Source organism: Mesoplodon bidens, assembly GCF_964165515.1.
Source record: "Mesoplodon bidens genome assembly, chromosome: 2".
NCBI classification, from domain to species: domain Eukaryota; kingdom Metazoa; phylum Chordata; class Mammalia; order Artiodactyla; family Ziphiidae; genus Mesoplodon; species Mesoplodon bidens.
The window spans coordinates 115,488,187-115,560,275 of record NC_138177.1 but is presented as its reverse complement, the minus strand read 5'-3'; the positions used below and the strand labels follow the sequence as shown (position 1 = coordinate 115,560,275).

General features: G+C 36.1%; 1 protein-coding gene and 1 long non-coding RNA gene across 2 annotated transcripts; one reads left to right on the top strand and one right to left on the bottom strand.

The window, feature by feature from the left end:
* Positions 1-2,484: 2,484 nt before the first annotated feature.
* Positions 2,485-4,346, top strand: LOC308630396 (ATP synthase subunit epsilon, mitochondrial-like; the record flags this gene model as incomplete). The annotated part of the gene is made up of 2 exons (XM_081259039.1): positions 2,485-2,491; positions 3,518-4,346. The coding sequence occupies 2 exons, from the start codon at positions 2,485-2,487 to the stop codon at positions 3,727-3,729; spliced, it is 219 nt and encodes a 72-aa protein (XP_081115165.1). The 3' UTR covers positions 3,730-4,346.
* Positions 4,347-28,949: 24,603 nt separating this feature from the next.
* LOC308612932 lies at positions 28,950-47,189 on the bottom strand. The gene is made up of 3 exons (XR_014015182.1): positions 42,218-47,189; positions 33,557-33,731; positions 28,950-31,129 (listed from the first exon to the last, which is right to left on the bottom strand). It is a non-coding gene; the product is annotated as an uncharacterized lncRNA (long non-coding RNA).
* Between the last annotated feature and the right edge of the window lie 24,900 nt (positions 47,190-72,089).

The following is a 72,089-nucleotide window of genomic DNA, read 5'->3' as shown; positions in this document are numbered from 1 at the left end:
ACAATTGTTCATTGTATTGTCTCATAATCCTTTTATTTCTGTAAGGTCAGTACTAATGTTCCTGCATTCATTTCTTATTTAAGTTAGTTTACATTGTTTCTATTTTTCATTGTCAGTCTAGTTAAAATTTTGTCAATTTTATTGCTTGAAGAACCAAACTTTACTTTGGTGATTTTTCTCTATTGCTTTTCTATTCTCTAGTTTATTTATCTCCATTCTAATCTTTTTTTTTTCTTCTTCTTCTTAACCAAAGGAAAAGACAATCCAAAGACTAGAAAATGTTTGCAAAACACATATCCAATGTAAGCTTTCCAACTAGAATATACAAAGAATGCTACTCTTCAATAAAAAAATCACAATGAGCAAAATTGTTAGCAGAAACTTAACAAAAAATATGTACAATTGGTAAATAACACATGAAAAGATGATCAGTCTCATTGTCATTAGGGAAATGCAAATGCAAACCATTTAGATGCCACTGTACATCCACTAGCATGGCTAACATTAAAAAGTCTGATCATAAAAGTGATGCAGCCGGAAATCTCATGAACTGATAGTTGGAATATGAAATGGCACAAACACTTGGGGAAAAAATTTAGCAGTTTCTTAAAACTTTAAACCTACCCAATGGTCTGACCCAGGCTCTGTATTCACTGGAAAAGTGAAAACATATGTCTACACAAAGACTTGTACATAAATATTCACTGTGGCTTCATTTACAATAGCCAAAAACTGAAACCAACTAAATGTCCATCAACAGGTGAATGGAAAACAAATTGTCATGTATCTGTACACTGAAATAACACTCAGCAATAAAATGGAATTAACTATTGATATGTGAGAGAGCACAGATGAATCTCACAGTAATTATGTTGAGATAAAGAATGAGGCCAAAATAAAAAAGAATACTGCCTGATTCAATTTATATAAAATTCTAGAAAATGCAAATTATTCTACAGTCACAGATCAATGGTTGTCTTAGGTAGGGGGACAGGGAAGGGGATGCACAAAGGAAACAGAGGGCACAAAGAAATTTTTGAGGTTGATGAATATGTTATTATGGTGATTGTGGTGGTGGTTTTACATGTATATACATATGTCAAAATTTATCAGCTAATGCTTTATATATGTGCATTTTAATGCGTATCAGTTATACTTCAGAAAACTATAATTTAAAAAGAAACTCTGTATTCACATTGTCAGTTAATTATTAGCTTTAAATGCTATATTTGTAGGGAGCATGATAAGGTTTGGACCAAAGAAGAAAAATATGTTTTTTGAAGTCCTGTGAAGACAGAAGTCATCAGGTGAAGTGGAATTACAGCTGAAAAATCAGAAAATATTGAAAATGGAAATAAACGATCTTGTAAGAGGAAGGTATGGATAATAGAAGATAGTTGTTGAAAAATATTGGTGAAAGAATAAAGAGGGAACAAAGGGCATGCAGATTTCACCTGTTTGTTCATTAGGGAATTGACTGAAGTCCTTACTTTCCTCACCTGAAAATAGAATAATACCTACACTATACTTTTTGTTAAAATTAGTTAACATGACTATTTAACATCTCTGTTACATTATAATCAGGAAAAGCACATGTTATCACCATCTAACATGAATGTGCCCTTTATATAAAAACATATATTTATTATTTTATGTATTTGTTTACTTGCTTATACAGGTCAACCATTATGAATATTTACCTTGTTTAGGGTTATATTTATAAATTAAATTAACTTTAATGATAAAACAGTTTATTTTTGTGAGAGACTATGTGTTTCAAGGCTGCAAAAAAGTGAATTTTAAATAGTTTCACTAATTCTTGTCCTATTTGTTAACCTTAAAAGTAGTTTCCTTCAATGAAGTGCTAAGAACCTAAAATCATATTTTATCAGTTAGACAGTCACTAGATTATTAAACACATTGCTATCAGAACTATTTTATAATATATTCAACTACTGCTTCCACTATCTGAGCTTTGCCTCAACATTCATATCCCTCTGATTCTCCTAACCAGTGTATTCCTTATTATGAAGCAAAAGATACAGTCAGCGTGGTTGCATAAATATTCAATAAACAAATAAGGTCAATGACATCTTGCACTAAAATAAAATACTGGCATATATGAAATAAGGTGGCAATTACACCTTAATAACAGAAACAAACACTTTACACATTTACACAAGACAATACAATTCATTCATTCATTCATCAAATATATTTCAGTCACTGTACTAGACACTTGAGATAAATCAGAGGGTTGGGGGGAAGAACAACCTGATTTGAAGTTTATATTTTAATAGACTGAGGCTAACTAGACGAGATAGATAGATGAGAGATAGGTAGATATAGAGATACAGTATTCTAGAATATTGTAAATTCTGTAGGAAAAAAAAAATTGAACAAGAAAAAGGGAACCAAGGGGGCAAGCAATGAGTTGGAGGTTGACATTTTGAATAGGATGGTAAGGTAAGCCCCAATGAGAAAATGACAAGTGAGTAAAATCTTGAGGTGAGGGATTTAGTCTTATGGATATTCAGATAGAGTGCAATGTTTCTAAGGCTCCTGCAGCCTTCATTCAGAGCAAAGAGACCAGATGGCTGGAGAGGAGGGTGTTGGGGAGAATAGTAGGTGGAAAAGTCAGAGAGGTTCAGGGCAAGGCTGGGTAGAACTTTGTGTGCCATTGGCTTTTTACTCAGTGAAATAGGAGCTGTTAATTATCTTGAAAAAGGAGGATGTGGACTAATTTCCATTTTAAGAAAATGATTCTGGCTGCACTAGAGTAAATAGAATTCAAGCATAGAGGAATGGAAGCAGGAAATCAAGATGTTATTGTAATAATCCAAATGAGAGTGGAGAAGTCTGAGACCATAATGAATGCAATGAGAAGTTGGATTCTGAATACGTTTTGGATATAGAGATGGTTAGGATATGGGGAAAGATTGGAATTAAGGATAAATCCACAGGTTATAGCCCAAGAGACTACAGCAGGATAGAGATATTATTAATTGAGATGTGGATGACTTTGGACAGATCAGGTTTTTGTGGGCAAACATCAAGAAAGCTAACACATGGAAACTTCTATTCTATCAAGTCAGTGTTAAATGCCTTGCACAGGACCAATTGACAGGTATATAAGAGTGAACAAAACATAGTTCCAGCCCCCTTGAGAATTAACAGCCAAGTGGGCCAATTAATAAACAGATTGGGCACTCTCCATGTAAAAGGAAATTGTCTATGAGGGGCTAATGCCTATCTTCTCTAACATCACCAAATCTTGGAATATGAAAGCATAAAGGGTAAAAATGTGAGTTAAGTTTCAAACAAACTAGATCTCTTGACCCGATTGGCAGCATACTTATGAAACTAATGGAATTCATTACTAATATTACACAATAAAAAAGTATAACATGAAATTAACATACTAAATTTCCCCAAGTGCTTTATAGCCTTTATTTTATATATTCAAGTATTACTGCAAACTAACAATATCATTTCCCAAGGTAGGCTGCACACTGAGCTGACATTGACCTCATCTTTGCGATTCGGCAGGAGGGACTCCACTCTCACAACATCACGGTGGCATATTGGCGACAGGTTAGACTCAGCTACCTCGGGTGTTCCCAGATCTGTGCAAAAGCAGTGAAAGATGCACTGAAGACAGAATTCAAAGCAAATGCCGAGAAGACTTCTGGCAGCAACATAACAGTTGTAAAAGTCAAAAAGGAATAATCTGCCCTGATTTAACTTGAATACTACATTTTCAGAGTGAAGATGTGTGGGCACATGTTATGGCAGATTGAAAACGATCTCACTTCATGGGGGAAAAATACCTGTCTTTTTCATAGATTGACATTGCCAATAATTTGAAGTAAGTCTCAAAAAAATATCATTTCCCACATGTTTAAATAAATGTATGATACAAGAAAACATAATAAATGAAATTAAGACTTTGAGAAAATATTCCTCTTTGATGTTGATCAAGCTTTGCAGCTATATCTGTTTTCTGAAAACCTTAGACTGAATGAACTATGGGTTTGACAACAACTACTATTTTCTAAAACGTAACATTTTTCTATATTATGGAAGAAATCCAAGATTATAATACATATTTTGGAATGTAAGAAAAACACAAAAGAACTCCAAAACGGGAAAAATCATGTTTAATCTCTTCTTTCAGAGTTAACCTCTGCTAATATTTTGGTGTTTGTCCTAAGGTAACATGTGTAAAAATGCATATTTTCAAGTAAATATAAGCACACATACACACTTATGTTAACAATTATCAATTTCCCTCAGAGATGATTTGGAATAAAAGAAAGATGTATGTTATATACACTACTATGTATAAAATAGATAACTAATGAGAACCTACTGTATAGCACAGGGAACTCTACTCAATGCTCTGTGGTGACCTAAATGGAAAGGAAATCTAAGAAAGAGTGTATATATGTATACGTATAACTGATTCACTTTGCTACATAGCAGAAACTAACACAACATTGTAAAGCAACCATACTCCAATAAAAATCAATTAAAAAAAAGAAAGATATATATGTTAGATCACATACTGATTTAAAAAGGTGATTGTTAAGGTGAAAAGAAAATAGACAAATGTTATTTTCAAAAACACATTTTAAGGAAGAGTATATCTCTAAAATTTAAAAAATATATAATAGTCAAAATAATATTCAATCAAGTGATATTCACTAGATGAATATTTTATTTTCTTACAAAATTTATGCATCAAGTGAAAGAAAATTCAGTGCTCTCTCTATATATCTTATTAGCATTGACTTTTTAGATAAGATCTTAAAATGTATACTTTACTTTGATAATGTCATTTCTCCTAATTAAAATGCTATGGTTAATGTGTGTGTGTGTGTGCACATATGTGTATCCACTTGTTAAGTACTTCTTTCAGTCACTGGTATAATGCTAAGTGAAGAATGACGCAAAATGATATTCATAATGGCAAACATTATACAGAGCTTATGTGCCTAGCTCTCTTCTATATGCTTTCCTATTTATCAACTAATGTGAACCTCACAGCACATCAGTGAGCCAAATACGATTGCTACCACCACTTTACTAATGAGGAGAAATGAGTCACAAAGAGATGGAGTGTTTTAGCATAACTTACCCTATAGTCACACAGATAGGAAGTAGCACTAGTTTTCACACCCTGGCTATTGGGCTTTAGAATTTGTGTCCTTAACAGCTATACTCTGCTGCTTCATAGAGTTTCAGCCCATCAATTTCTGTTTTATTACATGAATAGGTATTTTTTAATTATATTGGATAAGTATATATATAATTGCAAATAATCACCATTACTCTCAACTTAGCCTAATTTTTAGTCTAAATGTTTTCTGGGAACCTTTTTTCAGGCAACTTATATTTACCAATTTCATTTTACAATTATTCATGAAATTCACATTTCTAATTTTTTCATAACGTCCCAGAAGCTTTTCTCAGATTTTAGCACCTCCTGTTATTTTCCAGTATTATATAACCATGTTTTTCCCCCTCAGGCTTGTAAAATAAGTTACTTGTAATTCAGCTTTTCTAGTAGTAACAAATAACTGTATTAGCTGATCTGGTTCTATTGTGTTTCTTAAAAGACTGCTATGTGCTTAACACTATACTTGATATTGAAATAAATCAAAGTCATGTATCTTTCCCTGGAAAAATTTACAGTTTAGTTGAAAAATAGATAGTTTACCTTCACAAACAAAAACTGTCTATACCAGTGTTTCTCAGCTTCTTTTCATGAAACACATAGTGATTTCACCAGGCTGGACATTCCAATGAGTAAATATTGTGAACGATACACAATTCCTAATTCACTCACTAAAACTTTCACATTCTTTAAGTTTATATATATATGTGTGTGTGTATATATATATATATATATATGTATATATATACATAAATGTATAAAATAAAGTTCTCCACATATTAGTGAATGAGAGCATTATGAGTACAAAAATAAATTTGAATATCCCCAAATAACTTTTTCTTCTTAAAGTATATCATTTTTAAGCTTTTCTGATTTTTGTTATTAGTAAGAAGTTACTTGCAACTATTGACATCTTGGTTTAGAATAATATTTTTCATCTCATATAGTCTTTGAGGACCCATATAGTGGTGAAAGTCTTTATTGAGAAGATGGGTTTTGAAGGATGTGTATCATGGTTATTCAACTTTTAAATGACATTATATTTTTATGTTACTATGGACTTTTACTTAAATGAATCATTCTCCTTGAATTCTGTTGTTTGCCTCAGGAACATTAAAACAACTTGTATTCAGTTTCACCAAGATCCTATACTGAATTTGTTATATAGTTCTGTATTCAAGATTGTACTATATTGAATTGAATTAGTGTTTTCAGTGTTTTTATCAACATAGCCTAGAAACAGCTTTAACTCTTCTGATGAGGACAAATACCTCACTGAAAAATATACCGGTGTTTATTTTTGCCACATACAAATAGCCAAATATATCTCCCGCTCTCTGTTCCCTGTATCTTATCATCTCCAAAGAGTCTTACTCTCTATTGACAGGCAATTATTAACACCAGAAAACAATTTTAAGATAGTTTTCACTAAGAAGCACTCAACTATTTTTTAATAATCTCAACAGTTAAAAAATTTGTGTATCCTAATTAGCACAATGCTAAATAACACATTTATTTCTTATTATAGAGCAAGCATTTGAAAATTACAATTTCCACAAAACCACCTTTTCTAATAAAATAAAATAGTTTACTGTAATATTTTAATATTTCAGCAAATAGTAAGAACATCTAAATATTTTTTGTCTATACCAAATTTTTCTTTAAGCATACTTAGCAGTTTATGTCCAAAGGCAAACCTAAAAATCCAACCAGATAAGGTCTACAGGCTCTTCTTTCTGCAATGATTTAAAATCTGATTATGAAATATTTTATTGGCAGTTACATAAGTGACTAAGGCAGTGTTTCTCAGCTATTTTGTGTTAATGGAACATTTTCTAATTGTAGAATTTTCAGTGGATTTCTTGAAGGAATTAAAATATTTAAAGAATACTACAGAAGGCAACACTGATTATCATGCAGTACAATCACCACAATCACTGTACAGTAACTGGTGCTGTGTTGTACAGAGCACTTCCCCAGGATGGACTTCAGCTCATGTCCTTGTTTGAACTATCCCTGACCTTCCTGCTCTTTTATGTCCTCAGCGCAGCCATTGAATTTTCGTCTTTCTTCCTACAGGGGTTCCATGTTACATAACCCTCTTACTTCTCATCCCCAATCAGTTATACCCTTCTGATGGCTGACTTATACCCATAGTATCTTTTTACTTTCAGTTGTAGTATAAGTGCATTTTAAACGTTGATCAATTTTGACAACATATTCATTAAATATTGTGGCTTTTGAACTAAGGTATAACCTAAGGAATACACTGCTTTCTTAAACAGAGCTTTGTGGACAGTTACAGTTCACTCTATAAACATATCCAAAGTCTAAATGTAATTGGAATCATAGATTCCATAGTCACTCATAGATCTATTTTCTGATACCCTAATCAACTTTATTTTTTACCCAGTTTAAGTTTTTCAGTGTTGAAACCTAATGACCAGATGACAGATTATTTCATGGCTAATACTTCCATAAATTTGTAAATTTGTGGTATAAAGATTTGGATTCTAATTTACTAGAAAATAAGCCTTTGATCTTGGTGCTATGCTGGGCAGGGCTCCAGCCTTAAAATTTATGTAAGCCTCTATAAATGATTTGAGGATAATAAAACACCGTTTCAAATTTTCATGAGAGTCATAGGAAACCAACAAGAACAAAAGGTTTCTGTAATTCTTAATCATCCCCCTTATAAGATTATAGCCAAAATCAATATTGTCTTTTCATTATTAATGCAGAATATATATTTTAAAAATAATGAAGTAGTGCAGTTTTATTCCTCAGTAGTCCCAGTCTCTTTACTTCATGTTTTTATTGGCAGCGGGTAACGTAATAATTTCAATTATATCTGGGGCAGTTAGAAATTATACCACAATTTTAGGGTAATGTTTTTTAATTCACCTCAATAAATAGTTTTTAAGTGTCTCTCACATAAAATCTAGGTATAAAATATTACATAGAATAAAATGGTGAAAAAAAAAACTCTCTTCTCTAGGACCTAACAGTATTATGTGGGCTTTAGGCCTAAATGATAAAGCAAAGTTCGAATGCATGCTATTTATATTTATAGCTATATTTCACATGATTGATTTAAAAATAAACTTCTTATATGTCAGTCATGATTATATGAGGATAATATCAATTGCGATTGTATCAGCAATGACTTATGAAGGTAAATCTCTCATATTACCAGAAGATAATATTAAGTCTTCCTGAGAGGAGCAGGGATACCTTCCTGAAGGTGGAATAATTTATGGTAGACATGGAAAAAGGATTTCCAATTATAGAAGCAAGAACAAAAGGAGTAGAAGTGGGAAACTATAGGGCATCTTATAAAATAAGTAGTTCACTTTCACTAGAGATGATAATACATGCAATGCAGAAAAAGAAACTTTATCATTATGTTAAAGAAGTATTATTCCCATTCTTGAATTTAAATTTGGAAACAAAAATTGGTATTTAATTCCACAAACAATGGAAATCCGATTAGGTTTAAAAAAGAGCATGGTAGTGTTACAGTTGTGGTTAGAAACATAATTAGCCCAGTAATAATAAATATGCATTTCTAGAGTAAGGAGTTATAGCTGTCCAGATCTGCCAAGAGATTATTTTAATGATCCAGAAGAGAATTAATGAAGGCTTGAACTAGTCTGGTGTCAGTAAGATTGGAAAGAAAGGAATGGCTTTTTGTACAAATGGAAGAGATAGAATCTAAAGACAAGTAACTAAATGCTGTGAAGATTTAAAGATAACCCTGAGGCACTTGTAATGTGTAGCTGAGAGAATTCTGCTAATATTATAGAACTGAGGAAGTCGGGACCAAGAGCAGGTTGTGGGAAGAAGATGGGATGAATTTATTTAAAGGGCTGACAAGGTATCCAGGTAGAGTTAACGGACAAAACTTTTGGAAATGCAGATCTGAAGCTCTAGAGAGAGATGGCTAGCAGTTAGATTCACAGTTACATTCAGGAGTCATCTCAACAATGGTCCTGTTTAATCTATACCAACCTACTTACTTCCAAGCCTTGATTCAGTATTTCATAAAAATTTTTCAGTCAGACATTTATTACAGAGTTGTCCACACATTTTCCTCGTAGGATTTTTTTTTTTTTTGAGGTATGTGGGCCTCCCGCCTCCGTGGCCCCTCCCGCCGCGGAGCACAGGCTCCGGACGCGCAGGCTCAGCGGCCACGGCCCACAGGCCCAGCCTCTCCGTGGCACGTGGGATCCTCCCGGACCGGGGCACGAACCCGCCCCCCCCTCCCACATCAGCAGGCAGACTCCCAACCACTGCGCCACCAGGGAAGCCCTCCTCGTAGGATTTTTAACTGCTATTTAAAATGGAAATTACATAATCTCTCTTAGTTCTGTGAATATTGTAATATCTTTGTTTGTGATCTTAAAATAGAGAAAATACGACCCCTTTCTTGAGTCACTGGGAGTTTGGGGAATTATGTGATTCTTAGGAACATGTTCTGTGCTCCTGTCCTCAGCCCCTAGCAGAGGTAGTTGGCTCTGAGTAGGCTATTTAATGTATTTCCTACTTCATCAAATGTAAGCGGTAACCTCTGCCTTGCTTACTTGATAAATATGCATTATTATAAATGAGACAAGATGAGAGCATTACACAAATGTAAGGGGTGATTATTATGTTCTCCCTCCACCTCTATCTTGCATCCCCACATGAAAAATTCGGCCAACTGGATGGCGGTGACATTATATGTCCACTACCAAGCCTCACACAGGCTATGCTCAGGGTTCAGTAGATTAGGACATAGACATGATGGGTAGGTAGGAGGCATGATATTATTGGGCTTGTGGGCTTGGGCTGTGAGACTGGGCAAAGGAACAGTCACATGCACCTCAGTTTACTCCTCGATAAAACTGAGATGATGATAGAACCTCTTCATTAGGTGTTGCAACTTCTAAGGGCTCAGAAATATTACCTATAGACTATTATTGTAATAGGTTCAAGTTTGCAGTCTCAAAGTTGGATTTGCAAAAATGTAGTATTTATTTCCTTAAAAAAATAAAGTTAACATAGCTCTGCAGCCTTTAAGCCAGGTATTGGCAAATTTCCTATCAGTTCAAGGTAACAGTCACATCTGGTTTTAAAATGAATTCAATTCAGATTTTTGACTCAGTTAAAGTTTTTACACCTGTTGCTTTTGCAGTTCCTCATCTCTGATGCTCAATTATAGTCCAGGAATCGGGTTAGGGGTGTCTGGTCCACATGCCCACCTGTTGTCCTCTTTTCTTGCTGTTCTCCACTGTTGTATAACATGTTAAACTCATACCCATCCTTGTGCACTGGCATCTGCTGCTGACACCCATGATCCTTGTGGCCTCCAGTTAATAAGTTCACATAGTGTGTCTTCATTATACTCACCTTTATTTCTGGTTAAGTTATGCAACAGTAACAAATAATACCCAAGTCACAATAACTTATAACAACAAAGATTTATTTCTTCTTTGGGCTGCATATTCATTGAAGGTCATAGCAGTTCCACTCAATGTCAGTCTTTATTACAGGATAGTTTGAAGGAGTGGCTCCTATCAAGGACTTGGTTGATCTTGTAGTAGAGAGATGGTGGAGCCATATAATGGATCATAAAGATTCTGCCAGAAAGTGCTCATATTACTTCCATTTACATCTCATTGACAGAGGAAGTCACAGGGCCAAGTCTGATTTCAATGGTGGCAGAACTACAATGTCCTACCAAGGAGGAACAGTAAGTATTTTTAAATAATGGAATCTATCCCAACACACAAGGCTTCTTTGGGGCCCCCAGGTCACTCTCTGGCATATCCATTTCCCTCTCAGGCAGCCACATGCACTTTTCACAGGTATCTCTATACCAAGGAGAGGTGAGCAGAACACTAAGTCTGCCCTCAATTACATCAGTCTGGATACACCAGAGTGCAGACTTCCAGCTCTGGGAGGAGACACACAGCAACCTAATGTCAGATACACAAATACTCTTAAAGCTCAGTTTCTAATACAGTTCTGAACATAGTAAATACTCTGACAGACCTCCTCCTAATATTTGCAAGCCCTGAGGCAAGAATACACATGGAGGCTCCCATATCATATGTTTAAATATTTAAAAGTTATGACATGTTATGAAACTATTGTATAAAATATGCTCTAGCATTCCACCTTGACAAACAAATCTTTATTAAAACTGGAAAGGCTAGTTCCTCATCAGAACATGACAGAGTAGAATGAACCTGCCCAATCCCAGTATCCAGGCCCACTTTGATGGGCTTTTTCTTTTCACCTCCAGCTGTCTGTCACACTCAAAGAGATCTTACACCCATACATCAGGATATTCCAGCCAGCCGTTCCATGTTTATCTACATCCTCAATATCTAGGGTGGAATTCACCAGCAATCACTTGTTCTGCCTTTAGGAAGACAGACTTTGGAAGACTCACACAGGCCTTGGAAACAATCTCAGTGACATTTGGGCTGGAAATTTAGGGACCCCAGAATGTGTAGAATAATCTAGAAAGGAGTACATGGGTTATGGATGAGAACATACCTTTGGAACTTAGGACCCCTCACCTATGGGGAGGAACATAGCCAGATGAGGGCCAAAGTGGTGTCCTTTAAATACATGGCATGGAGTGGGGTACCCTCTCTATCCCTCTCTCATGATGCTAAGTCAAAATAAACTTTAGAATGTATAAGCATAAATTACATCTATAACAAAGTGCATTTTCACATATTTATGTATGTCAGTAATAGAATCTAATCATTAAAAAGATTCTAACAGATCATGTTTTAAGGCTATCTGCTCTTCTTATTTTTGTTAAGCTGCAGGCGCTGATTCCAGTATAATCAGCCTCACCTAATTTCTGAGCAAACCTGATCCAGTCAAGGATCATTTAAACAACCCTGTCCATTTTACAAAATACCTATTTCTTTTGGGAAAGAATTCCCTAAAATTTTCTTGTAAGTAATTGTCTTCTTTAATATTTTTAAAAGACAGCATTATTTCCAAAATGTGTATTCTTTTAAGACCTCTATATCTACTATGTAAAGTAATAGGTGTTTGTCTTTGCAATAACACAAATTTTGACTTTTGTCCAAGAACATGATACTAATTTATCAGCAGGATGTCTATGTCAGTGTTATGGATCACTAGAAACTTGTCTGCCTTCCTTGGCATGATCCCTTTTCTGTGAGAAAGGAGATGCCTTTCGTACACAGTTGGCCAAAATTCAAGGGCCACGCTGATGGCCAGACAAATAGGTTTTGCTGTAGGTGAAATTAAATGAGACTCCAACTGTGGCTTCACTAATACCCAAGCTTCAAGTTTTCTGCTTCCAATATGATCACTACATACAACTGGCTTAAATGAACCAGTGGCATTTATGATGAGGTTGGTAAGTCTTTCTTAGAAAAACACAGAGTGAAAACTCTTCACAAATGTGAGTTATAATTCTGTGTGCATATAAGAATACCTTTTTTTTAGCTTGTCACTCTCTACAAAGGCAGTGTTTTTAAAAATTGCCAATTTGTTTTATTGTATGTGTATTTAATTTTCTTTGATTCTCAAATGGGGAAAACATGCAACAGAAAGTCCTACATGTAACCAAGCTGTAACAAGAAAGACAATTACTTTTCCCTGATGAAATGTTCTATTTCCTTAGTTTGCTGTTTCATTAATTTCTCAACTCATTTTATGCTGAGCTAAATTTCAGTAGTTTTCCCTAAACACAACTTGAACAAAAGATGTTTAGATTAATTCAAAAAAATTATTGTGTATCTATGGTGTGAGAGGCACTTTCCTATGAACTGGGTAATGGTAAAAGACAATCCAGATTTGTACCATCATGGAACTTTTAGTTTAGACCTAGAGTGAGGACAGATTAAAAGAGACAAAAAAAATAAACAAATAAGAATTAAAATAGTGATAATTATGACCAAAAATATAGAAATGTTTCTGTGACAGAGAATGATTAGGGGGAATTTAACCTGTAGAGAGCTCTTCCTGAAGAGATAAGATTTGAACTGAGAACTTCTTTATGAGAAAGACGAAATAATGACTGTGAACATTTGGAGGAAAACTCAGCTACAAGTAACCATCAAGGACAACAGTCCATAAAAAGGACCAGTTTAGTGTGTTCCAGGATTGGAAAGGAAGTCATTGTAATGGGAGCTTAATGAACAAAGGAAAGAGTAATAGAAATTGAGGAAGGCCCAATATCCAGGGGTCTAATTAATTTCAGTATCCTAGAGTATTGTAAGGTAAATTCTATTTTATTTTTAGTAGGGAGTCACTGGAAGGTTTTCAGCTAAAAAGTAATGTGATATAACATATAATTTTAGGAGATTACTTTGGTTGCTGATTGTAGAAGGTGTCAATATTTTGGGTCAGGGTATGAAGTAGTGGATGATAGGGTAGAAAAGAGTGAAAGCAGGGAATCAATTAAGAGACCATAATAGTTTGCAGCCTGGTCCCTGACTTTAGACATTTCCATATAGAAAAAATATGACATCATCTAAACTCTTTGACCACTCACTCTTCTTCTTGGCCTTTCACAATTTGTATCCCCCTTATTTCTTTGTCTCTCTTCCCCTTTATCTAAGATATGAAGTCACTTATACTTCCTGCAAACATTCAGAGCTCCACTTCTGACCCCCTATGTAGAGGAATGTGCAGAATTCTCCTCTGGTGAAGATACTATGGCATGTAGTCATTGCACTTAGAGTTACCAGACCCTGATATCCAGATGAATGATAGCAGTATTTATAGAAGCTAGTCATTATTTTTCAGAAGTTGCTAAATAGTCATAAGCATATCTATGATCCCATAATTTTAGATAATAGGAAGATGTATTTTGTTTTTGCCTCTTTCTGGCTTAGTTATTATAAGTTCTTAAACTGTAAGTGATGAGAAAAACAACTTCATGAACGTGGAAATTCTTTCAAGCTATGAAAAAGCAAAAAATCTATTTTTTCCCCAAGTTATTGGATGTTGATAGCTGAGCAACATTAAGAGGATTAGAAACATGCATGGTCTTCTATTTAGTTTTCTGTCCTTATCATACATGTCTAGTCTAATTTCTGGAACATCACTTTTGTTGTCAGTTATTAATCTTTCTGAGGTGGAACACTTGGTGGTTTTGGTTCAGTCAATAACTTCTCTGGTATTAAAATGCTCTCTAAATGCAGTGACTCATGTGTGTTCTTTAAGTTCATTTCTGGCTTGGTGTCTCAGCCTCCCCCTTTGGAGGAGCCATGGTGGGGGCCAAATCCATAGAACTGTTTATGAAAAAAGTTTCTGGATTTAGTGGATAGAGGGAAGTATTTCCCATTGCTGGGAGGTGTTGAGTGATTTCCACAATTCCTTTTTTCCAAAATCTCATTATTGTGATTTCTGTGCTTTCAAAAGATGGGTGTTCACAACAGAAATGAGGTTGTGGTTTAGACTGAAAAGAGCCATAAATAGGAAAAATATTACCATGTTTTCCAACAGATGCTCTCTCTGGCTCAAAGCTTGAGTCTATCAAATTATTGAAAGGAACATTTGTAACATCTTGCCTCAGTGAGGAATAGAAAAAAAAAAAAAAAACTCAGGTATCTTTATGAAATATTCCATGTTTTTAGAATTAACTACTACATTTGGGTGAGCCAAAAATTTAAAAGATGTGTTGCTAAAATTTAAAAGATGTGCTGCGATTTGCTTGGGCAGCTGTCATAGTAGTCTTCTTCTTATCTTAAGACAGCTACCTTATTCTTAAGACTGAGCATTCACTTTATCTTCTTTAGGAGGTACAATCTTTGTTTTAAATTTAGCCACAGGTGATTCAGTTCATGTCAGTTCATGTAAACTTTGCACATTTAATGTTTAGCAGCCCACATCATCTTTGTTGCTACATGTTTCTTGACCAAATTTTAGGTATAGAAGAAAGTGATTTATTATTTCTATGGCTGAATATATAGAATTCAATGAAAATATTATAATGGAATAATTTTGGACTATTTCCTGTATTAATGAAGTCATTTTCCATATTCTAAGCCAATTAATGCAGAAAATCCTAGACGCTGACTCTGGACTTGGGATCAATTTGCCTCTAGCAACCATTACTTCTACTTCAGTCCATGTCTTACCACAGAGGACCTTAAAGCAAGAAAATCAGTATCTGTAACTTACCAAATTCAAGTTCTTTTGAAACAATGATCCAGGATAGCTAGGATTGTGCAGTGGTAACAAAAAACTCTAAAATCTCAGTGTCTCCAAGCAAGAAAAGTTTCATTCTTGCTCATGCTGAACGGCCACTGAAAGCAGGCAAGGGGGTATCCTGCTCATTAATCATTATGGGATCAGACTGAATGAGAAGCCACCATTTCCCGCACTGCCAGTTCCTGAGCTAATGGGAAAAGAGCTCGCAAGGAGCAATTAAAGTGTTCTAGCTCAGAAATGACACACTCACAACTTATTTGTCAGAAGGAATCACATGGCCCTAAAGGGCAGGGAGGGAGGGTTTGTGCCAGTTGCAGGAAATACAATTCTACAAGTATCCTAAAGGAAGAGGAATCAGAAATGTTTTGAAAAACATCAGAATGGTTTCCATCGCTTCACAACTGGCCTTCCTTAAGGTTTTTTATGGACTGCTCCATTGAGCTTCAGATATCTCGTTTCTTCTAACTCAGCCTGAGGAATCAGTCCTTGAGGGAAGGTTAGAAGACAAAAGGCCGCTGGGCTGAGGAAGGAGAGGGAAAGCAACACATTGCATTTCTGCTTTTGACTCTGATTAGTTAGAAAACAAGCTGGTGCTGGTATTAGTCTCCTTGCAGACACTTGCACGACAGCAACTCCATGAACTGACTTGCCCCAGCATATATCCTAATTCCAGTAGAGTCCAAGCATTTAGTTTTGCCATGTCTCTAAGATTTCCTGTGGCAGAACTGCATTTATCTGGCACTTTCCTGGTATCCTTGGACCTCTGTTTCTTCACGAAATACTTCCACACCAGAAATCCAAAATTATTCATAATCATTCATTTAGAAGGTGGAGCAGATTGAAAAAAAATTTCTGAGTTGTGCCTTGGCTTTGCTCAAGGTAATCCAATTGGCCCACTCCCAAGCATTCTGTTAGCTTCCTCAGATTTCGCCAAAAAATATTAACCATAATCTCAGCTTCACTGTCTATTAAGCAGATATGTCTACCTTCAACTGGTAATGGTGAGTTGGGCACGGCAGGCACCCACCAGGAATATAGACTTGAGCTCACTGCTTCTTAAAGTTATAAAGCACCCAGCTAAGCCTTTTTTCTTCTGACTTCCCTTCTTTACCAGCTTTTCTGAGATGTGAAATTTACATACAATAAATGTACATATTGAAAATGTACAATTTGATGTAACATGACTTACATAAACACCGGTGAAACCATGAGTGCAATCACAGAATGAACGTACCCATCATCCCCAAAAGTTTCCTGGTGCCCCTTTTTCATCCCTCCCTCTGGCTCTCCCCTCTCCTATCCTCAGACAATGAATGATTTCTGTCACTATAGATTTGTTCACATTGTCTAGAATTTTACATAAAGAGAAACAAAAGTATGTACATTTTTTTGTCTGACTTCTTTCACTAAGCATAATTATTTTGAGATTTATCCATGTTATTGTGTGTATCAGTGGTTGATTCCTTTTTATTGCTGAATAGTATTCCATTAATTGAATACATCACATATGTACATATATATATCCATATACACGTATGCAATCACCTGTTGATGAACATGTGAATTGTTTCCAGCTTTGAATATTACTAATAAATCTTCTATGGATTTTGTGTACAAGTCTTTGTATGAACACATTTTCATTGATTTTGTATAAATACCTACAATTGGAATGACTAGATCATATGGTGGGTATATATTTACTCTTTAAGAAACTGCAAAACTGTTTTCCAAAGTGGTTTTACTATATCATATTCTCAAAAACACTGTATGGGAGTTCTAGTTTCTATACTTTCTCACTAAACACTTGACATTGTCAGATTACATTTTAATATGTGTTTTCTGATATTTCCATGTTGATTTTGTTTCCATTTACTTAATGACTAATGATGTTGAATATCTGGTCATATGCCTATTTGCTATCTATATATTATTTTTGGTGAAGTATCTGTCCATGTCTTTTGCCTTTTTTGTTTGTTTGTTTCGGTATGCGGGCCTCTCACTGTTGTGGCCTCTCCCGCTGTGGAGCACAGGCTCCGGACGCGCAGGCTCAGCGGCCATGGCTCATGAGCCCAGCCGCTCTGCGGCATGTGGGATCCTCCCAGACCGGGGCACAAACCCATGTCCCCTGCATCGGCAGACGGACTCTCAACCACTGTGCCACCAGGGAAGCCCTGGCTATGAATTTTGACAGGAATACCTGAATATGATGAATTCTTTATGTCAAATATTACTTTTCTTAAAAAACATCTTAATTGACAAGCAATAAACTGTTCATATTTAAAGTATACAATTTGATAAGATTTGACCTATGTATACACCGTTACCACAATCGAGATAAACATATCTGTAACTTTCCCAAAAGAATCCTGGAGCCTTTTGTCACGCTTTATTCTAACCTTCCTTTCCCACCCCCAGACAACAAGTGATATGCTTTCTGTCACTGTAAATTAGTTTGTATTTTCTAGAATTGTATATAAATGGAATCATACAGTATGCATTATTTTTGTCTGGCTTCTTTCACTTGACATAATTATTTTGAGATTCATCCACGCTGTAGCATGTATCAATATTTATTCCTTTTTTATTTTTAAGGAGTATTCTATTGCATGGTATACCACAGTTGTTGGCACTGTTGATGGGACATTTGGGTTGTTTCTATTTTTTGACTATTACAAATAAAGCTGCTGTGAACATTCATGCACATGTCTTTGTGTGGACATATGCTTTTATTTCACTTGAGAAGATACTTTGGCAAAAAATAACTGAATCATATGGTAGGTGTACTTTTTAATAAATTCCCCAATATTTTTCCAAACTGATTGTGCCATTTTACATTCACTAGCATTGGATGAGATGTCCAGTTTGTTCATTTCCTCACCAGAACTTAGTAGGGTCAGACTTTTTAATTTTATCCATTCTAAACGGTGTGTAGTGATATCTTATTGTGGTTTCAGTTTACAATTCACTAGTGACTAATAATGTTGAGAGTTTTTAATGCACTTGTCATCTGTATATCATGAGCTCTTAACGAATCACTCAAAATATGCTCATTAGCAAAATTTCAATGCTACTTTCATAATGAAAATCTATGGTTCTGTGTCACAATACCCTATCTTTTGGGGGGATGGGTGGGTTAAGATGTCTGTATTTTCTGTTTCAAACCATCAGTACTTGCCTCTCTACTGAATAGTTGAAGAGCTGGAACACCCTTCTGTTTGATTCCTTCAAAAGTATAGTTATTCAAACATAGAAAGCCTTGAACATTTCCCTCGAAGTATTTTGTATGGTGGTTACATCTTGTTGCTGTTTGTTTACCTTGGTGCTTAGAGATTACTGATTGGAAGCAGGCTATGTTTCTCAGACACACAGAAGTAATAACAACATTTCACATGTACTTTGTTGGCTTTCTTTCTCAAACAGTGTGGTGTTTGTTGTTTTTTTTTTTTTTTTAGTCAGGGATTTTTAACTTCCACAGAGATTAAATTTCATGCTAGGTGCAAAGAAATGATTCTAGAAATAAAATATCTAATTAATGTTATATGTACTTTGGGATACAAATAATAGCATCTTAAATATGAACTGCCTGTTTCCTTTCTCTCCCTTGCACACAGCTCAACTACAATCCCAGTCACCCCTTGGAGTTAGGCGTGGTCATGTCTGATCAACTGAATAGGAAGAAACATAACATGTGCCACTTCTAGATCTGGCTCATAAAAACCCATCCCATGAGATCCTCAGCATTCTTTCACCTTCTGGAAGATCTTGTGACAAATATTGAAGATGGTAGCTCAACAAGATGGAATATTGGGTACTGGAATCACCATTTGGAGGAGAGCCACATATGCACCAGGAACACTATTGGTAGATTAGGCAAATAATGTCCATTGTTTTAAGACACTGAAATTTGGGAATGTGCCTGTTACAGCAACTAGCATTGCTCTTAATAATACAGACGTCATTAGGGTCAGAAAGATATGCCAATAATATTTCTACATTTTTCTACTGATGTTCTTCCTCCTTGTCTGGACTTCAGCTTCTAGCCCTTGATGGAATACTGAAGCCCGCTGAGACAACAGTGCTTGGAGTTTAATTGAAAGGCATGACTACTTTCCAACAGTCCTTTTAATTAAGATGTTAAAAGGAAACTTTATTAAACTGTGATTAAATATATAAAATTAAGATGTAATGCATTTTAAATATATTAGTTCAAATTATAAAATATTAAATTAAGATTTAATATATTAAATTAAACACAGATTAAACTAGATTGAAAAAATACTTTTAAAAATCTCAAATACACCAAAGGAATTATTAACCATTTTATTTAAAACTAAAATTCTATCAAGTTCCAGAGCAATAAAATGAGACTACTGAAGGGAACCTAGCACATTGGGTATACAGCAGTTGTTCCACTAGGTAAATGAGATTATTAAAGGACAGAAGTGGAAATTTTGTTCTGGTTTAAACAGTGTGAGAATAAGAGCAATATGTAGCAACATGTTGAATCCACCAGATCCTAGGAGATCCCAGTGGCAGTGCCAACACTGATGGTAAGCACATGGCTCATCTATTTAGAGCTGTTATCTTTTCCCACGCCCAAAATAAAAGCTTCTTGAAAGTGATTTTGTTGTTTGCACTTATATATTTTCATGAGACAGTCTGGCTCTCTACAGATATTGACCCTTGGGTCTAGTGAGAGACTTTTCACAGGGAAAAAAAAAATAGAAAGAACAAAATATCTTCAACCAAAAAAGTGTCAACTGAAAAAAAAAAAAGAAGAAATGACTTAAGATCCCATTTTTCATGTTTAATCCTGAAGATAAATGAATGCAAACGTATCTTTGCATTGAACTTAATAAGTGCCAGTACAAAACCCTTCAAATAAATGTTGCCTCATACAACTTTTATAATGGTCCTATAAGAAGAGTGTTATTTTTCCAATTATACAGATGTGGAAATTACTTACCAGGGATGATAAGACATTTTCCAGGGATGAAACAGCTAGAAAGCAATGTAACCAGATTCAAGATTTTATCTGTCATACTCCAAATCCCATGCTCTTTCTATTACTGCAACTCTGTGTGTGTGTGTGTGTGTCTATGCTGGATGACAACAGTGATCTCTATTTACGGCTAAATTATTGTACATCCATGAAGCAAATCAGTCAGTTTCCCAGATGACAAGTCACTATGCATAATCATAAGGAATTAAGTGAAAGTACAGATGATAATAATAATAAATAATTATAGCAGCTACTATTAATTAAGCACTTAATGATGTGAGACACAATGATAAATACTTTGCTTGCAATAGCTCGTTTGATTATCTGAACAACTTGTGAAATAAACACTACCACTCCCTCCATTTTATAGGTCAGAAGCCTGAGGCTTAGCTTAAGAAACATCCCCAAGGCCACAGAGGTTTTAAGTCACAAGGCTGGATTCAAACTCAGAGTTGCCTGAACCTCCCTCCACCCAGTAAAGCAATCTCCATCGACTCTCCATTGGGATATTTAGAGGGACTGAGTTGAGAGGACTGTGGACCACCTTGGTTTCTACTCTAAGCCACCTCAGGTGGCTCTTTCCCAAGTCTTAGAACCTATAAGCAACAATAGGCTGATGCCCATTGGGGGTCATTACAAGGCTGACATGAAGTTTTTGTCTTAATATCGAAATAAGCAATGAAAACATTTCTGGGTGACGTTACAAGTACAAGACAGGTGAATTAAGTCTGTTTTTATTTAATATCTTTTTTTTTTTTGGCAGTGCCTCGTGACTTGTGGGTCTCAGTTCCCCAACCAGGGATCGAACCCGGGCCCAAGTCAGTGAAAGTACCGAGTCCTAACCACTGGACCTCCAGGGAACCACAATTTAATATCTCTACTTACTTCCTTTCACTCTTCAACCCATTGTAATCTGACTTCAGTCTCTTCCACTCCACCAAAGCTTACCAATGACAACTAATTATTAAATTCCAATGGCCTCGTTTTAGATCTCATTGCTTTTGGCTATATTGAACAAGTCAACCACCCTATACTCCTCAATATTCTTTCCTGACTTGACTTCTAAAACATTCCTTTTTCTGGTTTCCTTCCTACCTCTCAAATTGTTCCATTTAACTTTTTTCATCTTTTTCATTTCCATCTCAACCTGGCTGCTAAATTTCAATTCTTCTGCATTTGGTTATCACCCTGTGCTGTTCCACCTCCTACCATGGGTGTCATCTGTAATACTAAAGACACCATTTTTTTTCCTCTGGTGTGTCTTATTTCAGTCAAAAGTGTAACCTTCTAGACACTGTTTTTTGTGAGAGCTCATCCACACTCATGCTTCCAAATCTATATCCAGATAATGTATCTATCCTAACAGCCAGAGCCAGATTTCTAACTCTGTATATCTCAGTATATCTGGATATCTATAACAAGATATCAAATACAATGTGCTGCAAACTGAACTTATGCTAACTATGTGGTAGTTAAGAACATGCCTTCTAGAGCGTGATTCTTCCACTTACTAGTTGTGACTTTGGGCAAGTTATTTAATGACCTATGTTTCATATTCTTACTGAGTAAAGTAGAGATGATTATATTACCTTCCCCATAGTGTGACATGACTAATCCTAGTCCAGCCAGGTCTTTTTTCTTTAGTTTTTCTAAATCTGCTGAATCCCAGCCATGTCCCATGACATTATGCTTCTGAAAGATCACTATGCTGGATCAGAATTGAGAGACTCATTGCCAAAATTTCACCATGTCTATCTGCACATTATCAAATACTGATCTTAGGTATGAAGGTCTATCAGTTGAATTTTTCTGTCACCATTAAGTACTTTTCCTAATTTGTTACTCAATATATCCATAAAATGTTAAAATTTAAGGAGGTTTAATGTTTTGGTGCATGTGCAACAAAATGTCTGCTGTAGCTGCCTGTTACCTGAGAAGAGCTTCGCTCTGTGCTGTAATGCACCTGTGAAAGAATATAACCTCTAGATTATGAAGAACATTCTTCCTATTTTCCTGAAGAAGATCAAGTTTAAACAAGTTCAAAGTGCTACACACACACAAACACACACAGACTTTCCTCTAGTCAGGGTAAGTCAGTGAGTGAGTCATTGAGTTTGTGCTACTTTATGGGACTAACAAAGTTGCTACCCACCCAAATGTGTAATTGAACCATTTCATGCTTAATAAAGTGAACCTATATTTGCACTGATCATTCACTGCACTTACACTACTTCTTTTCTCATTTGATACTTCCCTGTTCATACTTCAAAATCCTTTCCAATATCTCATTTTAATAGTGTCTCTCCTGATCCACTCTGCACAATTATAGCAATTTATATATAATAATAATAATAATATATTCCATAATAACATCAAGTCCTGTGTGCTTAGTGAGGACCAAATCCTTATGACAAGCTTGTTAAGTAGGATCTTTGTTTTACAGATGAGGAAATAGGCATTCAGTGAAACTGAGTAACTTGTGCAAAGCATACAGTTACATGCACAGAACTAAAATTTAAACCCAGTCTCTCTCCCATTAGCTCACACATCCTCTTTCACTGCCATTCTTCCCACACGTTCTAATAAGTATTTCTCTCCTTGCCTATTTCACTTTATATTATGTAACCCCAATACCAGGCATCATTTTTTAAATTTCCATTTTTCCCACACAGTATCTATTATATAAAAAGAGTTTTAAAAATATTTATTGAATGAATGAGTCAACCAAATAGTAATCAAATGTCGCATTTGTATTGAGCATATTTTGACAGTAAAGAATTAATGCCAAGAAAATGTGCTCTCAATTTCTAGTAGCTTACACTCTTCCAATTTAGTAGCAATATGGACCAGTGTAAAGTCACAGGAATAGATATTGGTACATTCAAATTTGTAATTCTGACTTTGCTAATACCAGGGTTGAAAAAGTCATGCAATTTCCTGTTGCATGACTTCATGGCTTCTCGAAAGCCAAAAGGTTACACTATGTAATCAAAAAGCCAAGTTCCCACTCTAACAATCTATAATGCCCTCTAGAAAGTCACTCTTTGATTGCAATACACAGTTCATATGTGTAAATCACTGGCATTTAGCAAAAAATGGCTTAAAGGCTTAAACAGATTCCACTACAGGAAGCACAGGTTTATGAATCTGTTAAAATTTTTGAATGATTATGAGTAGCAGAAGGGATGATCTAGGCATTTCACTTCTGTTATTTTATTTCATCTTGAACCCTGAGCTTCAATATCCTCTCCTTATAATGGAGATTATGTGAAGATGTAAAAAAGTCCTGAGCAGGAATGGCCACACAGTAGGTACTAGGAAAATGTCATTTTCTTTTCCTTTTCTGCCTCTAACCATTTCTCTTCCCACCTACAAACCTTTAATGTCTTTCTTGTTCATCTAGTCCATTACACACAGAACTGATCTTCAAAACACATTTACATTTAATAGAGCACCAGAAGTGATCAATCAAAACAGGTCTCTGCTTCATTATCAGGGTTATCTAACCATCTGCAGAACCTAGACAGGTGTGTTCTGGTAGATTATTAAGGCTGGTCCAGATTATTTGATTCTCACAGTCAGAAGTGCAGCAACCTGCATTATTCAATGCTATTCACTGCTATAAAATATGAAAACAAGTGGAAAAAAAGAACCCTCAGAATCAGTAGTTTGATTCTACTGTAGTAAAATAAGAAATGTTAGCATCTACAAATTAAGATTGAGATGTAATTTCGAGAAATGAAATAGCTGTTAATGGTTCCCAATAACTTTAAGTATAGATTATCCAAATTTTGACTAACATCTCCAAGATTTGAAGTAAGACTTAACTTCTTAAGATAATTTTTTTTTAGCTACAACATTGTCAAGTAGGTTCTTAAACAGTGTAGATTATAATCCTCTTGATTGGTTGGAGATCGTATGTATGTGGCTCCTTAGATTTTAGTGTCATCCCACAAGATATTGTTTCAAAATATTTAGACCAATTTGTCCAGGATATTTTTGTCCTGCTACTCCATCCAATAATGTAAAAACTAAGAGTATAGTTAAAGAACTCATCCAAAGACCATTTCTGATTATAACTCGAAGATATTTCACATTTCTTGAGTAAAGAAATGATAGGGAAAATTAGTCACTAGTTGATCATAACTTGGCAGAAAATTGCTAAGTATACCAAAACTATATAAGAACAGAGAAAAAAATCTTATTAATTAAATGTCACAAAATATCATGGTTCATTAGTCCTAACTTCTTCATGCATACTGAACTGAAGGTTTTTACATAAATGTTTCCTTTTATGCACACTTTTTTTTTTTTTTTTTTGCGTTACCCGGGCCTCTCACTGTTGTGACCTCTCCTATTGCGGAGCACAGGCTCCGGACGCGCAGGCTCAGCGGCCATGGCTCATGGGCCCAGCCGCTCCGCGGCATGTGGGATCTTCCCGGACCGGGGCACGAATCCATGTCCCCTGCATCGAGAGCCGGACTCTCAACCACTGCACCACCAGGGAAGCCCAATGCACACATTTTAAAAAAAAATACCAAAAATCTTAATCAACAAATTCACTAAATAGAATTAACAACTATTGAAAAAGTAATTTTAAAATATATAAACTCCTTACTTGAAGATTACAATGTACAGAATATCTAAATTCAACCAAATTAATTACTATGTAACAATTTTAAGCTTTAATTTTAATTCTTGAATTTACTGAACTCAAGAAAGTATTTAGCAACCTGTTTATGTGTTATGTATGTTGTAATTAAAGCTGTAAATGTATTCATAAGCACATTTATAAAAATTATAATGGCATGTGTTTAGAATTTTTCATTTTGTTAATCTTAAAGTTGCAAAAAGTAAAGAACTCTTGAAAGTGCAGTGTCTTTATATCTTAATTTTATCTTTCATTTCCTTGTTGTACTTAAGTAAGGATTTTTTTGGTTAAGTGATATCAAGATTTTCTTATTGCACAAGCTTCCATATGGGTGAGACCTTCTTAACTCCCTAAGTTTAGCTGTCATACACTTACTTAAACTATTAGATTTCTGATGTTGACATTAAAATTAAGTAAACAGTGGAATTTGTGTGTGAAAATATCCAGGTCTGGTCACACCAGCATCATTTTCTTAATTTGCTCAAAAACAATGAGGAAAATAATTTATTAGATTCCCTTATTTTGTATTTCTCTTTCTAATATTCTGTGTGTCTAAGTCATCTGAAATGAAATCAAATAAACAGTAAGTATTCTTCTAGCTACAACATCAAAATTAATTATTGATTTTTATAAATTATTTTGAAATCAACTCCAACAACATTATTCTCATTTTAACATATGTTTGAGAACTAAAACATACTGGGAATAATAATATTTCCTTTGAGGATCTTTCTGCATCTAATTTTTTAAATTAATTGTTATTGGAGTATAGTTCTTTTACAATGCTGTGTTAGTTTCTCCTGTACAGCAAAGTGAATCAGTTATACATATAAATATACCCACACTTTTTTAGATTTCCTTTCCATTTAGGTCACCACAGAGCACTGAATAGGTTCTTGTTAGTTACCTGTTTTATATATAGTAGTGTATATGTGTCAATCCCAATCTCTCAGTTCTTCCCACCCTCCTCTTTCCCCCTTGACTCTGTATCTACTTTTCATAATGATTTTCTCATATATATCTCTAGAGACCATCCTGCATATAAAGATTACAATTATAAGTGTTTGCTTATAAATATTATATTTTAAAGACTTAAGTCATGCCTATATCTCTTCTTAGGCCATTTAAATATACTTATTCTTGTATATTGATATCACACTTTACCAGTTGCTCACTTAACTAGAATATTTTTGTTTAAAACAGCACAAAATCATATATTCAGAACTTGGGCCTGAATTACTATATCTCAATGTACAATTTAACTAGTAGAATTCAAACTTTTCATTTTATTTTAATGGGAAAGCTGTTTTGTGGTCTATAGTACAGCATTTGCTTAGCAACAGAACCTGCTTCCATTTCACTTTATAATGCCTGATCTAGCTTAAACATTATATATGTATTGCAACTTCAGAAGTATATCAGATAATGTAGATCATTAAATTTTTTCCTTTGTATTATATTCAGATGAAAATCATTCTACCGTGTGAACATAAGAACCGGAGTCTTAAGGGAAAATTGAGAAGTTTTCAGGAAGAGAGCCTTCACAAATTCAGGTTTGGCTCAGAAGGTAACTGAGGCTAGACCAAATAATGAGTTACCAAAAATCAGATATCAATGATCTGAAAAAGTAATGTTTACCAAGAAATCCCAGGGAACAGGCTGTATTAGTAGGTGCTCAACATTTGTCTGTTGAATAAAGGGGCAAATAAATACTCAGGGTCAAAGCAGGTAAAGTTTGATTTATAGAGGGTACCTGTCCCTACTCTCTCTTCATACCCTCACTATTGGAAGGACGTAGTACCCAGAGGTGGATAAATGTAGCAAAGAGAGAAGTCACAGACTCACAAAGCTCCTAACTGTTCAAAGGCAGAGGTGCTAAAAATTACCAGAGATTTGTATGTGCACGTTCAGTACCTAAAACTGATATTTTTGTAAAGGCAAAAGAAAGTTGTTCAAAAATTCTCAATTGAATACCATGCTACAAAAATGAAAATGATTGTGGAAGTCTGATAGAAAATCGTGGGTGGCAGGATAAACGTTGCCAACTGTTATCTCGCCTCTGGGAAGTTTGATATTTACCATGAGACCAAAAAAAAAAAAATGTGTAGACATCTTACATAACTTTGCACAACCAGATCAAGGCAGCCAGAAACAGAATTAAAATGAAGAATAATTACATTTTCAAATAAATAACAATTTTCTTTACAGTTGGGAATTTGCTGTGGAGTTGAATGCTGAATAAGACAATATGTTAGAAAGTGAGTTTGCAGGAAGGTGAAAACCAAAAGAAAAGGATATATTTATAAGTGTATAAATTTAGAGTACAAAATCTAGGCAAACATGAAAAAAATGTACTGGCTGAGTCTTTTTTTCAGTTCAAAACTTCACACTTACTATGAAAGGAACAAAGTGAGTGTTTTGATTTAAGCTAAGAAATAAAGTCACATAAGAATAGTTATCAAACACTGAAACAACACTACGCAGGAATTTGAGTCACGAAGTGAAGAAGAGGAATGTATTCAGCTGAAACTTTAGGGGGAACTGAGGTTATAGAAAATAATTATACAAATTGGAGTCTATCAAGAATACTAAGGCTGGAAAAGAAGTCATGTGGAGTTCATCACGTGGAGTCTGGAGAAAATATATACAGAGCCTACGTGTGGGATCACGGAGTGAAACACACATGTATAAGTGGTTAAGAAAAGCCAACATTCTGTGTACTTCCATATGAGGAAGTGATGCTGCAGTCAATTATATTTTGACTCAGAAGCTAAAAGATAGGCAATAATAGTCCCAATCACTATTCAGTAACTAAAGAGTCATCTAATAGTGACTGCCCCTAATAAAATAAAAGTTTATTTCTTAGCTTAAATAATCAAAATACTCACTTTGTTCCTTTCATAATGTGTGAAGTTTTGAACTGAAAAAAGACAGCCAGTACATTTTTTTCATGTTTGCACAGATTTTGCACACCAAAATTATACATTTGCACCAAAGTTATATATTGACTCTCTATAAAAGTCACCAGATATTTTTTTGAGAGATCAAATTTTCTTACTAAATATCAAGTTCAGCCTCAAGCTGATTTCTCTTTGGATAAGCAGTCAGACCATATAAGGGAAAAAATAGAAGTATTAAAATAAAATGTTCTTAAAAGAACAGATTTTTTTTTCAATTTTGCATTGTTAGATACTTCATTAAAAATGAAATATAAAATAAGATTTATTTGTGTTTTTCAAATTTTCAACATATTCAGCAATTTTATGAAGACAAAAACTTTGTAATTTTTCTTCAGTTTACCAGAAGATGTTTTGATGTATGGGATTCACTTCTCATGTTCTCATTTTGAAATCAAATCTGTTAAGTCATTTTAGTATGACATAGGAAAAAAACCTAAGTGCTTTAGGGTCAGGCATCCTGAGCTTGCATTCTAGCTTTGCCAATCACAGATAAGCAATTTAACCTCTTTGACCTTTAGTTCCATTATCAAGAGTATTGAAATAATAGTATTTAACCCCATAGTATTACCTTGAGAATGAGCCAGCTTGTGGTAGTTGCTCCATTAATGCTGTCTGGTGTACTGAATCAACAAATTATCACTGGGCTATCTCCTGGGAACAAAACGTAAAAATACATAACTTCCTTGTCCTTGCGGGGCCCACTTTAGCAAAAAACATACAGACCAGTGGTTATAACACAGTGTAATAAATTCACTAACACAGCCTTTAGCCCTAAGCCCTTACCAAGTGCTTAGGTGGCCTGGATTCTACAGGCAAAGAAAATTGTAAAAACTGTCCCATCATAGAATATTCCACTTTTCCAACTTTCTTGTCTAAAGTACTGCAGTGATCACAGTGGTAATGAGATGGTAAAAGTCAAGCAAGCCAAAGCAAATCCCAGCTCCTTTGGAGGTATGAGGACATGGAAAATCTCCATTCCCAAGAAGCTGTGAGATAATGTATGATTTAAGTCCCAATCCTAAAGAAGCCAGCCTCATGCTGGGTTTCATGTGTAGAGTTTCCTGTGTAATCCCTGTAACAAGGTGATAAGGCCTGTGTCACAGTTAGTCAGTAGCAGGCGATGGCAATTAATAGGATTGCACTAACCTGGAGATGTGCCAAGCTGGCAAAAGAAGGATTAGAAAGTAAATGAAGTGAACAACCATGAACCATCAAATAGGGCTTAATGGACAGTACAAGTCAGTGAGGCAAAGATGGGCCAATTTGCTCTCATTGATTTTCACTGCCCATTGAGCTACATTCCTCTTTTGCTTTCTAATGCATTTATCTTCACCTAGGCAAGTTCTCTGGCTGTCATCCTGAGGACAATTCCATTGACCACAGCAACTCCATGAATGACTGGACTGGACTGAAGTACCATTTCACCTACAGAGCTCTCTTTTAGGCATCTTGATGTGCTGCTCTAATGACCTGGAGAGGTCTTATACCCATGAAATCACTGAGGAGACTTATGAGAGGAATGGAAGTAAATACTGCAGAGTTTCATTTGACTTGTGTGTTCTACTTTATTTATAAATAATTCATCAAAGTAACTGAAAACACTCTAACCTGCCATTTTCCACTAGTTCTGAATCATCTCCAGTGGAAGTGCCAAATGACTTCTGCTATCCAGAATGCATAAACCTTGATGACTGTTTGTTGTTCACTAATTATCATAAGAGGAAAGCCATGAAGCTACTTAAACTCTGAAAATAGGAAATTGTAAGTGTCAGCTCACCTAGGATACTAAGCAGTGTTTCCACCTGAAATCATCCCTTCCTCTCCTCCTCTCTATTCTTTCACGTCTTCTTGTCTCCTGGCCTTTTTTCCTCTTTATTTCTTTCTTTGGCTATATCTCTCCTCTCTCTTCTTCTTCCTGTCCACTAGATGCTCTCTTTTTTCTTAGTCTCCCTACTCCAAAAAATGAATTTACTGCCTAAAATATCAAAAGTCTATCAGAAAAATTCACATTTGTCCATTGGATTATCCAACAATCATGTTCCAGATAATTTCTCCATTGCCCTACCATTTACTCTCAATCTGAGAGTGAAGTGGCTCCTGAGATTTTGAAATTCCATCAGTTGTTTATGGAAAAAATCTCTCTGTCCACTTTCTGGTGAAACTGAATATCTTGCCATGAACCTGAGTCAAGTTTTTCTTTCTTCAAAAGAAATTCAGACAAGACAGAAAATATTTATCTGCCTTTATTGGAATGATCGTATTGTGTTAGGAAGTAACAAACAACGTGCACAGAGAATTGTGGCTATTTGCCTCAGAATGAATCTCACAATGAAAGAGCCCACGCTGGTATCTTCAGCAATTCAGAGTCCTTCATGGTTACAGAGCACAAGGACTGCAACTGGTCACCCATACACCGTGAAGAAGCCTCTGAGTTCTCCCGGGCTGCTCTGGGAGTTCAGACCCCACTTAGCTCAGGAGAACTAATGAGATTCCAACGTGACAAGGAATAGCTCCAGGTTTGAAAAATACATTTTTTTTCAAGCTAATTAACAGGTATTTTTTAAATGAGTCCAGTAATAATTTATTTCTCTAGTTGCCATTATAAACAATGCCTCATTTGATTATTTGGTAGTAGGACACATGTACCAAAAAATTATCAGGAATAGCTGGTGAGTCTACTAACTTGGCCATAAATATGTAATTCTTTTGTTTTTTGTTTGCTTGTTTGTTTGTTTTGTTCTAAACTATTAGCAAACTAAAAAAAAAAAAACAGAGGGAGAGAGGGGTATGGGTAAGTCTTGGATGTCACAGGTATTATTGCCTTCTGTTATTGGTTCTCTCTTAACCTATGCGTTGCTTCCCAATGGACCATTTCCCCCTTTCCATCAACTAACTTTACATTCCTTAGATGTACCTTGGGAAGTACACAACAGCTGCTATGGTGTTTTCCTGCGGCTGCTACTACAGCAAACGGTAGAGATACCGGGGGCATTTCAAACTCCACAGTGTTAACTGCAGCTGCTAAGCAGAAGGAAAAAAGTCATCTTCTAAGCTACACAGTGCATGACACGTGCATTTGATGTTTCTTCATATGTTTCCAAAGCAGCATGTGCAGCATATCACACTCAAACTGTCACCATCTGAAACACAGGACAGCACATAGGCAAAATGTTCCAGTAAGAGTCTAGTGCATGCTTGCATCCCACCTGGGGCCCCTGGAAATAACTAAACTTCCAAACACAGTGTAGCTTTGCTTTAACAGAATAGGAAGCTTCTGTTTTGAAATGAATTTAATTTTAGCTGTATTAATTTATTCTTATATGGCACTTTCCGAATATTTTCTTTCCTGTGGACTACTCCTAATATTCTCTGAATTGATCTCCATTTCTCTATTTCTTTCTTATCTCCTACCTATTCTATCAGATTTCTTCCTAAAAATGCACATTTTTCCATATCACTCTTCTACTTCAAAAACCATCAACGGTTTCCTCGATGCCAAAAATAAAGTTCAAATGCCTTAGCTTGACATTTAAAGTTCTCTACCATCTGGTTTCAACTTGCCTATGGTTTTTGCCTGGTTCCCTGTACATCTATATATAATTCGGCTTCAAAGTGGTCTAATCACTGTTAGCTCATCACCCTATTTCCACAACTCCCAGTAAAAATCTCATGAGTTATTTGAATACAAATTTCTTTCTCCTTGCTTGAAATGACCTCCTCTTTCCTCTCTATCTGCCTTAATTCTTTCCAAATTCCACTTGCTCTGAAAGAATTCTTCCACATCTGCATAGCTCTTGAGGATAGTGGAGTCCACTGGGGAGAGTGTGCTTGAGCGGAAAACAGAGAAATCTAGGAAACTAGGATGAAGGACTGGGTTTTAGTTCCAGGCCCAAGACATAGCAATAACATGACCTCAATGAGTCACTAAACCCTCTGGTCCTCATTTTCTTCATTCATACAATGGGCTTACTAACTGCTTTCAATAACTCAGTTTCAAAATCCTATAAAAACATGTCTGAAAAAGTACTTTGGACATAATAAAGTCCTCTTTGACTATAATGTATGATGGCAATTATCTTCTAAACTACTAGCATTTCCTAGCTACTTATAATATGCCAGGCACTGTTCTTCCTAACCCATAACAACACCATGGTTGGTACTATTATTATTCATATTTTATAGATAATAAAGCAGAAAGGTTAAATGATTTGTCCAAGCTAAAACAATGGATAAGAAGAAGAACTGGGATTCAAACCAAGGTAACTGGACACGAGAGCCTGCTTTGATTACTACATTTTACTTCCTCTTATGCTACCATGTAATTAATTATTAACATGCATTAATTTTATGAACTCCTTGACACCAATTACCCCAGCTCCTCTTCCTCATATCTTCCATATGACCTTCACACTGACTGTTCCTTTTGCCTAGAATGTTCCTCACATTGTTCACTCCCTCATCTCTTTCATATCTTTGCTCAAATCATACCTTCTTGATGAGGAATTCTCTGACCACCATATTTAAAATGATAACCCTCCAGCCTTCTCAATCTACCCCATTCACTTTACTTTCTCCATATCACTTATCATTTGGCATCTTATATGTTTTATGTATTGTATTGTATTGTATTGCTCCACTAGAATGTAAGCTCCACAAAGAGTTCTTGTCGAGAGCAGAGTCCGAAACATATTAGCTACCCAATAAATACTAATAATTAATTAATTATTTAGCATAATATGTGGTTGACCAAGTGACTTGGGAGTTTTTTTTAACTAAAAACTATTAAAATTTGTATTTGTTTATGTAGAATAAGAATGTAGGCAATGCCTAAAATTATAGCATTATCTTTAAATGAATCCTTGGATGGTGTCATTTGCATTAAGAGGTTCAATTAATGCACTTTGAGTCGAATAGGCATGTAAGGATTGCAGTTTATTTTTCTTTTTTAACTTGAGCAAGTTTCTATTTTGTTTTAATTTACAAATAAATGTTTAGTAAGAGAAAAATATCTGCATAGGATAAACTTCTATCTTCTGTAAAGATTTTGCCCATTATAACAGCAAATATATCTAGGTTAATTACAGGATAAAGTCTAAATCCCTAATCATGAGCTAAAAGTTCTAGGGTATAGTCTCCATCTACATGTCTTCTCTCACCTCTTATAATTCCCCATTTCACAGGCAGAATAACCCAGTAGCTTCTTTCCCAGCTCTGGAGGCAAGCTACTTGAGAATGAATCCCAGGTCCACCACCAACCTTGGGCACCTAATTTCTTTAAGCCTCAAGTTCCTCCTCAGTGAAATAAGGATAGTAAATATTAACTAATTCCTAGAGTTGTGATGGAGAAAAATGAAATGATCCACACAAAACACTTAGCAAACTATCCAGCAAAAGTAAGGTTCATATTATTGCTATTCATATTAATTAACTTTAGTTTACAATCCAACTACTTGCAGTTACCCACCCTCCCCCAAAGAGACTCTCCCATGCATTTATGCTTTGAACATCAGATTCTTATGTGTAAAATACTTTTACTTAACTTATCCAACTGGCAAATTTCTTCTTACCTTTCAGGTCTCAACTCAGGGCTGCTTTCTATAAGAAGTCTTCCATGACTTTGCAATTCAGGCTAAAGAACTACCCCTCTGAAGTCTCAACTTCATATTGTACATATTTTGACTTTGAAAACATTATACTACATGGTTTGCTCGAAAGTCTGTCTTCCTACTGGATTATAAATTCCTTGAAAGCAGAAAACATGAATTTCGCTTTTGTATCACCAGTGCCTAACACATAGTTATCACTCAATAAAAGTGTACTAACTGCATGAATTAATGGTTTAAGTTTTTGTTTGTTTTCAAGTGAGATTCAACCCTGGAAATACATCTACTTTTACCCTATTTATTTGAAGATTAAACGATTATTTAGGTTTTTAGTAGACACTTTTTTTAGTATCCTTTGTTAAGAGGAAACATCCCCCCTATCCTAATGTTTTTCTGTGTGTGCCTGTGGTTTTTGTTTGTTTGTTTGTTTTATGTGAAACAAGTCCTACTTATGCAAATTCCTTGCCTCTCCACTTTATCTTTTATTCCTCCTCATATGTGAGTTCTTAATCAGATGGAAACATTTGGAATGAAAACTGGTTCTGCTAAACCAAGTCCTGTTCCTTCTCTTTCAAGAGCAGACCTACCCACAAAGAGTACGGGTTCTCAATTGCTGTGATCAAATAGTCAACTTAGCCATGAAGATCCTGTTTTCATGGTGGAAGTTTTTGACTGCTCGAAATTCTACCGAGCTTTGAGTTTTAATATGAGGAAACTGGTCTATATCCCGTTAGAAGCCACAATGGTCAATAAAAGTAATATTAATAATAAAGCAGATATTTTTGTTTTCCACTTTCCTTCCTCTTTTGTCTTTTTTTTTTTTTTCAATTGGTTTAGAATTGAGGTTGGAACAATTAGTCTTATTAACAGATGCTTGAAACCCCACACATTTTTCGAATTTAATTATGTTTGCACTATGACATAAATAAAAATGTATTTCCCATCATAATTACCATGCCTGTAACACTGAATCGTGTATCTCAAAGAATCTTGGGTGTACATAAGAGTCTGCACATGGAAGATGTCCACTATGATTATGAAAAATAAATAAATAAATAAACCTTTTCAATCTGTTGTGATACCAAGGGGAAATATGATCTCCCCCACCAATGAACATCACTGTGGTGGTACTCAAATAATTTGTAGGAGAGAGGAAGTATAAGACTTAGTCACTTAAGTGGCACCTTACTGGAATCTTCAGATTCTTCAGGCAATCTCTTGCTCATAAATTTCATTTCCACAGATTCTAGCATGCTATTTATCTAGTGTGACTTTCATATTTATGCATGTTTCATGGCTCCACTTACTCTACTTTCCATTGAAAATAAGTCTCTAATGAATAAAATGTTGTTTCCACTCTATTAAGTAAAACATTAACACAGTGAAAAGCAACTTTAAGTTGAAGTATCATATCAGATTGTGTCTATTCACTAATCAAACATGATTATAAGTGACAGAAGTGGTTTGTATTTTCATTTTATAACATTATAATAGTATAAAAAATAAGAGGTTAAACAAATTACAGTCATATTAAGATATATTTTCAAGGAGAGTGGGGAAAATAGTTCCTCATTGCTATCTAATTGCAGTTCTAAGATTTCACTAAGGAAATATCCCAGGGTATCAACTTTTATTTGGCAGTTTACATTTTCCTAGCTGGTTTCTGTATTTCTGTTACTTTTCAGTTTATTTTATCTGGAAAAGCACGAGCCAGCCATAAATGGCACATTATTACTCATTTCTTTAGTCTTTTACATTCAACTAAAATATTTTTCACTCGTGAGGGTTGTTAGTTCAACATTTTTACAGATATCCATTAATATCTCATATATAAATTATTTTTTTCTTAAATCTAAAGCAGGTAATGCAACTGGTGAAATATTTGTAAATGTAAAGCATATAGAATTACTCAAAATATATTGGGTGATATTTCTTCAAGGTATTGTCTTACATTTTGTGAAATTCCATGAACCAAGAACCAAATATTTAGATTCCATCCAAATTTTCTCAACACCCTCAGAAACTTTATTAACACATCCAGTTAAGTAAGATATTGTAGAGACACCTTTACAGTAATCAGTATGCTACTCTAGAAACTATTAATGATTTATATCCTTCATGCTGTGTGTGTACCAGACGATGTCTTTGTACTGAATAAAATGCCTCAAACATCTCTCTTGCTCACACTCTTTCTCTCTATGTATGTTTCTACATACAAAATGTATACATCATCTATTGTGTTTTATTTTTTTTTGGTTGTGTCATATTTTTATAAACTTCAATAAAAAGGTTATTGCACTCATCTTTGTATTTATTATAGTACATTCTCAATCTAATGTTACTAAAAGTACAGCAATCATATGGGCATCTAAATTTTTAAAATTGAGATATAGTCGATTTATATTAGTTTCAGATATACAACATAGTGATTCAATATTTTTATAGATTATACTTCATTTTAAGTTATTATAAAATTTTGGCTATATTCCCTGTGCTGTACAATATATCCTTGTAGCTTATTTATTTTATACATAGTATTTGGTGTCTCTTAATCCCCTACCTCTATCTTGCCTCTCCCCCTTTACTTCTCCTCACTGGTAACCACAAGTTTATTCCTTATATCTGTGAGTCTGTTTCTGTTTTGTTATATTCATTTGTTTGTTTTATTTTTCAGATTCTACATATAAAGGATAACATACTGTATTTGTCTTTCTCTGTCTGACATATTTCACTAAGCATAATACCCTCTAGGTCCATCTATGTTTTTGCAAATGGCAGAATTTCATTCTTTCTTATAGCTGAGTAATAGTCATATATATATATATATATATATATATATGTGTGTGTGTGTGTGTGTGTGTGTGTGTGTGTGTGTGTGTAATAAAACCGTCTTTATTTTTTAAACTTTTTTATCCATTAATTTGTTGATGGACACTCAGGTAGCTTCCATATCTTGGCTATTGTAACTAATGCTGCTATGACTATTCGTGTGCATGTATCTTTTTGAATTAGTGTTTTCATTTTCTTGGGTTGTATACCCAGCAGTGAAGTTGCTGGATCATATGGTAATTATATTTTTAGTTTCTTGAGGAACCTCCCTACTGTTATCCATAGTGGCTGCACCAGTTTACTTTCCCACCAACAGTGTACTAGGATTCTTTTCTCCACATCCTCACCAACATTTGTTATTTGTAGACTTTTTGATGATAGCCATCTGACAGGTGTGAGGTGATGTCTCACTGTGGTTTTGATTTGCATTTCTCTGTTGACCCACTGATGTCTACATCTCCTTTGGAAAAATGTCTATTCAGGTATTCTGCTCATGTTTTAATCAAGTTGTTTGCTTTTTGATATTGTGTTGTATGAGCTGTTTATATATTTTGGATATTAACCCCTTATCCATCATATCATTTGCAAATATTTTCTTCCATTCAGTAGGTTAAGTTGTCTTTTGTTTTGTTGATGGTTTCCTTTGCTCTGCAAAAGCTTTTAAGTTTTATGAGGTCCCATCTGTTTATTTTTGCTTTTGTTTCCTTTGCCTTAGGAGATAGATCATATATATAGCTACAATTTATGTCAAAGAGTGTCCTGCCTATGTTTTCTTTTAGGAGTTTTATGGTTTCTAGTCTTAAATTTAGGTCTTTAGTCCATTTTGAGTTTATTTTTGTAAATGTAAGAAAATGTATTAATTTCATTCTTTTACATGTAGCTGTCCAGTTTTCCCACTTATTGAAGAGACTGTCATTTTTCCCACTTATTGAAGAGACTGCCTTTTTTTCCATTGTATATTCTTTCCTCTTTTGTCATAGATTAATTGACCATAGGTGTGAGGGTTTATTTCTGAGCTCTCTACTCTGTTCCATTCATCTATGTGTCTATTTTTGTGCCAATACCACAATGTTTTGCTTACAGTAGCTTGGTGGTATAGTCTTAAGTCAGGGAGCATGATATCTCCAGCTTTGTTCTTTTTTCTCAGCATTGCTTTGGCTATTCAGGGTCTTTCATGGTTGTATATAACTTTTAGGACTATTCATTCTAGCTCTGTGAAATATGTCATGGGTACTTTGAGAAGGATTACATTAAATCCATAGATTTCCTTGGGTAGCATGAACATTTTAACAATACTAATTATAATTTTTTAAGGTGTAAAAGGTGTTATATTGGGAAAAGTATGACAAAAATGATATAGACCAATAAACACCTTTAAAAATGACACTAAATGTTTAACCTACCCATCACATTTCTTGCCTTAGGAGAATTGGTAAAAAAAAAAAAAAAACTCAGAACTTTGAAATATCTCAATTTATAACTGGAGAAAAAGAAAATGTCATAGACAGAAATAAAAACATCCTCTTTCAATGAACAATCTCAACAAATATTTATTCAAGGACTTATGATGTGTCTGATACAGTATTTTAGGATACTAATGTCAGATAATTCCTGAATGTTTTTTTTTTCTGTTTTGCAGAATTGTTTGCACTGGGTTATACTGTTTGAAATTCCATCATTTAGAAATTCACCTAAGTTAACCAGAGTCTTCTATATTAATCAAGAATCTTTTGACTACAAGTGAATGAAACCCTCCTCAATTCCAACCCTGGATATAGCCTAGGTTATAGATTCCCTGTCAGGACAATTCTTCTGTGTTCTGAAAGTCTTTTTCCTAGAGGCTCAATCCTCTGGGATTTCCAATCATTTTATAAGCATTTAATTCACTATTTAAATTTTTTTCTGCTTAAAATATCTTGTGGTTTCCACTTCCTGCAATGAACCTTAATCGATATATTGGCTTATGCTACACTGAGCTGTAAAGAGAACTTGGATGATGTAACCAAAACACCCAGGCATAAGTATGACCTTAGACAGGATAGATCCAGGAGCACATCGATGTCAACATAACACAGTGCAGCTCTCTGCTTTGCCATTTTATATCTTGGCTGAATTCTCAAGTGTGGTGGAAGATGGCTGTTACAACCCAGCTTCTCATCTTCCCAGATTTGAGTCCAGTGGTTAAAGACCATCTGCCACTTTAGTAACCACAGTAAAAGTTTCAGTGGGTGTTATTGGCTTTGGTTTGTTCACATGCTCATCTCTGATCTAATCATTAGGACAAAAGGAATTTTTTTAAAAAGTCACAGTTACCATATTTGTGCATTATTCACTACCCTTGGGACCGAAACAATAGGAATGAGCTCCACTCAAAAGGAATAGTCAATGAAAATTGGGATTTTCCCAAGGAAATTTGGATGCCATGACCACAAGAGAGAAAAACACATACTTCGAAGCCAAACAAGAAATGTCCACTGTAGTTTTCCTTTAAAATGCAAGCACTTCTGTAGAGACTACCATTTTTTAAATCATTTATATATTAGTGAAATTTTACTTTCTTTTCAATTTTAATAGAGCATTGTTAAATGGAAATAATTTTAAAATATTCATTAAATTCCTATGAGTCTGTAGACTATATTCTCTGGGACTCCATAGAAACTTCCTGTAAGAATCTTAAAAGCCGGACTTCCCTGGTGGTGCAGTGGTTGGGAGTCCTCCTGCCAAAGCAGGGGACACGGGTTCGGGCCCTGGTCTGGGAAGATCCCACATGCCGTGGAGCGACTAGGCCTGTGCGCCAAAACTACTAAGCCTGCGCTCTGGAGCCTGTGAGCCACAACTACTGAGCCCATGTGCCACAACTACTGAAGCCCGGACGCCTAGAGCCCGTGCTCTGCAACAAGAGAGGCCACTGCAATGAGTAGTCCCCGCTCGCCACAACCAGAGAAAAGCCCACGCACAGCAACAAAGACCAAACACAGCAAAAAATAAAATTAAAAAAAAAAAAAAAGAATCTTATAAGCCAATAGTAAGTTAAATTGCATAGTTTATTACAAGTAGGAAGACAAAACCACCATGACATAAGTAGAGATATTGACACTCAGAGGAAGGAAGAACTACCTCAGTTGGGGAAATTGAGGAAAGCTTCATGGAAACAGTGATGTCTTAAAGAAAACTCACATGCTCAATTGTATTGGGTTCATGGAGATGGAAAGTGGTCAACAGAGGTATATTACAAATGGAATGAGAAGAAGAATCTACTGAGAATTTGAGAATTTGTAAGGAAGAGTTTTCTGAGAACTGTAATAATTTCTTTATAATTCCCACATTTATACAGTACATAGAGTGATAGCATAGGAATAGAAAAAAAAAGGGTCTTCAGAATATTGGAGAGGATGATTCAACAAGATTTGGTGATTTGACGTTGTCTATTTGATTTTGTAATTTATTTATACCTAATTTCATTGCAGAAAGGATTGGAGATTGCTGACTTGGCAACCGATTGTATATGTGGGACAAGCGAGAAGGAAGAAACAATGATGACATTCAATAAATATTTGTTGAGAAATAAATTAATTTACTGAGTTTTGGTGAATGGAAGGTAGAAATGCCACAACAGTAATTAGACAAGTCAGGAAGGAGTTGTTTTGTAGAGATAATAGAAATTGACAAAAGCATATTAGAGCAGACACTTCTGGTGTTTGTAACTATCTGCACTTATTATACAAAAAATAACACAAGTTACTCGCTTGTGGCAGTCTTCACAAGCTGTGAAAAATGCCCTCGTTGAACTTCAGTTGTGGACAGAAAGCCCAGGATCCTAAGGCAGAGCTTTTCTCTCCCTAAGTAGACAGACAGCAGGCAGAACTGATTTTGCTCATGGTGTAGTAGGACTCCCAAGTAATCCACCTTTTGCAGCTATAATTGGAAAATTGCTTTGAGCTACTTGGAATCAGGAGGCTTATACTGCATTCTGTAAGAAGTACCTCATTGTCCCTTCTTTTTCTTCTCTCAAAACATGTGTGAATGACCACTTTTTATGACTACAGACATCCTAATGACATCATTGCTGACTGTCCCAGGGAGAAGCATTGGACTCCATTTGAGAAGCAATGGTTTCAATATAGTCAAAGCAATTGGTCATTATGTTCTTTAAATGCAAATAAAATATTTTTAATATGCTTATAGCATACATAGAAGGTAAATATCATCTTGAATTTGTAGATTAAAAACAAAGACAGGAAAGAAGTTTAGGAGATTTGCTCACATTAGTGGGACCACTGTAATTTGAGGCATAAATCAGACCTGGGTGCTGACTAAAATCAATGTTTCCTGCTTTGCCCACCACACTTTATGCCCACGCTTTGCACATAAGCAGTGCTGCAGAAAAGATATACCTTTCCTGCCCTCCTATAAACAAAACACTTACCAAACTGGTAATTCAGTTTGGCTAGGTTAGAGCAGGCATTACATATCTAAACTCAAGTTTATAGGATCCAGACATCCCTGACTGTATAGTTAGATAGGTGGCTTAAATCTCGGTTTTCTCACCTGCAAAACAGAGACAACAATAATACCTTCTTCATAAGACAACTATTACTTTCAGAGAACACGCTGGGTTAAGTGTTTAGCATTACGTCTTGACCTATCATGTCCTCTGAAACCATTACTTATTATTCCCAAATTCCTTTTACTGATAAAAGACATTTCTTTTTCTGTAAAAGATAAGGCTTTAGTTTTTCATGCACTGTTTGCTTGGAAATACTTAGCATGTTTGTAGTGCTCAGTATTATTCATTTTAGAAAGAGTAGGAAGAAGAGAATTTAGCCCTCTGCAACCATTTCAAGAGTAGTCTCTTTAATAAAAACAACAACACTCTGTGGTTTAAATCTTTCATTATTCACATGTGCCTGGTGAATTGAGAAGGATACTTCATCCCCCTTAGATCTGAAAACCAAAATGTGCTCAGCTGCAGATCAATTATGATATTCAAGTATTTTCAAGATTGCTGAATGGGAAACACTGAGCTAACTATACTTGTGTGATTAGCTTCATTTATTTCTATAGAAATGCAGTACTTAACTTCAATCAGTATTGTAATTCAGTAGTTCAAGGAAGTTTACACTTCCTTTGAAATATATAGTACAAAGCCAGCCGTATAAGGGTCCCAATGATGATTAACCAAAACTAGACGTCTAGGGATCATCTGTAATTTGTCCCCTAATTTGAACAGATTAGACCATCTCTTAACTCAGACGTGTGTTTTCAGTCTTACCTTACTTACAGAATATACTGTGCAATTACTTGCAAACAACTATTGATTACTTTAAAAATAAATAGGGATCCATTACATGGGAGTCTCCACTGTTTCTTTGGTTCAGAAATGTTTTACTCTCTTCTGGTTGAAATAGTGATGTCTCGGGCCAGGAAGATGATAGCTATTCACTAAAAAAGCATGGAGGCTTTTAACACAATGAAAATGCTTAAGTAGAAAACTGGTGGTTAAGGAATCCTCAACAATAATAGACATGGAACTTGGTGAACCTTAACTTAATCTATTTTCCATCTATCCATTTAATTATTCTCTGGCACCTATTATCAAAATTATGTAGGCCAGCTGACAGAGATTTAGAATTTGAACACAATAAATGAAGGAAATAAGTTTTTCCCTGTTTCTTTTTGACTGGAGCTGTATTTGGGGGTATATTAGGGTTAATGACACAATGTCTATAATGTACCTTGAGCCTGGAAGGGAATCAGTTCAAAATTTTAAAGGCTACATATTTATGCTTAACTTACCTTCACCTCAGGGTGAGTCTTTCCTTGCCAACTCAGGAGGTATTTTGTAAATCAGCTGCTCTCAACAACTTAATGGTCATGATGGTCAAAGTCTGGAAGATATTTCTAATTATACAGAAGAACAATAGTCTGAGGATTGTTCTTCATCCTCCCAGTGTCAAAGCAAAGCTATTCATGGAGAAAAAAACAGAAGCAGTCTGTACACTTCCTCTTCTCATGAAGGTCGTTCTCTAAAGCAGACTCATATCCAAAATAGCCAGCTTATCTGTCCTTCCAGCAAATCCCAAATTATAGAGCCAATGATCAATAGTGTGGTGAGTAATTAATAGTTCTAATATATTTTGAAATATTGTTTTCAAACATTTGCACAGATCAGAGTTGAAAATAAAATTTTTTTTTCTCAGTGTTATTCTCAAAACTCTTCTGATAAAATGTGGATTTAGTTTTGTTGTGGTATCAGAAGAACTAAGAATTTTAAAGTAAATTTCAACCATCTCCTCTATTTTCTTGCTGGGATTCTACTTCCTCCACTTTTGCTTTTGTAAGATAATATTTATTGAAAGTCTCCAAGACAGTGTTCAAGCAGCCAGTTGTTGACCCTTCTGCCTTCTGCCCTGTGAACTGAACTCAATCTGCAGCCAATTGTACCATCCATGTAAGAATGAAGGCCAAAGGATAGTCAAATGTAGCAGATTCTAGGGTCGGTGAATTCTAGGGTTTATTTTCACCTTGGTCATTGTTATAGAAGTAGTAAAGAATAGTCATCAAATTTAATCTTTCAACATTCTTTATGTAGAAATCAGGAAAGCTTCCACAGGCTTCTGTAAGGTTCCATCAAGTTGAATAAACACAATATTATATAAGTAGTCATTTCATAGGGGACTAACCACTTGGAGATTTAGGACAACATTGTTCTGATTTTCCATTTGAGAATAATAAAATCGTCCTTGCTTGAATAGTGTAGATTATGTTCATAGGAATATGCATAAGTTATCTAATTCATTCAGTCACTCATGCATTCAATCAACACATATATTTGCATTCAACAAATACATTACATATTGATCTATTCTGATAACAGAGGAGTCTTTCATTCCAAAAGGAGACTGAATTTTCATGACAAGCTTATATTTTTTCTTTTGTCTGCTACTTTAGATTTTAGATAATCAGAGTTAACCTATAAAAAATATTGCAATTTTTTAAAATTTTATAATTTTCATGGGCTTAGAAGTCCTAAATTTTATTTCTATCAAAGAACTGCTTTTAATTTAACTTGACTGTCTTTTTTTTTTTTTTCTTTTTGCTTGTCACTGTAATGACACATCGGAGGGTTATTGTAGGTAAACACCACAAAAAACAAACTATTTCACTTTTGAGCTCATCCGTGTTTTTTCCGATCTTTAAATTACTGATAGTATTTTGTCATGTATTCATTGCAATAGCACATTAAATATTCATACACACAAAGTAGATACTTTGGTTTCAGATCTCCTCCCATTTGCTTGAGCTGTCAAATACAAATCTATGTACTAGTACATGTTTTTGAATGGTAGTAGCAAAATTTCTTCAAACTCTCTAGCATCAAGCCATGGCCAGAGGACAAATGTCACAGCATGACCATAAATACAATGTAAATAATGCACATAAGAAGATCTGTTTTGATATAAGAAGATTATGTTTCACAATCTGTTGACTCTGGCAATTCTCTCCTGCAATAAAAGACAATCCTCAAGATCTACCTCAAAGTATCCCTCAGTTATTTCTGGAAGGTGTGAGAAATACTCATAGATATTGTAAAATTTTTCATCTTGGTTTCAACTCAACTCAGGTGCCAACTGTAAAACTGCTTTCTGATCATTCTCTGCTCTTTTTGGTTTGTAACTGGTACAATCAATTTATCACAGATGAAAATCCTTCCATTGTATAAATTCAAGAAGGTCAAAATATTGGCTTTATGCCCAAAATAAAGAAAGAAACCTAATTCTTGAATAAAAAAATTAAGTAGGCACTGCAGAATGTTAGAAGAAAAATTGCTCATGGACCTCTGCTTTGCAACTTGTCTTTTGAAGGATTTGAAAGAAAAATGTAAATGGAGAATTAGCTACGCCAACAGGCCTAAGTGGCGATGACTATAAATGTTGATTGTTTTCTTGCAAAGGAAATGGAACTTGATGTTTAGAAAGCTTTGCCTTTCTATGGAAAAATCAATAAAAATCACTGTATTGTGTACTGCTTTGGTGAAAGGGGCTAAAATCTAGGTGAAATTAAAAGTGAATCAATTTTCTTTTACAAAATTGTGTATGACACTAAAAAGCAAAGTTCATCCTGTTCTTTAGTCAAGAGGTCTGGGTGAACTCTGGAGTATAAGGTTGTTCAAAAACATCTGCAATTGCCAGCAGCTAACTTATGGGAATAAAACCTTTTTTTGTACAAGTGATTAGATTTCTCTGGGCTTCAAAGAGACTTGCGGCATCTTAATTACTTGGAACATAACTACTCCAGTTAAAAACAAAAATTCAAGGTGAAAACACAGTAGAATTAAGCAGTATTATTTCAACCTTGAAATTGAAGTTTTATCTTATCACTGTATTACTCTGTAATGGAAAACTGAACTTGTGTTAATCAGTATTCCTGATTACAAATGGGGAAATTGTGGGGATTTTTCAGAGACTTACTTTTATTTTAAATGAAATGTCATGACCATGATTTAGATACAAATATTTTGCAGGGGATAAAAGGTTTTTAAAATTCCGATAAACACAAGCTAACTTCTGAGATTTATAACTTATTGAACTTTTTAATGCATAAAAACATTTAGGTTAATTCATTTCAATAAATGGTTAGATTGTTCTGCTGTCAGTACTTCAGATGTGCCTGCCTGGGCTTTCTTTTCTATGAAGTGCATTTAGTGATTAGCTGAGTACATTTAAATACAGTTTGTCTTGAATAAGAAAAATCTGAAGATAAAGTAGCTGTAAACAAGTAACTAAATAAATAAAGCTATAACGATACAAAGGAGAGACAAAAAGCTGAGAATTGAATAGATAGGAGAGTTGCAAGCTTTGAATATTGATTCAGGACTCAAGTTCACAGTAAGTGTATCTGCCTATCTTACTTGTTTGCTTCATAGTTTTAACCAAGCTGAAAACAAAACAAAATTTTTAAATGAATATCATTATCATTTTAGTGTATTTTAGTGCATTTAGCCCCCATGTCATTCTAGCAACCCTTGTTGAGTGATGATGACAACCCAGGCTCAGGGCAAAAGACAAAGGAGAGTTTCTAGACCATTTCAATACATACAAGACAAAATGGGTTCCATATCTCTAAATTCCAAACCAGTTTTACAGCTTGTAAGGCTCTAGTTCAGACCTGAGTTTTTTTCATATTACTCTGTGGCAGAAAACATTCATAGTTTGGTACAGTTCCAAGGCAGCTTAGGTGGCTCAGGTTTTACAGAGTCCATTTCAAGGTGCTTCATGCTTCTGATTTAACCTGAAGAATAAAACAGAAAGTGGAATTTGGCTCAAAGTAAGATCTATAGTTGTGTTTTCCAAAATTCTCCAGTGTAAGACCTGAGCTAGAGTTGACACAGACTGGAACCCATTTCTTCTGTGCAAGTTCTGAGATCCCCATTTCCTGAGAGCACCAGCAACTAAAGAACCAGAGTAGCTCCTGAGATTTGGTGCTAATGGCCATAAGAAGGCCCGGGATACATAGCTGCACCTGTGAGACTTCTCCTCTTATAAACCTCTGTTGTTTTTCATATCCTCTGGCTAAGTACTCAGCATTTATAAATATCATTAAATTTCATTGATTTCAGTTGAATTAGAGAAAGATTTATACAAACTGAAGAGACATTAGAGCATGAGAAGTACAAGAGTAATGCACCAAGGACCAAAGTTCCTGAGGATGAAAAATAGAATTATTGTAAATCTTTGAATGCCGAAGACAAAGGAAAATAGGTTTAAAACAAATTGTGATCTGCTTTAGCATTTTTTTAAATGATTTTTATCCAGTATGTTAATTATTTCTGAAATAAAAATAAGTAAAAATAATTCTTACATATTGGAATAGTGTTGAAAAAGCATTCAGATGTTCCATCCTCCCTTTGTTTATAGACAAAATGTATAAAGCTCTAAAGTGCTGACAAAAGGATTTTAGGGGGCTCAGTGCTCTGAATGAGATTCTACTCAAAAGCAGTCTCCTTTTAGGCAGGAGCCCTACTTCCAAAGATAAAAGGTCATGTTTTTTTCTCCTGAAAATTCTTTATTCTTTTCTGACTTTTTACCCTGTTGCTCATCTCCCTGGTTAGCTATTTTGGGTTAGTTATGCAGCTTAATTTTATCATGCTTAGCACAGTGAGAGATCAGGCTAATATGGTTTTCACCTTTTGGACATTTACCGCAAAATGTTCTAGATCCTACAAATTGCAGAATTCCTCTGACAATTGTACACACAAGAAGCATCTTTTAACATGTCTTTGTCTTTAAACTTCCTTATAAATATTAGAGAGTGAAAACACATGTATTGGGAAATCTATTGTTCTCTATGACATAATTAACTCTCAGTTTCCTGGCATGTTGTTAAATATGCTTTGGATAACACAGGTGTATACACACACACAGAGAGAATAACCTTTTCTCCTGGTAAAAGAAAAAAACAAAAAAACAAAAGAAAAAACCCTCTTAAGACCAGCAATCCCACTACTGGGCATATACCCTGAGAAAACCATAATTCAAAAAGAATCATGTACCAAAATGTTCATTGCAGCTCTATTTACAATAGCCAGGACACGGAAGCAACCTAAGTGTCCATCAACAGATGAATGGGCCCCCGGAGGAAGATGGCGGAAGAGTAAGACGCGGAGATCACCTTCCTCCCCACAGATACATCAGAAATTCATCTACACGTGGAACAACTCCTACAGAACACCTACTGAACGCTGACAGAAGACCTCAGACCCCCCAAAAGGCAAGAAACTCCCCACATACCTGGGTAGGGCAAAAGAAAAAAAGAATAAACAGAGACAATAGGATAGGGACGGGACCTGCACCAGTGGGAGGGAGCCGTGAAGGGGGGAAGGTTTCTACACACTACAAGCCCCTTCGCGGGCGGAGACTGCAGGTGGCGGACGGGGAAAGCTTCGGAGTAGCGGAGGAGAGCACCGCAACAGGGGTGCGGAGGGCAAAGCGGAGAGATTCTGGCACAGAGGACTGGTGCCCTCAGGCACACACCAGCCCGAGAGGCTTGTCTGCTCGGCCGCCGGGACGGGCGGGGCTGGGAGCTGAGGCTCGGGTATCGGCTTTCAGTCGGAGCGCAGGGAGAGGACTGGGGCTGGCGGCAGGAAGAGAGCCTGAAGGGGTTAGAGCACCACGGCTAGCCCGGAGGGAGTCCGGGGAAAGGGTCTGGAGCTGCTGAAGAGGCAAGAGACTTTTTTCCCTTTTGTTTCCTGGTGCGCGAGGAGAGGGCATTAAGAGGGCTGCTTGGGGAAGCGCCGGAGACAGGCACGAGCCGCGGGTAAGGCGCGGACCTCGGAGACGGGCGTGGGCCGCCGCCGCCGCCGTACGCCGCCGCCCGCAGCCGCGGCCCGCCGCCGCCGCCGCCACCGCCGCCCGCCGCGGCCCGCCGCCGCCGCCCGCCGCGGCCCGGCGCCGCGGCCCGCCGCCACCGCCGCGGGCCACCGCGGGGCCTGTGTGCGAGCGCGGGTCACTGTCCGCCCCGCCTTCCGGGGGGCCTGTGCACCCCGCCACTGCCGGGGTCCCGAGACCCGGGGACGGCTTTCCCGGGAAAGCACACAGAGCGCCACGGGCTGCTGCAACGTCACGCCGGCCTCTGCCGCCGCAGGCCCACCCCACACTGCGCGCCCCTCCCTCCCCTCTGCCTGAGTGAGCCAGAGCCCCCGAATCAGCGGCTCCTTTAAACCCGTCCTGTCTGAGCGAAGAACGGACGCCCTCCGGCGACCTACGCACAGAGGCGGGGCCAGGTCCAAGGCTGAGACCCGGGAGCTGTGAGAGAAGAGACAGGGAAATCTCTCTGTGCAGCCTCAGAGGCAGCAGATTAAAGCTCCACGGTCCATTTGATGTGCCCTGCGTCTGTGGAGTGCATGAATGGACAGCGAATCATCCCAAATTGAGGAAGTGGACTTTGAGGACAAGATTTAAGACTTTCCCCCCTTTTCCTCTTTTTACAACGAATTATTCCAAATTAAGGAGGTGGACTTAGAGAGCAAGATTTCAGACTTCTCGCCCTTTTCCTCTTTTTACAACGAATTATCCCAAATTGAGGAGGTGGAGAGCAAGATTTTTGCTCTTGGAGAGCAAGATTTTTGATTTTTCCCCCTGCTCTCTTTTTGTGAATGTGTATGTGTAATCTTCAGTGTAAGATTCTCTCTGTATACCTTTGCTTCCACCATATGTCCCAGGGGTCTATCGGTCCGTTGTTTTTTTTTTTTTCTTTCAATAATTACTTTCTAATTTTAATAACGCTACTATATTTCATACTTTATTCTATTTTCCTTTTCCTGCTCTTTCTTTTTTTCCTACTTTCCCTTCCTCCCTCCCTCCGCTCCTCCTTTCCTTCTTTGTTTTTCTTTCCTCCCATCCACCCTTCTTCTTTCCACTTTCTCTTTCTTTCCTTCCTCCCTCCCGCCCTCCTGTCTTTCTTTCTTTCCTTCCTCCCTCCCTCCTTTCTTTCCTTCTTTCTTTCCATCCTTCCTCCTTCCCTCCCTCCTTTCTTCCTTCCTTCCTTTCTTCCCTTCTTCCTTTCTTTCCTTCTCTCTTTCTTTCTTCTACTAATTCTTTCTTTCTACTTTTTCTCCCTGTTATTCTGAGCCGGGTGGATGAAAGGCTCTTGGTGCTGCAGCCAGGAGCCAGTGCTGGGCCTCTGAAGTGGGAGAGCCAACTTCAGGACACGGGTCCACAAGAGACCTCCCAGCTCCACATAATATCAAGCAGTGAAAATCTCCCAGAGATCTCCATCCCAACACCAGCACCCAGCTTCAGTCAACGACCAGCAAGCTACAGTGCGGGTCACCCTATGCCAAGCAACTAGCAAGGCAGGAACACAACCCCACCCATTAGCAGAGAGGCTACCTAAAAACATAATAAGGCCATAGGCACCCCAAAACACACCACCAGACGTGGACCTGTCCACCAGAAAGACAAGATCGAGCCTCAACCACCAGAGCACAGGAATTAGTCCCCCCCACCAGGAAGCCTACACAACCTACTGAAACAACCTTAGCCACTGGGGTCAGACACCAAAAACAACGGGAACTACGAATCTGCAGCCGGCAAAAGGGAGACCCCAAACACAGTAACATAAGCAAAATGAGAAGACAGAAAAACACACAGCAGGTGAAGGAGCAAGATAAACACCTACCAGACCTAACAAATGTAGAGGTAATAGGCAGTCTACCTAAAAAAGAATTCAGAATAATGATAGTAAAGCTGATCCAAGATTCTATTTCCAAGATCCATAATCCTGGAACTAGAATAGACAAAATGCAAGAAACAGTTAACAAGGACCTAGAAGAACTAAAGATGAATCAAGCATCGATTAAAAACACAATAAATGAAATGAAAAATACTCTAGATGGGATTAATAGCAGAATAACTGAGGCAGAAGAACGGATAAGTGAGGTGGAAGATAAAATAGTGGAAATAACTGATGCAGAGCAAAATAAAGAAAAAAGAATGAAAAGAACAGAGGACAGTCTCAGAGACCTCTGGGACAACATTAAACGCATCAACATTCGAATTATAGGGGTTCCAGAAGAAGAAGAGAAAAAGAAAGGGACTGAGAAAATATTTGAAGAGATTATAGTTGAAAACTTCCCCAATATGGGAAAGGAAATAGTTAATCAAGTCCAGGAGGCACAGAGAGTCCCATACAGAATAAATCCAAGGAGAAATACACCAAGACACATATTAATCAAACTGTCAAAAATTAAACACAAAAAAATCATATTAAAAGCAGCAAGGGAAAAACAACAAATAACACACAAGGGAATCCCCATCAGGTTAACAGCTGATCTCTCAGCAGAAACTCTACAAGCCAGAAGGGAGTGGCAGGACATAATTAAAGTGATGAAGGAGAGAAACCTGCAACCAAGATTACTCTACCCAGCAAGGATCTCATTCAGATTTGATGGAGAAATTAAAACGTTTACAGACAAGCAAAAGCTGAGAGAGTTCAGCACCACCAAACCAGCTTTACAACAAATGCTAAAGGAACTTCTCTAGGCAAGAAACACAACAGAAGGAATATACCTACAATAACGAACCCAAAGCAATTAAGGAAATAGGAATAGGAACATACATATCAATAATTACCTTAAATGTAAATGGACTAAATGCTCCCACCAAAAGACACAGAGTGGCTGAATGGATACAAAAACAAGACCCATATATATGCTGTCTACAAGAGACCCACTTCAGACCTAGAGACACATACAGATTGAAAGTAAACGGATGGAAAAAGATATTCCATGCAAATGGAAATCAAAAGAAAGCTGGAGTAGCAATTGTTATATCAGACAAAATAGACTTTAAAATAAAGACAATTAGAAGAGACAAAGAAGGACACTACATAACGATAAAGGGATCAATCCAAGAAGAAGATATAACAATTGTAAATATTTATGCACCCAACATAGGAGCACCTCAATACATAAGGCAAATACTAAGAGCCATAAAAGGGGAAATCAACAGTAACACAATCATAGTAGGGGACTTTAACACCCCACTTTCACCAATGGACAGATCATCCAAAATGAAAATAAATAAGGAAACACAAGCTTTAAATGATACATTAAACGAGATGGACTTAGTTGATATTTATAGGACATTCCATCCAAAAACAACAGAATACACATTTTTCTCAAGTGCTCATGGAACATTCTCCAGGATAGATCATATCTTGGGTCACAAATCAAGCCTCGGTAAATTTAAGAAAATTGAAATTGTATCAAGTATCTTCTCCGACCACAATGCTATGAGACTAGACATCAATTACAGGAAAAGATCTGTAAAAAATACAAACACATGGAGGCTAAACAATACACTACTCAATAACGAAGTGATCACTGAAGAAATCAAAGAGGAAATTAAAAAATACGTAGAAACAAATGACAATGGAGACACGACGACCCAAAACCTATGGGACGCAGCAAAAGCAGTTCTAAGGGGGAAGTTTATAGCAATACAATCCCACCTTAAGAAACAGGAAGCATTTCGAGTAAACAACCTGACCCTGCACCTAAAGCAATTAGAGAAAGAAGAACAAAAAAACCCCAAAGCTAGCAGAAGGAAAGAAATCATAAAGATCAGATCAGAAATAAATGAAAAAGAAACGAAGGAAACGATAGCAAAGATCAACCAAACTAAAAGCTGGTTCTTTGAGAAGATAAACAAAATTGACAAACCATTAGCCAGACTCATCAAGAAAAAAAGGGAGAAGACTCAAATCAATAGAATTAGAAATGAAAAAGGAGAAGTGGGCTTCCCTGGTGGCACAGTGGTTGAGAGTCTGCCTGCCGATGCAGGAGACACGGGTTCGTGCCCCGGCCCGGGAAGATCCCACATGCTGCGGAGCGGCTGGGCCTGTGAGCCATGACCGTTGAGCCTGCGCATCTGGAGCCTGTGCTCCGCAACGGAGAGGCCACAATGGTCAGAGGCCCGTGTACTGCAAAAAAAAAAAAAAAAAGAAAAAGGAGAAGTAACAACTGACACTGCAGAAATACAAAAGATCATGAGAGATTACTATAAGCAACTCTATGCCAATAAAATGGACAACCTGGAAGAAATGGACAAATTCTTAGAAATGCACAACCTGCCAAGACTGACTCAGGAAGAAATAGAAAATATGAATAGACCAATCACAAGCACTGAAATTGAAACTGTGATTAAAAATCTTCCATCAAACAAAAGCCCAGGACCAGATGGCTTCACAGGTGAATTCTATGAAACATATAGAGAAGAGCTAACACCTATCCTTCTCAAACTCTTCCAAAATATAGCAGAGGGAGGAACACTCCCAAACTCATTCTACGAGGCCGACATCACCTTGATACCAAAACCAGGCAAGGATGTCACAAAGAAAGAAAACTACAGGCCAATATCACTGATGAACATAGATGCAAAAATCCTCAACAAAATACTAGCAAACAGAATCCAACAGCACATTAAAAGGATCATACACCATGATCAAGTGGGGTTTATCCCAGGAATGCAAGGATTCTTCAATATACGCAAATCAATCAATGTAATACACCATATTAACAAGTTGAAGGAGAAAAACCATATGATCATCTCAATAGATGCAGAGAAAGCTTTCGACAAAATTCAACACCCATTTATGATAAAAACCCTGCAGAAAGTAGGCATAGAGGGAACTTTCCTCAACATAATAAAGGCCATATATGACAAACCCACAGCCAACATTGTCCTCAACGGTGAAAAACTGAAACCATTTCCACTAAGATCAGGAACAAGACAAGGCTGCCCACTCTCACCACTCTTATTCAACATAGTTTTGGAAGTTTTAGCCACAGCAATCAGAAAAGAAAAGGAAATAAAAGGAATCCAAATTGGAAAAGAAGAAGTAAAGCTGTCACTGTTTGCAGATGACATGATACTATACATAGAGAATCCTAAAGATGCTACCGAAAAACTACAAGAGCTAATCAATGAATATGGTAAAGTAGCAGGATACAAAATTAATGTACAGAAATCTGTGGTATTCCTGTACACTAATGATGAAAAATCTGAAAATGAAATCAAGAAAACACTCCCATTTACCTTCGCAACAAAAAGAATAAAATATCTAGGAATAAACCTACCTAAGGAGACAAAAGACCTGTGTGCAGAAAATTATAAGACACTGATGAAAGAAATTAAAGATGATACAAATAGATGGAGAGATATACCATGCTCCTGGATTGGAAGAATCAATATTGTGAAAATGACTCTACTACCCAAAGCAATCTACAGATTCAATGCAATCCCTATCAAACTACCAATGGCATTTTTCACAGAACTAGAACAAAAAATTTCAAAATTTGTTTGGAAAAACAAAAGGCCCCGAATAGCCAAAGCAATCTTGAGAACGAAAAACGGAGCTGGAGGAATCAGGCTCCCTGACTTCAGACTATACTACAAAGCTACAGTAATTAAGACAGTCTGGTACTGGCATAAAAACAGAAAGACAGATCAGTGGATCAGGATAGAAAGCCCAGAGATAAACCCACGCACATATGGCCAACTTATCTTTGATAAAGGAGGCAGGAATGTACAGTGGAGAAAGGACAGCCTCTTCAATAAGTGGTGCTGGGAAAACTGGACAGGGACTTGTAAAGTATGAGATTAGATCATTCCCTAACACCATACACAAAAATAAGCTCAAAATGGATTAAAGACTTAAATGTAAGGCCAGAAACTATCAAACTCTTAGAGGAAAACATAGGTAGAACACTCTATGACATAAATCACAGCAAGATCCTTTTGGACCCACCTCCTAGAGAAATGGAAATAAAAACAAAGATAAACAAATGGGACCTAATGAAACTTCAAAGCTTTTGCACAGCAAAGGAAACCATAAAGAAGACCAAAAGACAACCCTCAGAATGGGAGAAAATATTTGCAAATGAAGCAACTGACAAAGGATTAATCTCCAAAATTTATAAACAGGTCATGCAGCTCAATAGCAAAAAAACAAACAACCCAATCCAAAAATGGGCAGAAGACTTAAATAGGCATTTCTCCAAAGAAGATATACAGACTGCCAACAAACACATGAAAGAATGCTCAACATCTTTAATCATTAGAGAAATGCAAATCAAAACTACAATGAGATATCATCTCACACCAGTCAGAATGGCCATCATCAAGAAATCTAGAAACAATAAATGCTGGAGAGGGTGTGGAGAAAAGGGAACACTCTTGCACTGCTGGTGGGAATGTGAATTGGTACAGCCACTATGGAGAACGGTATGGAGGTTCCTTAAAAAACTACAAATAGAACTACCATATGACCCAGCAATCCCACTACTGGGCATATACCCTGAGAAAACCATAATTCCAAAAGAGACATGTACCAAAATGTTCATTGCAGCTCTATTCACAATAGCCCGGAGCTGGAAACAACCTAAGTGTCCATCATCGGATGAATGGATAAAGAAGATGTGGCACCTATATACAATGGAATATTACTCAGCCATAAAAAGAAACGAAACTGAGCTATTTGTAATGAGGTGGATAGACCTAGAGTCTGTCATACAGAGTGAAGTTAGTCAGAAAGAGAAAGACAAATACCGTATGCTAACACATATATATGGAATTTAAAAAAAAAAATGTCATGAAGAACCTAGGGGCAAAACGGGAATAAAGACACAGACCTACTTGAGAATGGACTTGAGGATATGGGGAGGGGGAAGGGTAAGCTGTGACAAAGCGAAAGAGAGGCATGGACATATATACACTACCAAATGTAAGGTAGATAGATAATGGGAAGCAGCTGCAGAGCACAGGGAGATCAGCTCGGTGCTTTGTGACCGCCTGGAGGGGTGGGATGGGGAGGGTGGGAGGGAGGGTGATGCATGAGGGAAGGGATGTGGGAACAGATGTATATGTATGACTGATTCACTTTGTTATAAAGCAGAAACTAATTTAAATAAATAAATAAATAAATAAATAAATAAAAGAAAAAAAAACAGAAAAAAAGAAAAAAAAAACAGATGAATGGATAAAGAAGATGTGGCACATATATACAATGGAATATTACTCAGCCATAAAAAGAAATGAAATTTAGTTATTTGTAGTGAAGTGGATGGACTTAAAGTCTGTCATACAGAGTGAAGTAAGTCAGAAAGAGAGAAACAAATACTGTATGCTAACACATATATATGGAATCCAAAAAAAAAAAAAAAAATGTTCTGAAGAACCTAGGGGCAGGACAGGAATAAAGACGCAGACGTAGAGAATGGACTTGAGGGCACAGGGAGGGGGAAGGGTAAGCTGTGACAAAGTGAGAGAGTGGCATGGACATATATACACTACCAAACATAAAATAGGTAGCTAGTGGGAAGCAACCCCATAGCACAAGGAGATAAGCTCGGTGGTTTGTGACCACCTAGAGGGGTGGGATAGGGAGGGTGGGAGGGAGGGAGATGCAAGAGGGAAGAGATATGGGAACATATGTATATGTATAACTGATTCACTTTGTTATAAAGCAGAAACTGGCACACCATTGTAAAGCAATTATACTCCAATAAAGATGTTTAAAAAAATGACTGAAAGTATAATAATGTTTTTAATATGCTACATTATATCTGTTAGATGACTCAACTTGCCCTAAAATTTTTTTCTATATAATAGACACAGTATATTGACATAATTAGTTGCTTTGGCAAATGCATAGTTATCTGAGTTGTTGAATTTTTGTTTTTTATGTTTGTGATGTGTTTGGTGCTTTGGTGTGTGTGTTCTCTCTCCCCACTGAATATACATCTTATGTTTCTTAACTGTTTCTACTTATGTATATCATCATTTTTCAGGCAGTTTCATGCCATTGTAACTCCCCAGAAACCATCAACTTAGCATAGACAAAGATACACATGAATTCTTAAATTGAAATTTTTAAAACTTATTCTAGCTAATTCAAGTTGGGTAGAAAGTTCAACATTACTATATTTCTTAAACACAAATTTGTTTCAATAATTATACTACAAAAGAAAATATGGAAAAGAGGGAAAAAATTAAAATAGCTAATATTCCACCCCATCACTGTTGACATTTTTTGGTGTGTTTTCTTCCAGCCGTTGCATCTAAAACAAACAGTTTTCTTTATCACCTTATCTGCAACTATTATGTGCACACAATAGATAGAAGAGCAAGAATCCCCACTTGTACAGGAAGCTCGAGGTCTCCCAGCAGAAGTTTTGGTGCCCTGTATGTAAACTGTCCCTTACCTCTGAACCATCTTTAACCAGAACTGGTGACCATTATGGTCTCTGGTCACATACAATGTCATACCTTTTCTAGTCTTGCCCTGTTAAGTGTTCAGTTGGAAAAAAAAAAAAATTACAACAAAAACTATCCTTGATGCCGTCATTGAATTGCGGTATTAAGCTACCTCTACAACCTGAATTCTCCAGTCCTATTAGTCATATGTGAACCAATAAAATAAATTTCCTTTTATTATTTAAGCCCTGTTAATCTGATTCTCTATGCTCCTCCAATGTGCCTACCTTAATGAGCAATTAATCTGATAAACTGCTCCGTGGCATGCTATTTATTGAAAAGCTATGTGCCTCATGTTATTTATGAGGAAGCCTAATGTGCCTGGTCCTCCTAAGTTGAAGATGTGCATTTTCAAGGAGGCCTTCCAGTGCTGGTGGCTTTTCTAAAGCCAATCAGGAAAAAGGTTCCCTGCAGGATATTCCTGAACACATTAGCACTATTTCTAGGGTGTTAAACCCTGTGCAAAGATCCTGTGGTACTTCTCAAAGTCCTGATTTTACCTAGATGAGAATTTAATATTAATAGAGTTGTATGTACATGTCAGTAAAAACACAAGTGTTAGGGGGATCAGGGTGTAATACAAAAGGCTGTGAAGTCAAAATCAAACACAACTGCATTCGAATCTGGCTTTAAGATATTCAAACTTTGGGATTACAGAAGAGTTACAGCCTCAATTTCCCACATATGAAAAGAAGCAGCAGCATTATCACAAGAGATAACGCTTATTGAATGCTTCCCATGTTCCAGGCATGCTCTGTAGTACTGTGCATATTTTAACTCAGCTACTCCTTATAATAAATTTGAGAAGTAAACATTATCTCCCCATTGTACAGATGATGACATTTAGACACAGAGGATTAAATAGCCTGCCCCAGGTCACAAAGGTAGCAAGTGAAGAGGCAAGGATTTGAACCCAGGCAGTCTGATTCCAACATCTGGGTTCTTAACCTCTACCCTACACTGCTTTGTGAGACTTTTGTGAGAATAAATGATATAACGTACATAAGCTATCTAGAAATGTGCAAAGCATAAAAAGAGAAAACTTTACTTGAAAGTGTAACTAACTGGACTTATGACTTAGAGGAAAAGACAATAAATAGTTGTTCTATTTTTTTTAAGATGCAAAGAACATTTACCTAAACTTTACTACATTTCTCTGGAGGTGAAATTGTTCTTCCTTCTTAGAGTACTTTAATTCTGTTCCAAACCAGTTTCATGTTTTATTTTTCAGGTTATTCTATTAAGAGTTTTAAAGGTAAAATGAGAGGTAAGTTCACTCTTTGGAAATAGTATAGCTGAAATATACATATTTTAGCATTGTTTTTCCACAAAATTTACAAAGGCAAGGATTATTATGCCTTTTTTGTCATTTATATTCTTAATCAACAATGTTTATTCATTCAGTAAACATTTTTTCATTAGATGAATCAACATAAGCACTTACCATTTACCAGACAGTACAAAGCCCCGAGAACACAATTTATTTGTATTTCATCACTATGGGGACATTTGTATTTCTTACTTCCTGGAATCTTCATTTTCCTTGGGGCATGATTCCCTCAGTTTAGTTTGGGAAAACCATGTCCTACTCCTCACTGTTAGCTTATGAGCTTCAGGACAACTTGGTATCATTTCCTGGCTTCCTTCACATGGCATCCCTCTGGCTACAATGACTGTTTAGAGATTGGTAGATAAATTAATCCTACCAATCAAACTGATTCTCAGGAGTTTGCTAAGAGTTTTGGGACAAAGACATTGTTTCTCTTACACTAGGTGGTATCATGTGAATATGAAGTCCTCAACGCTTCCAGAAAAAAAATTTCTATCTTGAGGACAGTTCACCTTAGAATGAAACCATCCCAATACATGCCAGTGTATTGAGTGTTCAGATGGAAAAAAAGTTATAACAAGAAAAATACTTGATGCTATCAATGAATTTCTGTATTAAGCCACCCCTGGAAATCCATCCACCAGTCCTTTCAGCTGTATGTGAACCAATAAATTCCTTTTTATTATTTAAGCCAGTTGAACTTGGATTTTATTACTTAGAAATAATAGATTTCTGATTGCTATAACTTCCTAAAGTGAATGTGATCTAAAGTTTTTGTCTTTTATAGCCATGAGAATGCACTAGCATGGTGAGTTGCTGTTAGTACCAGGTGTCCGTGCCATATATTTTAAGCTCCCTGGAGCTTATTGCTACACAGCTACTTCTCCACAAAAGGTCTGTTACTTAGCTGATTTGCCAACATTTTTGGTTTAGGCGGGGTTTTTTTTTTTCTTTGTTTTACTTTGTTTTATTGTGTTTGTTTTATTATGTTGTTGTTTTATGGTATGACTGCCCAGAAAGAATTCAAGAACTGGACAAATGTCTAAGTATTTTTATAACTTGTTGTAGTGGTTCAACCAGAAATAACATTTTTGATAGCTAGAGACTGAATAATAAGAAGTCTCTAGACAGATGTCTTTGAAGATATATTTAAAAATATGGCACTATATCTGCTATTGTCAAAATATCCTACAAAACACTGGGTATATGAGGAAGAACAGTAAGCAGAGTGAGGGGAGAATTATTTCTCTAATTCTATTCATCTTTCCTCCTCCTCACTTGCTCTACCCACCTTCACTAAACCTCTTGGTCTTCCTCAATATGCCAGGCATGTTCCCGCTCCTGGATTTTTGCAGTGACCCTTCCTTCTATCTGTTAGACAGCTGGATTGCTGATGCTCTTAATTTTTGTTCCTCTGGATATTCACATAATCGTCTCCCTGACGTTTTTTAAACCTTTATTCAAATATCTCTTTTCTGTGAAGTTTCCCCTGCCATCCACTTAAAATTGTAAACACTCCCCTACAAGTCAGCGAGTTCTACTTGTTCCATGCTTTAAATTCTCTATAGCTTTTGTCCCCATTAAACACACTATATGCTATATTACTTTGTCTGTCTGCACCCACTAGAATGTAACCTTCATGAGAGCAAAGTTCTTTTGTTTTGTTCACAGCTGTGTCCCCAATGCCTACAAGAGTCCCTGGCACTTATTGACTGATAAGTACAGGTTTGCTAAATGTAAAAATCTGACCTTGTACTAAAACTGAATCATTTTGTATTTCTAGAAGTCTCACTCCAAGAAAGCCTCTAAGAAGAATAAAAATTAAGAAGATAGATTTAGTTATATGTGAAAAAATGAAAATAGTTAAGACTGAGAGACACTGTGATTGAAATATGAAACACTAGAACAAGGAAACATACCTGGAAGTTTGAAAAAAACAAACTTGCATTATGTGGCATGGGTAGGAGTCAAGACTTTAGACAGTAAAGTGTAACATATTGTGAGAAAATGTCTGAAAGGTGTAACTCCTGTGTGAATAAAGGCCAGATTAATTGGGGAACGCCTGAAAGTTTGCATCTGCCTCAAGTCTTTCCCATGGTGAACCAGGAGCCCTCAAGGAGAAAAGATTGCACAACACCTGCTCCATAGATGGGTCAGAGAAGAAGTGACATTTGGATTAACCCCACTCTTATAAATAAAATTACAGGACTGGATTCAAAGGGAAGTTTCCAATTTCTGTCTTCAGAAGAGAGTCAAGAAGTCTGTAAGAACGTTGTAAATGTCTGTAACCTTCATCACATTCCCACATTTGTTATTTTTTTTTTTTTTTTTTTTTTTTTTTTTGCTGTACGTGGGCCTCTCACTGCTGTGGCCTCTCCCGTTGCGGAGCACAGGCTCCGGACACACAGGCTCCACGGCCATGGCTCGCGGGCCCAGCCGCTGCGCGGCATGTGGGATCTTCCGGGATAGGGGCACGAACCCGTGTCCCCTGCATCGGCAGGCGGACTCTCAACCACTGCGCCACCAGGGAAGCCCTACATTTGTTATTTTTATCTCTTCAATATTTTTACCAGAGGAATTAGCAGTAAAATCCTTAAAACAAAAGAAGTCTGTGTGATTCTGTAAAAGGTAAGTAAATAAAGGGTCAAAACTGGCCAGACTTCACAAGCTTCTGCCTTCCTTCTTGGTAGATAACAAAACCCCAGAAGATAGAGTGGCGACAGCAGTATTGAAAAGACAGGAAAATGGACTAAGAGGAATCTTGCCAGCTTGCAGCAAGAAAGAAAAGAAGAGTCCAGTATGAGATGGGCTCTGTGGAGGTTCTGTAGAAAACTTCAGGCTTCCCGACATTGAAAATTTCATCACCTTTAAAAGATAAAGAGTCTATAAATAAACGAGTTCAAAACCATTTTAAATATATTTGTGGTGTAACTAAATTATAAAAGAGCATTTTAAGCAAATGAGGAATGCTTGGGATTCTTTTTGGAGTGTGAATTGTTCCAAGCATCTCTAAGAGCCTCAAATATACCTTGATGAGCATCAGAGACCAAATCATAGACTGGCTAGATGACTAACTTGTTTTACAGAGTATGACACATGTGACCTTCTATGATTATGTTGAATAACTGCTTTTAAATGAATATGCCCATGAAAATCTAGCCTAGTAGATCCCTTGGTAGAAGGAAGTATTTTGAAAAAAGACAGAATATCAAATGCATTTTATAATGAAGTCAAATTTTGCATCTTGCCTCAGAAAATATTCAGAAAAATATACCACACCAAAATGTCTACAAATGTCATCACTTCCCCTTGCCAAATTTACTAAATACATAAATAATGATGTAATGCTATGCAATTGTTTTTGACCTATGCCTTCATATTTAATAAGTGCCCAGTATTTAATTATAGGATAACCTCACAAAAACCTCCATTAATATTTCCATTTCTTTCCAATTAATAGATGAATGATTTTGAGTCTCTTGACGGTACATGACTCACTTGTGTTCTATCTCCTGGCACTTGCATCTTGATAGTACATTGTGGATGACCAACAGCCTTCAGGTCAAAACTTTGTTCCCATCAAAGCTTACCAGTAAACAACTCTGTCTACTGACTTCTTAGATGAAAAATACCAAAGAAAACTAAGATAGCAAGAAACGAGGTGAGTAAAGATCTTGCTCAGATCTGTTGTTTCATTTTGGAATAAGTCCTCCATGAAGTGATGAGATGTCCCGGATGGCTGGCCAGACACACTCCTTGAATGATGAGACAGGTCCCTAACAATAGGGAAGTGTTCTATCAATCCCTGAGTGCTGTAACAATATACATGTGCAAACATTCCATCCCCAAGAGAGAATTTCTGGTAAAATAATTTGGCTCACTCTCCCAATTCAAACAACTGCAGATACATTCCAATGTGTCATTTTCAATAAAGACAGGTGGACTGCTGATTCTTCATACCAGAACTCTACTCTGTGCTGTGAATACAATGTAAACTGCAGTTTAGCCATACATGTATATAAAGTATTTACTGTGACATAAATCGGAGCCTCTTCAATGGGTTTTATACCAAGCATTCTATTTTCTGCACCTTTCACAGAGTTATAGAGTAGTCCATCTTTTTTCCCTAGAGTATTAAAACTTTGGTTGGCTACCATCATGTATGTTACAAACTTTCTCACTAGCAGCTGAATTAAGCAGCAGAATTAATACACAGATAAACTGTACTGTGTTCACAACTCCAAGCCTAAATGATTCACTGTATTCTTTTTATGTTTGCCATTTCATGTGGCACCACTTGTACACCCATCTTCATGTTCTTACTGTAACAACCCTATGCTTTTGGAGAAAGCTTCTAGAGAGCCAAGCAGGTATAGACAGAAGTACAGAGGAGTTATGTGAGAAGCATGCAGAACAGATGGTTCTGAAGCTATGATGCCTTCATTTCTGGTTATTAATCAAACTATTGGTGCCAGGTTTCTCTTCTGTGTGGTCAATTCTGCATTAACCTTACCAGTGAATAAAGATTATTAGCTGTACAACACAAAATGGATTATAATCTTGACCCCTTGGTTTGGAATAAAGAGTTTATTGCTGGACTAAAAGAAATAATTCTGCCAGAGAGGGGCTTTGGTTCCAGGACCCATCTTCTGAGGTAAATAATTATTTGCAAGCCTACGTGTATGTGATAGAAGATGACTGGCATAAAGATGGTCTAATTTTTAGAAAATCTGTAAATATTTGTTCCAGTTTTAAAACCAAAGTACTGTCTTCAGGTTCTACACACCACTCTGAGTTCCTAAACATGCTCACATATACACTCAAGTTCTCATTCCTGTATTCTAGCCCTTAGGAAACATCTGGAGGTCCTTACTAGACCTTACCATGAACACTCAGTATAAATTTGAGGACTGTGATGAAGAAATTCTACTTGCAATATGTAGTTTATATAAACAGCTTATTGAGAGGTCTTAATGGATATAAATATGATTTTTTCTCAATCAGTGCTATTAGTCATGCTGTATTAAATTTCAATGCCTCAACCCCTAATGAGAGTAGGACAGTCCTCGAACCTCTGGATGTTTTTGACAATTAAAACACGGTTCAAGTTAGTTTAAAACTTCATTCATGTATCTTTGTAGAGTTTTGTAGAACTCTTCCTCTCCCCAGAGAGGCTGAGCTTCCAGGCATGAGAAATGTGAGTGGAGCTAGAAGCATTCATTTTATTTTACACACCTCCCTTCCACTTCCATTTTGGATGTTGGGTTAGGGGAGAAAGATGAGGGGAAGAGGGAAAACATCTTGTTTTGCAACAGGGCAAGAGTGTTGTTTTTTCTTTGGCTAGCATTGTGCCTTCTGTATCATCACTGCCTGAATGTGGACCTTCGTGGGCAGCAAATGTGCTTTTTGGGCAGCCCATGGAGTTTCCTCAATACTGGGCTCGGATTAGGCTCAAGTTGAACTTGAGTATATGGGCTCTCCACATCCAATATGCAAGTGACCTATCTTAAGTGAGATACCAGCAATGTTGCTTTAGCTCAGTTTACCTTCCATGGTTCCAGACTCAAAGGAAATTCAAATACCAGTACTCTTGCCAATCAGACTTTGGTAATGCTGGCTGAGTTGAAATGACAAGTTATCTAGCATCTTTCCTTTTCAGCTTTGACTTTGACGTAAAAATCAGATTTAATATCCTATAATATTTAAATTTTAAAAATACATGAGACACTATGTAAAGTAGCATCAAACTGACTAGAGTAAGTGACAGCTCCACAATTTAGTATCTGTGTAAGCTTGACTAAGTCACAACATCTCTGAGCCTAGGTTTCCTCAAATGTAAAATGGATAATGATAGTCCCTACTTCAAGGTTAGCTTAACTATATGGATATAGACAGGTTAGCTATATGCACAAAAAGTTATTTTTTGAAATCCAGGTATCTGTTTATGCATTAAGAGTAAAATTTCAGCAATATAAAAAACATCAAAATTTTACATCTGAAGTGATTTCACACCTAGATATTTCACACCAAAGCTATTTGTTTCTCTCTGAATGCCTTCCAAGTAGATTTTTTTTAATGCTTCTCATTTCCTGGGAGAAACTGTAATTTTGAAGATGATATACGTATATCAGCATTTTCTAGAGCAGTGAGGCTCAAGTTTTACCTAAGAATTACTCACAAATATATTCAAATGCATCTAGCTAGGCACAACCCTCAGATATTCTGATTTAATAGAATTACAGTGGGGGCCATGGATCGGTGTCTTGACAAACAGCCGTTGCTTCCTAAGGAATTTGAAGCAGGTGATCCCCAGACCACATTTAGAGTAACATTGTTTTAAGACAAATGTAAACTCTCACCAGTGGATTCCTGTGAATGTTTGCAGCTATGTATACCTTAGTTTGCAAGGAATGTCTTGCACAATAGAAAAGACACAGGAGTAACTTGTATGAAGACATTAAAATTGTGCCTTGATCTTTGATTCTATAGTTACAGAAATTATGATATTTTCAAATAATTATAACATTGCATACTTATTATGCATGGGCAACTGTATTACCAAAGCAGGGTTTCTTAGAAGCAGAGAGGAGAAAACTGACCTTGAAAGCAATGCAGCACTGAATTATAACTATATCTAAGGGGAAAATGACAAATCTCTATTTTTATTGTCTAAATAAAGGACATTTAATAAAAGACATGAAGTCTGCAAAAACAAATGAATTTTTCCTAAGCACGCTTTCTTAAAAAAAATTTATTATGTTTTATCTCTATGTTAAGTAAGATGGCATATGTAAAATCATGTAATAACAGGTGCTATGCTAATTATTTCCCTGGAAAGTTTTAGATTCTTGATTTAAATTTGTGAGTTTCTTCCTCTGTCTCTGTCTGTCCTTTTCTGATTCAGAGCACTTTCCTTAAACCAGGAAATCATCAGGAAAATCTCTTTAGCATTTTGATGTAAACAGTATTTGTTTTTCTTTTTGACCTTTCTCCACTTTCCCCCTAAAGCCAATAGCACTGTCTCCCAACAGGTACAATGAATGAAATATCCCTGCTTTCAAGTAAGAAATACATTGAAATGGTAAGTGGCAATAAACACACTAGTGATCATAATATTGAAATTTTTAAATAAAATGATGGACTTTCTAACCACTTTGCCTGCAACAAGGCAATGATGCTATAAAAGAGTAGGTCTTTTCTTTTAAGATAAACTTCTCTTTATCTCTAACTGAGGAGAGACTACCCTATCATCCAGATTTTTCTGCAGGAAACATATTTGTACATGAAATTTATTGGAGGAGTCTCTCTGCTTATCCTGATATCTATAGCAGCTCATGATTTTACAACTGAGCTTGTCCTCATTTAAAATTTTTTTGTGTCTACACCAGAAAAATTGTGTTGTCTAGACTCAGTATGATTTCCCATAGTACCTCAAATCATTATTAGAAGCATTGTATAAAAGACAGATTTGTTCTTGTGTCTCTTCATGTACAAAGCATAACTCCATCCTGCCGAGAAATCATTGCATTCAGACAACCAAATAGCATGTGTGAACCTTATGCTATTCTGCCCTTTCTCAATATTTAAAAACTGATACCTATCCCCTTAAGAGCATAAGTGTTTTCCTAAGTTAAAAAACTTTCAGTTCAGGCTTGGCCTGCATTAACTCTATTGAATTCTTCAAATACATACCAGGTTAATGAAGGCTAAACCGTGGTGGGCTAAATTTTTTGATAAATATCGAGGTCTTCTTTGATCCTGATAACCCACAAATGTTCAGCAAGAGTAAGTTTTCACGGTCAGCATGCAGTGATTTTGATATTTAACTTAAGCTCTAGCCCAGTGTGGTTATTTCACTTATATGGATGGTATGCTTAGAACTAAGAAGCAGGAAAAATTGGAAACAGCCCAAGGGCACAAGACATGAGGTAGAAGGCACTTTCCCATTGGGCTAAGGGTCTGCATCATTTACTAGTGGCTTCAAGGGTTGTCTTTGTAGGTAAGTTTGTTTGAAGTAAAACAAAACAAAAGCTCAAAGAACATTTATTCATTTTATTTTATTTACCAGCCCTTGTGTGCTTTCTTTTATGAATCTCTGTCTCCCTTTTCCATCATGGTAAAGGTTCTGACTCTGATCAGAGAGTAGGTCTTTCCATCATTCCAACAAATATTAAATGAGATAGGGTGAAGGTGTGTAAACAGATACACATTGGAAGTAACTACTTTCACTTTCATTACTTAAGTTATAATAAATAGCAACCCGCAATAAATGCATTGTAAACTCAATTTTTCCCTGAGTCAGAATAAATCCTATCTCCAATTTGTAGGATTCAATGGCCCTTAGGATCAAATAGAAAGAGAGAAGTGTGTCTATAGAGTTTATGTAACATATATATGTAACTTACTCTGTGATTCCATTTCGATGTCTTTAGAAATCAGGATAACCCCTTTGTAGGGGTTATGGGCTGGAAGGGAGCATGAGGGGGCTTCTGGGTGTTGATCATTTTGTTTTACTTGATCTTGCTGTTACTTAAATGGTTGTATTCAATTTGTGAAATGTGTTTAAGTTGTGTATTTATGATGTGTACACTTTCTGTATCCCTGTACTTAAATTAAAAATAAATATGTACATATATAGGTAACCCAGAATTTCTTAATCTTAGCACTACTGATATATTGGACCTCATAATTCTTTGTTCTACAGTGTTGTTCTAGGGTGTTGTTCTGTGCATTGTAGAATATTTACAAGTATTTCTGACCTCTACTTATTAGATGCCAGTAGTATTTCCCCTCCCCAGTTGTGACAATCAAAAATGTCTTCAGACTTGCCAAGTTGCCTGGGAAACAAAATCCTGAGAATTTGTAATGAAACCTATCATTGTAATGATATCTAGAAGAAATAATTCCTTAAAATAAGATTATTACATCATGGCAACGAGTAACACTATCAGACTTGGAGTAACTTATGTAGGTTGGCTTTACTTGAAATTAATAAAATCATTATGAAAGTGCCTTCAAAATCATTAAATTTTATTATAGTTTTGATACACCATGTTTCCTTGCTTAATGTTCATGTGTAGCTTCTATAAATCAAATACAGACAATTCAGAAATGCTTTTGACAACTGATTGATTGATTAATCTCAGTTTTAAGCAGAATAATTGGCAAGAAAAGGGAACCCATTACAGGACTACTTTATTTATAGAAAGAAGAGGGCTCAAAATTACCTGCAAGACAAATATATGAGGGTATTCCCGGTTCTAATAACAAAACCTTTCTTTACAAATGGCTGTTGAGGCAGACAAGTAAGTAACTGAAAAGAATGTAAGTTGCCAAATCTCTAGGCATGAAGAATTATTAATACAAGTTCAGATTGTTCACAACAACTGATAAAATTAGTAGTAACTAGGTTATTATAGAGACAAGCCAAACAAGAAATTCTGAGGTAAAGTGCTCTGGATAAAGATTCAAACGGCGAGGTGTTTTAAAAAATGCATGTTAATATTCTAAGCTAACACTTTAAAATACTGCAGCACCAAGCTCACAAACACCACCAAATCTTGATAGCTCTTTTTATCAGGAAAAAATGCTTTCTGATTAAAGGGCATCCAACATGTTTTTGTTTGACTTTTATTTTTTGTTTTGGTTTTTTCTATGTGTATTTTTTAGAGATGACTTATGTCTTGAAAAGAAAAATAATGCCAACAGAATTCAATGTTTTACCAAGAACTGTTTATCAGTGTTTCATTCTGTGCACTCAGAGCATAAATGCTTTCTTTTTTCCTGAAACCAGATTTGGATCACTCACTTGAGCTGGGCCTGGGGGAGAAACACAGTGTGTATGATGAGCTGATTAATTATCAGAAATCAAATGCCTTGCAGTCAGGAGCTCTGTGCTTGAAAGCAAGCACCAGGACTAGAGGAATGGTGAGACCACATGCATGCATGGACAAACAGGAACACCTCGGGGATTAAGTTTCAGTGTGGCCTGAAACAAAGGACTTAAGAATGATTGTTTATCCTTGGCAGGGTGACCTGTGCGATCTTTTTTTACAAGAGCTTTCAGCATACAACTTTTAAAGTCAAAGAGTCCCTATTAAATCAACCTCGATTTTGTCATCTTAAAAAAAAAAAAATCTGCCTGATTTTCTCATTGCTTTTCCACCCCTTTTCACACTCCTTGAAACTTACGTAGTAATTCATAATTAAAGGTTAGGATATGTCTTATTTCAAGTCTGTGTGCATAAATAGAATCCTTTACAGCTGTTTCTTAGAAAGAACTCCTCATTTAAAGTGGAGTGTGTGTCTACCTGGGAGATATAAACAAAGACAGAATAATATAAAGTGTTGGGGACAATATACTGTCAACCTCTGAAACCTTGAAAGCCATTAACAATCATAGATGGGCAAGATCTGCCTGCTGACAAACTTTTCTCGTCTTCAAAGCTCACAGAAATATGCAACTTATTCCCTGAATTCACTGTGTAGCTTGGTTTCTTTTCCATGACTAACATCCATAAAACCCGCATTAAAATCACAGAACCATTTGTGTAAGAGGAGGAAGGTCAAAGGGTCCAGTACTGAATTCTCACACTGGAGACTATGCCTATTTTTAGTTGCTGGGATTTTAAACTTTTTTGTTGTGGAGATCATTTGTTCCCCCAAGAAATTGCTTATGCAATTTACTCTCTGCCCCCAAAGAAGCACCCAGAGATCCAGAGCTGCAGTGCAGCTGTGCTGCTTCCCATGGAGGCTCATTTCTCAGAAAGTTGTAACATGAGATACTGTAGATCCCAGCTTCACTACTTCAAGTCACTGAAATACCTGAGTCCTTCTCTTAAACGGGTAGATTATTTTTTAAATCAAAACTGTTGATTTAAAAGAGCACTAGGCCAAATTATTTCTAAATCACTCAAGTTTGTCTAGAAAACAGGTGAATTGTGAGCTCTGAAAGTAAAATATAAAACTATTCCTTAGTATTCTCTTTGTTCTCAGGTTGCCTTAGAAAGTTCTTTGGCACTAAGCCAGTAGAGAAAGTGAGAGGAGAACTCCTCAAATTTGGATGAAGGGAAATAAGTCAAATCTGTACTATAAATATTTTAAGATTAACCAGTGGTGTAAGTAGGATCCATGTTTGAAAGCTACATACAAAAGAAAACCAACACCAATGGGAGAAAATATGGGATGGAAACATTTTAAGATGTGTGTGGTGTTTGTCCACTCTTGTTGTCCAGTGGGTTTTCTGTTTGGGAATACCCATCTTCTCGTGACCCGCCAGTCTAGCATCCACTGGCACAGAAAGGCTGTGGGCAGAGGAGGGCACTTCAACCTGGAAGTAAAGACTCCAGTTGCCCTTTTTTGGCAGGACACTTATTAGGAACCCAACTGCCATCTGGATTGGTGATCCTTTTGTTGCTAATTAGAAAATTGTTCATCCCTCCTAGGCATAAACTTCAAGACTGAAAACATATACAAGTATCTGAATTGCAGAGAAGCACAACAGATAGAATTAATTTGACTAGAAAACACTAGAAAATAGAAAAAATTTAGAAAATAACCATAAAAATAACAATGACCTGAAGTTTATCTATAGGACTAAAAGCAAACAAACAAACAAAAAGAAACCATTTTTACAAAAATGAAATTTGTTTTCATTACTCATAAACCTTTTACTTTCTGCCAGCTTTTTACTTTTTTTTTTAATATCTGGATTTCAGGCTTGCTCTGTTCCTTGCCTATCCTATTCTACCCTTCATTCTCCAGTGATTTACTGAGCCTTTCCTCTATTTGCTGGAGGAATATAATGATGAAAAAGGCAATCAGTTCCTGGCCCCAAGTAGCTCACAACTATACTCTCAGTGCCCAATTTTCTATTCCTATTCATTAAACTACTCCACTGCTATTCTCCCTATTTACCTTTTCCCCATATATCTTTATTTTACTTTATTTTTTTCATTTACCTGGAATGCATTTTATTGATATTAAATATTTATGGAGTTCTATATGTTTATCTGTGGTGTTGCAATTTGTTGATAAGTTGGAGGGGATTTGTTGACTATTTTGCAAGAAAATGCAGGTTTAGTCACTTTTAAAATATTGTTTTCAAAGATACTCTCCTCATTGGACAAGTGGTAATCATTTAGGGATGATATCTAACACTGGGCTTCTTTGATATGATATTTTGGAGAAGTGTAAGACATAAGTTTTTTTTGTTTTTTTTTTAATTACATTTGAGTTTGAAATACATTGTAGACTTCCCCCCTTTTGGCAGAAAATTTACCCTTCTAATTATGTTTACCTTAGGCTAATATTAAAATTGGTTCGCATTCCTTGACATAAAAACTGCCTCGGGGAGAGGGCACAGAAAGAGGGACTTGACCCAGAAAGATGCAGACAAGGGAGAAGTCTGCCCAGGGGTGCAGATTTAACCTAGATAGTACAGAAAGTGGATAAGCCACAAACATAAAACCAAGAGGCACTTGTCTCTAAAAAGTGAATTAGAAACCTTAACACTTTTCATTTTGCTATTTTTTTTCTGTTTTTTAATTCTTTATCCTGTTCAGATAAAAATCACACAAAAAACTATTTCTTAGTCTCACCGTTTTATGTTAGCTTTTTTTTTACCTTTTCAGAAGAAAATGTTATAATTTTTGTAATCCGAAACAGAAATAATTCAGTTGGCTTTACTTGGCAAGAATTTTAGTTATGCTTCCTTTTTCTTTCTTTTTTTTTTCTTTTTGCCCCTATCTAGAGGCATTTGAATATAATTTGGATAACATCTCTTCTTCCCCCATCATCATTAACACTCTCTAGGAAATAATAACAATTGTAATTAAACAGTGCTTTTCTCCAGTGAGCTCCAAATGATGTATAGCCATTATCTCAGGTGTGGACTTAATATCCCTGTGAAGTAGGGAGAAGATAGGTACTATTATTCTCATTTCACAGATGGAGAATCGGTGTCACTGAGAGGTTAAATGAATTGTCCAAGGTCACACAGTGTTCCTCTTTTAGAACCTACTGTTTAGAGAATTGGCCATGTTATATCTTATTAGCAATACATGTCATTACTAATGACTATGATCAACATAAAGGCATCCATTGAAGTCTTCCAGGTATAAGGGAATCAAATGTTATCTCAAAAGATATACAGATAAAGAAAATATATTCTCACTAGAGTTTCAGGGACACTCAGTCATTCAATAGCACAACTTTTATTAGCCTCCTTTTATGTGCCAGCTACTGTCCTCCCACTGGGTATATAATTGTGAAGACTCAGTCCTTGCCTCAAGGAACTTAAAATGTGTGGAATAGAGCTGGTGTTTTAAAAGATGCTTATATTTATTTGTAAGGAAATATATCAGGCTGAGTGATCATATATTAAAGGGGTCCAAAATACTATTTTGATCTTGAGTTCTTTGGTATATATTTTAGAACTTTGTGATTTTCCCCTTACTGCCTAAGTCACATACTACACAGGCCATTGAATTTACCTCTAATCTCTTTCTACAGGGATCAGTTTTAATATTCTAAAATATTATATTAAATGAGAACTAAATAGCAAAGGTTATGCACATTATATGTTTTTTTTAAAGATTTCATAATTCCTATGTCAGTACTTATGGGACTTTTATTATAGTAGACAAACAAGCTATAGAGTCCAGACACTTCAATTTGGAGATTTAAAGATGTTTCAGTTTGACTGTTATTCTCTCAGCATCCAGATTACAGATCAAGTGTCTTCTCAACAACTATGCTTTTATGGTCATATTCTAATACATTTATTATTTAATATATTTGGTTATCATCATCAGTCTTCACAATGCTACATTATTTTTTAACAACTTTATTGGAATATAATTACTTTACAATGGTGTGTTAGTTTCTGCTTTAAAACATTTAAAACAAAGTGAATCAGCTATATGTATACATATATCCCCATATCCCCTCCTTCTTGCATCTCCCTCCTACACTCCATATCCCACCCCTCTAGGGGGTCACAAAGTACTGAGCTGATCTCCCCATGCGATGCAGCTGCTTCCTACTAGCTATCTATTATACATTTTGTAGTGTATATATGTCAGTGCTACTCTCTCACTTGGACCCAGCTTACCTTTCCCCCTCCCCGTGTCCTCAAGTCCATTCTCTACATCTGTGTCTTTATTCCTCTCCTGTCCCTACGTTCTACAAAACCATATTTTTAATAGATTCCATATATATGAGTTAGCATACCATATTTGTTTTTCTCTTTCTGACTTACTACACTCTATATGACAGACACTATCTCTATCCACCCTTCTACAAATAATTCAATTTGATTTCTTTTTATAGTTGAGTAATATTCCATTATATATATGTGCCACATCTTCTTATCCATTCACCATTTATTGAAGAGGCTGACTTTTCTCCATTGTATATTCTTGCCTCATTTGTCAAAGATAAGGTGACAAATGTGCATGGGTTTATCTCTGGACTTTCTGTCCTGTTTCTTTGATCTATATTTCTATTTTTGTGCCAGTAC